Genomic DNA, 60,948 nt, shown 5'->3' with positions numbered 1-60,948 from the left:
AGTATTAGGGACTCACAGTGACGGAGACGCCTTGCCGATCGGCCTGGGGGCTTAACCCCATATCTGCAGATATACGCAACTAAGATCTCCGTATTATCTGATTATTATGTAGTATTATTTTTCACTCAGTGTGCATTAGGGAACATAAATTGTTTTTTCTTACACAGAATTACCCCTCCCTTTTAGCACGTGAGTGACATCACAATCTGATTGAGCAGCTTGCCAATATATGCGCAAGGAAATCAATACAATTTAGCACGTTTCTTTTACAATTTATTGATTTCATTCTCTCAATATACATTTTCTGTTTTTAGAATCCTTTACATTTAGAAAAAAAAAAAAGGATGATAAAATTGAACCTAATGAACAAAGAGCCGTATTAACAATAAATGTTAATGACACAATTCTTCACTCCAAGTAATTTAAATGTTATGTACTTGACACACACATCATCACGCATACATTCGCACGCACACACATACATTATAATATCCCCCCAGATTTTCACAGAAAACCTGGACCATTCCACCAAATGTTACACGTATCTGTCCACAGCTAATTACAGGTTCTGGCCACGCTTGTGAGCTGCAGTCCCACTAAACGGGAGCGCGCACAGGTAAGTCGTCGCAGCCCGGTTCTCGTGGCTGGAATGTGCGTCGATACTCATGATGTCCCGTGTATAAGCTCAAGAGCCAGTGGCAAATACCAGGAAGCAAATGTCTATTGCAGGACATGATTATTGGGATATACAGTACTCCGGGTCTCCGGAATGGCAATCGCGGCTGTCCTCCCATGTCCCACAACCGGCTTTCTCCTCGGCAGGCGGATTTCTCAGTGATTAGTAGTGCAGGAAAAGCGAGACTGCACTTTGGGGGAGGAAGGAATCCTGGACGATGACAGTTTGTGGGAACACGTCCAATCTAAAGAGTAAAATTAACTTCTGAGAAGAGAAGTTGTAATTATGTGAAAGCTCCAATAGTTCTTTAAGATGCGGCTGGCCTTTGAGCACCTCTGAATAAAGCGCCTTTTCTCTCTCTTACAGATAAAACAAAAAACAAGGAAAGACTCGGGTTATATAAACCACTGTCTGCCAGAGGGCCTGACGATGTATTACACACACTGATGTACACCCTCTGGGAGGGAAGGGGTTAACGACGGGCACCCATCTCTCTCGCTCCCTCGGGCGGCTTCTCCTAGCTCCAGAGCCCGGCGTAGTTTCCGTGGAGACCCGTCGGCAGAGGACCGCCTGCCACGAACAGCTTTGTTCCGGATGAGTCGTAACAGTGGGTGTAAACAGCGTTTGGGCAGCAGTCGATGTCGGAGAAGTAGTTTCGCCACATGTCGTTGTGATTCTGAGGGGAGGGGGAAACCGCACAGTTACTGCACCGCCAGTCGCAACAGGAGAGAGACAGGCTTCTGGATAACAACCAACAATAAAATAAATAAATAAATAAATAAATAGTCCACATCCTTCATGCATGCCCTACCGACAGGGACGATCGTTGCCGATCCCCGCGGGGCCGCGCATCAGTCGTCGCTGGCGGCAGACACACTTAACGATAAAGTGAGCGACGTCGCTCAAGGAGGGGGAAAATGAGCGACGTCGCTCATTTTATTGTTAAGTGCGTATGGACCTTTACTGACACGTGATTTAAGTACAAACTAGGCATTCCTCTGAAAGGTATTTAAAAAAAACAGGATTTTGGTACTTACCGATAAATCCCTTTCTCCGAATCCACAGGGGCCACTGGAGCGTAGTTACAATGGGGAAATAGTAGGCAGTAATTGGGAGCTGGCACTTTAAAACTCTAATACTGTGGCTAGCTCCTCCCCTACTATCTCCCCTCCAAGCCAGTCTACGTAAAACTGTGCCCGAGGAGAGCTGTAATAAACAAACCTTAAAGGTAGAGGAGGTTAATGACGCCCTGTAAACCAGGATAACACAAACCAAACCTGGAACAGAACCTAACAAAAAACAGGCTAACCTGAACTCAACAAGCAGTCATATATTGATCTGCAAACCGTTAAGCAAAAAACAAGGAGGAAACAGCGCTGGGCGGGCGTCCAGTGGCCCCTGTGGAATCGGAGAAAGGGATTTATCGGTAAGTACCAAAATCCTGATTTCTCCTTCATCCACTAGGGGCCACTGGAGCGCAGTTACAATGGGGACGTCCCAGAGCTCCCAAAACGGGTGGGAGAGCGCTGAGAGTCCTGTAAAACCGCTCGGCCAAACTGAGATGCAGAGGTCGCAAAAGTGTCAAACTTGTAGAATTTGACAAACGTATGACGGCCCGACCAAGTAGCCGCCCGACATAAAGTAGTCATGGAGACCCCACGGGCAGCCGCCCACGAAGGTCCCACAGAGCGCGTGGAGTGCGCTGAAATGGAAGATGGAGGTTCCCGAGAAGCTGCCAAATAAGCTTGTTTGATGGTCAGTTGAATCCATCGAGACAAGGTCTGCTTAGAAGCCGGCCAACCACGGCGAGCAGCATCATAGAGAACAAATAAGGAATCTGACTTCCGAATAGCTGAAGTCCTATCCACATAGATCTTGAGCGCCCTGACAACGTCCAATGATCTCGAATCCGGAGAGTCCCCCGAGAGGGCCGGGACCACAAGCGGCTGATTGATGTGAAAATCAGACACCACCTTAGGTAGAAAAGACATACGAGTACAAAGCTCGGCCCTATCCGCATGAAACACCAGGTAAGGAGACCTACAAGAGAGAGCCCCAAGTTCCGACACCCGTCTAGCTGAAGCCAGCACCAGGAGAAGAACCACCTTCCAGGTGAGATATTTTATCTCTACTGATTCCAGGGGCTCAAACAATGAAGACTGCAGAAAAGAAAGAACCAGACTGAGGTCCCATGGCGCTGTCGGAGGGCGGAAGGGAGGCTGTATTCGAAGAACCCCTTGAAAGAAAGTCTGAACCTCAGGCGGCAAGGCTTTTTCTGGAAGAACACCGAAAGAGCAGTGACCTGCACCTTTAGTGAACCCAGTCTAAGGCCTGCTGAAAAACCCGACTGCAAAAAACGGAGAAGACGGGCTAAGCTAAACACGGAAGGAGAAAATTCTCGACGTTCACACCAGGCTACATAAGCCTGCCAAATGCGGTAGTAGTGAGAAGATGTGACTGACTTTCTAGCCCGAAGCATAGTAGGGATAACTGTACGAGGAATCCCCTTCCTTTTCAAGATGGCTTTCTCAACAGCCACGCCGTCAAACGTAGCCTGCGTAAGTCTGGATAAAGAAAAGGACCCTGTTGTAGAAGATCGTCTCGTAGTGGCAGGGGCCAAGGCTCTGCCACTGACAACAGGTGTAGGGTGGAGTACCAAACCCTGCGTGGCCAATCCGGAGCCACCAGGAGGACCAGAGCGTCTTCTCTCTTGATGCGTTGCATAACCCACGGCAACAGCGTGAAAGGAGGAAAGAGGTAAACGAACCGGAAATTCCAAGGAGCCGTGAGGGCATCCACGCCCGCCGCCGCCGGGTCCCTTGTCCCAGAGTAATAAAGAGGCAACTGATGGTTCCGGCGGGAAGCCATGAGGTCGATCTGTGGTTTTCCCCACCGGCGTACCAGTTGCCAAAACACCTGGGGATGTAGTGACCACTCTCCCGGGTGCATGTCCTGGCGGCTTAGATAATCGGCTTCCTAATTGTCCACTCCCGGAATGAATATCGCCGAGAAGGACAGAGCATACTTCTCCGCCCAGAGAAGGATGTTGGTGACCTCGCTCATCGCCACGCGGCTGCGAGTGCCACCCTGACGGTTGATGTACGCTACCGTCGTGGCGTTGTCGGACTGAACTCTGACCGCTCGACCGCGCAGTAGGTGATGTGCCTGAAGCAGGGCATTGTACACCGCCCTTAGTTCGAGAATGTTTATGGGGAGAGCGGATTCGTGGATTGACCAGCGTCCCTGAAACCGATGTTCCAGGGTCACTGCCCACCAGCCTTGCAGACTGGCATCCGTGGTGAGGAGAGTCCAATCCCATATACCGAACCGTCTTCCTTCCAACAGCTGAAACGGTCCAGAGTGGAAGCGACCGTACCGAAGAGCTTCGAACGCTGCTACCATCTTTCCCAGAAGGCGAATGCACAGATACACTGACACCCGACGGTGTTGAAGAACCAATCTTACCAGTGTCTGCAGAAACAGAATCTTGTCCTGCGGAAGGAAAACCCTCTGACGGACCGTGTCGAGAATCATCCCCAGAAACAATACCCGTTGTGAGGGGCATAAGTGAGACTTCGGGAAATTCAGGATCCACCCGTATCGAATCAGAAGGTCCTGTGCCATCCGGATATTCTGAAGTAAACGTTCTGCTGAGCCTGCTTTTATTAGCAGATTGTCCAGATAGGGAACAATTGTCATACCCTGCTTCCGAAGTAGGGCCATCATGACCGCCATGACCTTTGTGAACACTCTGGGAGCTGAAGAGAGACCGAAAGGAAGGGCCTGGAACCGTAAATGAGCGTCCTGTATTGCGAACCGGAGAAAAGCCTGATGAGGAGGCCAAATGGGAACATGTAAGTATGCATCCTTGATGTCTAAGGATGCCAGAAACTCGTTTTTTTCCAACCCCGCAATAACAGACTGGAGGGACTCCATCTTGAACTTGAATACCTTCAAATACGGATTGAGATCTTTCAAGTTCAGGATTGGCCTGACCGAGCCGTCCGGCTTCGGTACTAGAAACAGGCTTGAGTAATAGCCCTATTTCCGATGATGAGCGGGAACAGGGATCACTACCCTTGCTGAAAGAAGCTTCTGGACCGCTGCCTGTAAGGCAACTCCCCGGTTGTCGGAAACTGGCAAACCCGTGGTAAAAAAAACGCTGGGGCGGTTGTTCCTGAAAATCGAGCTTGTAACCGCAAATGATTAGATCCCGGACCCAAGCGTCTGGGCAGGACTGTATCCAGACCTCCTTGAAATACCACAGACGAGCTCCCACCCTGTGATCTCCCAGGTGGGAGGGAAGCCCGTCATGCGGTGGTAGTGGTAGAGGACTTAACGTCTGACTGGGCTGAGGCTGCGGAACCTCTACCCCTGCCGCCGCCTCTACCTCTATGGCCACGGAAGGTAGAAGCTCCACCTCTGGCCTGGCCTCAAAACCTGGAAGGGGCACGAAAGGATCGAAAAGAGGGACCCCTATATGGCCTGCGAGCGGCTGGAGCAGCAGAAGGAAGATAAGCCGACCTACCCCCGGTGGCCATAGAGATCCAGGCATCCAGATCCTTACCAAACAGAAATTCACCCGTAAAGGGCAACGCTTCTGCCGCCCTTTTGGATTCCGTATCCGCCTGCCACTGCCGGAGCCAGAGAGCTCTGCAGGCCGCAATTGCTAAAGCGGAAATTCTAGCTCCGAGAATACCTATGTCCTTGGACGCTTCACAAAGATAAAGGGCTGATTCACGGATGTGTTCCGCCAACTCTATCAATTGATCCGCCGGCAAATAGTCACGAATTCCACAGGACAAATGCTCCGCCCAAGCTTCGATCGCCTTGTTGACCCAACAACCTACCTGCGCCGGGCGATGTAATACCCCTGCCGCAGAGTAAATATTCTTTAAAGTAGATTCCAACTTCCTATCTGACGCCTCCTTAAGCGAAGTTGCACCAGGAACCGGTAGGACCGTCTTTTTGGACAGATGAGATACCGAAGGATACACAATCGGAGAGGTCTCATAACGTGTCCTGCTATCTGCGGGAAAAGGATGGGAATACAACAGTTTTCTTGATACCTGAAAGTTTGCATCTGGATGTTTCAAGGCTGCCGTTATGAGCGCATCCAGCTCCTCCGAAAACTGGAAAGGCCACCGGCAGGCATTGGTTGGTGCCAAACCTTGAAGGGCGTAAGGCGTCCTGCTTCGTCTCCTCCACCTGTAATACTGAGTGAATAGCAGTAATAAGAGCCTCTATACCCTGAGCTACTGGTTCAGAGTCCCCGTATACCTGATCGTCATCAGTATCCTGTATATCTACATCCTGTATATCCTGTAAATCTAACCCCGCCTCATATAATTGAGGCATATCATCGTCAAAGTCCTGCAACACAGAGGCTAGCAATCTCTTTTTAGAAGCCTGTTGAGGGGGGCTAAAGGACGGGGCTTGGGAAGGGATCACAGCCCTAGAAAGCCCTTCCACTGACTTTGCCAATGAGACAGCCCATGCAGGTTCTGGCTCCGGTACCTGGACAAGCTGTCGGAACCGGGCCGCCTCCCTATCTTCCAGAGAGGCTTTAAGTTCCCCAGTCAGCAGGGACATAACCTCTGTGAGTTGAGGAAAAATGCAGCCACAGCAGCCTAATCTATCCTGCACGATACTGTGCAGTGACAGGCTGTAAGTAAGATATAGGTGCCCCCCTTCCCCACTGTAACAGCCTCACTGTGCTCCGTGGCGCTCCTCCGTCCCGCACTGCTGAAAGGGAATGGCCGCGAGCGCGCGCTACTTCCGGCGGTGCAGAGCGGAACTAAGCTCCGCCCCCCTCCGCAAAGGCGCCAAATTCAAAGTTGCTTTGCGCCTTTTGCCGGATCCCCGTAGCGGCTTTGTGAGCCACGCTGTCGGGGATTTGAGCGGAGAGGGGGAAAGCGGGCGGGGGGGCGAGCGCGTGTGGTAACAAAAGTTTAACAGGCAGAGAAGGGTCTCACAAATAAATAAATAAAATTAACCCCTGTAACGTTATTCAAACCCCCCTGCCACCCTGTGATCCCAACACTGCAGAGAGCCTGGTGGGAAGAGGAGGGGGTGGGGGGGGTGGAGGAAGCACACACTCACCTTTTCTGTGGTGGAGTGACCCCGACACACGCCGCGGTGTCCGCCCACTGATACTCACCGCTGCCATGCTGCCGGAATCTTCTGCTGGTGGAGCGGCCCGACACGCGCCGCATGTCCGGCCAGCTCAGGAGAGCTCAGTGTCTCCCTCAGCCGGGGCCCATCCCGAGCCGCACGCAGCTGCGATGGGACCCCGCCGGCAGCTCCCGCGGTGCAGACTGGCAGTGGCAGAGCTGCCAGTCTGTGTGTGTAAGAAAGAAAATTAAAAATAATAAAGAAAAAAGAAAATATTCTTCAGCCAAAACCCGAGTGAACCAGCTCCCTCGGGCACTAACTAAGACTGGCTTGGAGGGGAGATAGTAGGGGAGGAGCTAGCCACAGTATTAGAATTTTAAAGTGCCAGCTCCCAATTACTGCCTACTATTTCCCCATTGTAACTGCGCTCCAGTGGCCCCTAGTGGATGAAGGAGAAACAATATAATATAAAAAAAAAATCAAGTATTTCATTAAATGTAGCATTAGCAAAGATTACTGCACTTGTAACATTTGTTCCCCTCCCCATAATCAGCCCTGGGCTCTGTGAGCCGGTCCTGGTATAAACAATGTTTCCAGGATAGGCTACAAAAGGAGAGAAATCTGCACTGTAGCCTGTGACGGGGAACCGCACTACGTTAACAGAGGTCAATCACAAGGTAGCGGTTTCACATCATAGGCTACAATGCAGATTTCACTGCATTGCAGCCTAAGCCGGAACCTTTGACTGACAGCGCAGCCGCACAGGGCTAATAACCGCAGAGCTACTCAGGAGCTCCGACGTAATTGGCTCAACTTGTGTCCTAGTGACAGGAGTCCCCTGAAGCCCAGTCATTCGCATAGTGGAAGTGTATGCGATGACACATGCACTTCTACAGGTCCGTTGGTTTAGGTTTTAGATTTTTAACCCCTGGGATGCCTACTTTGGAACAAAGAGGACAGGTCTACACTGGAATTTGCGAGTATGTGAGTTTTTTTTGTTTTACAGCTACCAGTGATTTCAACTGGAGAAGAGGACCAAAGGGAAACGGAGGATTGTAGGTAAGTATGTGTGAGTGTGCATGTATGCTATATTAAACTTGTACCTTCTTCTACTGTGTGCATGTCTTGCCTTTATTCTAATATCTATTTAACAGGTGGGACCTACAGGGATCCAAGAGGCCGGAGCTGGTTGTTAAAATACAGGGGGAACGGCAGAAATTTCCCCCCTGTATTTTTTTCAACCAGGACTGGTTATGCTTTGAGGAAAAGGGGGGGGGGGGGGGGGGGGAAGACAGCTAGTCTTTTTTTCCCCATTAACTTTTCCTGACGGAAGCATGCACGGATCTCGCTGATCTGTGCATGCTTCTCTCAAACTTGCCAGCCAGAAGCAGGCCTGTTTTGTTGGCAATGTTTACTCGCACCCTATTACACTGCCCGAGTTTTATGCGTGCAAGGATAAAACATATGGATGCGAATCTGGTCTGTGCGAGTTGCAGGAAACATGCGCGCTTGCGTGTTCTTGCATCCTATTACATTGTGCGTGTTCAAAAAAATGTGCGAGTTTAGCGCCAAACTTGCACATATTACAAACTCGGACCCTACTACATTTGGTCCCACAACTGGTGCAATAGCGAGGGTTTCATGCAATGGAATACGTTAATGCACATTTATATGGAGAACACACCAGGGGGGCACATTGAACGGACCATAAACACAGCAAATGTCCATACTCACCAGCCAGCCTTTCCCGGTGCTCAGTTTTACCATCTCGCCTTTGGACTTGGAAGTTTGGAAGTTACTGGTGGAATCATCCAAAAACTTCTGAGCCCGGATGTCATAAAACAAGAGGGAGCCCTGTCCTGTCCCCACAGTGATTATATGCTCATAGAAGCTGACGGAGCGAATGCCTGGAAACACACACAGCTATTAGTCACACACGAGGCTAACGGAGCACGTTCATCTAGTGTCTGTGAACAGCGCAGGCTGCCATATTGTTGCCTGGACCATTTACAATGAGAAACATCCCTGACCCCTAGAGAATAGAGGTGTGCTTACAGATAGGTTCCTGGCAAATGTATACATTGCAATTAAGATATACCTACAGAATGTTACATGCATTTGCAGACTATAGGGGCACGTTCAGCATCTCCCATGGGAAAAAACACATCACCCCTAATCAACAATTTGATAATGAGTAGTATTATTATTATCATCATCATCATCCTCCTTTATTTATATGGCGCCACAAGGGTTCCGCAGCGCCCAATTACAGAGTACATATGCACATAATCAAAACAGGAAAACAGTGACTTACAGTTGATGACAATTTAGGACAAGTACAGGGTAACTAAGCATAACTACACCAGTAAACGACAGAGATAAATTCCAGGTGGCCAAAAAACTGCGGGATTTGGGCGGTTGAGGATTATTAAAGTAAGACAAAGGATAAGCACATGAGGGAAGAGGGCCCTGCTCATGAGAGCTTACATTCTAAGTAACTGCAGAAGACTCATGCAAGCATTGCCGGCCAACACAATTGTATCCAATCACAGCTGTCGGAGCCCTTCACGTGAACCCACGGACACAATGATATGCTGAAATAAAGCTAGGAGCACAATACGTGAACAGCCAGACCACCCTCAGATATGGAGAACCTCCTTGACCTAGACCCATATACCATCGGTCTAGGTCCCAGCATGCCATGCCAGAGTTTTGCTTTGAAAGCATGCTAAAACTGAGAGAGGGCATGCTGGGATGTGCAGTTCCACAGCAGCTGGAGAGCCGCAGGATGCAGACCCATGTCCTATACGGACACCAGGTTTTGCACTGTTCCAGACCAGTGTAAGATACAGACATTATAACGTGGCTGCAGTCAGCAAGCGATAAGCGGGGCAGATTTAGTTATAAGTAAGGAGATGACAAAACAGCAAAGAGAATCTCTGCTCTCAGCAGAACGGAAACATGACCGCAATAGGGAAGCGGGGAGCAGAGACACCACAGCGTCACCATAGCATGCAGCCTGGTCCCATCTTCCCTGTAGTATGCACATGCAGTACAGTAAATCCTGTGCACATGCCAGTATGTGTACAATGCAGCTCGGTGTAGTTTGCCCCAGAAAAGCAATTCATCTACAGACTAAAAAAAGAAACCGTAACCTCAGGTACAAACCTCGGCTCTGAATAATGTCAGATTGGACTCACCGCTGCCTTGCTCCCGACAGTACACGGACCGGACATTCTGGGGTGGTTGCCTCGGGTCCAGGAAAGAAACGTGAGCCTGCGACCCCACGGCGTACACGGACCACTCCAGGCCGTAGGCCAGGCACACGTTCTCCCTGCAGTACGGTAACTTGGTGGAGAGCAGCTGTACACGGGGAGAAACAGGAAGATCAGTCGGGGAGTGGACTTACAGCCTAACGGGAGGCAGAACTTCCTGTCGTTATTCTCCGTATCCCGTTACTGACTTAGGGGGTAATTCAGATCTGATCGCAGCAGCAAATTTGTTAGCAGTTGGGTAAAACCATGTACACTGCAGGGGGGGCAGATGTAACATGTGCAGAGAGAGTTAGATTTGGGTAGATTATATTGTTTCTGTGCAGGGTAAATACTGGCTGCTTTATTTTTACACTGCAATTTAGATTTCAGATTGAACACACCCCACCCAAATCTAACGCTCTCTGCACATGTTATATCTGCCCCACCTGCAGTGCACATGGTTTTGCCCAACTGCTAACAAATTTGCTGCTGTGATCAGATCTGAATTAGGCCCTCACTACGCACTGCATTCTATTTGATCATTTGTCCCATAAATTAATACATATACATCTCCACAGAATAACATCAATCTGGCTGGAACATCTGTCTGGAATGACTACAGCGCTAAAAGCCCATAAGAGCCCTAGTTTCAGAGCAATTATCTGGACCAAACCAGGCATAATTGGGGAACGTTACGGCAATGCGAGAGAAACAAAGAAGAAAAAAAAAAAAAAAAAAGGTGTTGGCGGCTGCGCCTGGCACTCAGATTGTACAGGAGGAAAATACGCACTCGGCAGATACCTTGGCTAATGTGTGTTCCGCTTTCCACAGGTGGAAGTAGCCGTCCAGAGACACAGCGCCCAGCTCCTGCAACAGACACCGTCCAGTGAGACAGAGAAAGCAGACTTCCAAAGCATGCTGGCATGTATGGTTCCACAACACCTGGGTTATACATGTCTAGGATAGAGACTACTGTGAAAACCATTAACTATAGAACATTAAATATGGAACCATCAGAAAATAGGAATTTGATACCTACCGGTAATTCCTTTTCTCGTAGTCCGTAGTGGACACTGGGGTCTTGTACTTTAGTACCATGGGTTATAGATCGGGTCCACTGGAGCCTGGCACGTTAAACCCTTTAGTGTGTGTATGTGTGTGCTGGCTCCTCCCCTCTATGCCCCTCCTACCAGACTCTAGGAAACTGTGCCCGAGGAGACGGACATACCACGAGAGAAGAAAATAAGAATTTACTTACCGATAATTCTATTTCTCGGAGTCCGTAGTGGATGCTGGGGTTCCTGAAAGGACCATGGGGAATAGCGGCTCCGCAGGAGACAGGGCACAAAAGTAAAGCTTTTACAGGTCAGGTGGTGTGTACTGGCTCCTCCCCCTATGACCCTCCTCCAGACTCCAGTTAGGTACTGTGCCCGGACGAGCGTACACAATAAGGGAGGATTTTGAATCCCGGGTAAGACTCATACCAGCCACACCAATCACACCGTACAACTTGTGATCTAAACCCAGTTAACAGTATGATAACAGAGGAGCCTCTGAAAGATGGCTTCCTAAACAATAACCCGAATTAGTTAACAATAACTATGTACAAGTATTGCAGATAATCCGCACTTGGGATGGGCGCCCAGCATCCACTACGGACTCCGAGAAATAGAATTATCGGTAAGTAAATTCTTATTTTCTCTATCGTCCTAAGTGGATGCTGGGGTTCCTGAAAGGACCATGGGGATTATACCAAAGCTCCCAAACGGGCGGGAGAGTGCGGATGACTCTGCAGCACCGAATGAGAGAACTCCAGGTCCTCCTTTGCCAGGGTATCAAATTTGTAAAAATTTACAAACGTGTTCTCCCCTGACCACGTAGCTGCTCGGCAGAGTTGTAATGCCGAGACCCCTCGGGCAGCCGCCCAAGATGAGCCCACCTTCCTTGCGGAATGGGCCTTAACAGATTTAGGCTGTGGCAGGCCTGCCACAGAATGTACAAGTTGAATTTTGTTACAAATCCAACGAGCAATCGACTGCTTAGAAGCAGGTGCACCCAACTTGTTGGGTGCATACAGTATAAACAGCGAGTCAGATTTTCTGACTCCAGCCGTCCTTTAAATGTATATTTTTAAGGCTCTGACAACGTCCAACAACTTGGAGTCCTTCAAGTCGTCTGTAGCCGCAGGCACTACAATAGGCTGGTTCAGGTGAAACGCTGATACCACCTTAGGGAGAAAATGCGGACGCGTCCGCAGCTCTGCCCTATGTCGAATGGAAAATTAAATAAGGGCTTTTATAAAACAAAGCCGCCAGTTCAGATACTCTCCCGGCCGAAGCCAGGGCCAGTAACATAGTCACTTTCCATGTGAGATATTTCAAATCCACATTCTTTAGTGGTTCAAACCAATTGGATTTGAGGAAATCTAAAACTACATTTAGATCCCACGGTGCCACCTTAGGCACCACAGGAGGCTGTATATGCAGTACTCCTTTGATAAAAATCTGGACCTCAGGGACTGAGGCCAATTCTTTTTGGAAGAATATTGATAGGGCCGAAATTTGAACCTTAATAGATCCCAATTTGAGACCCATAGACAATCCTGATTGCAGGAAATGTAGGAAAACGACCCAGTTGAAATTCCTCCATCGGAGCACTCCGCTGCTCGCACCACGCAACATATTTTCGCCAAATACGGCGATAATGCTTCGCGGTGACTTCCTTCCTTGCCTTTATCAAGGTAGGAATGACTTCTTCTGGAATGCCTTTTCCTTTTAGGATCTGGCATTCAAACGCCATGCCGTCAAACGCAGCCGCGGTAAGTCTTGAAAAAGACAAGGACCCTGCTGAAGCAGGTCCCTTCTCAGAAGTAGAGGCCACGGATCGTCCGTGACCATCTCTTGAAGTTCCGGGTACCAAGTCCTTCTTGGCCAATCCGGAGCCACTAGTCTTACTCCTCTTTGCCGTATAATCCTCAATACCTTTGGTATGAGAGGCAGAGGAGGAAACACATATACGGACTGGTACACCCAAGGTGTTACCAACGCGTCCACAGCTATTGCCTGCGGATCTCTTGACCTGGCGCAATAACTGTCCAGTGTCTTGTTGAGGCGAGACGCCATCATGTCCACCATTGGTTTTACCCAACGGTTTAATAGCATGTGGAAAACTTCTGGATGAAGTACCCACTCTCCCGGGTGAAGGTCGTGTCTGCTGAGGAAGTCTGCTTCCCAGTTGTCCACGCCCGGGATGAATACTGCTGACAATGCTATCACGTGATTCTCCGCCCAGCGAAGGATCCTGGCAGCTTCTGCCATTCTGTTTCTTGTGCCGCCCTGTCTGTTTACATGGGCGACTGCCGTGATGTTGTCCGACTGGATCAACACCGGTCTTCCTTGAAGCAGAGGTTCCGCCTGGCTTAGAGCATTGTAGATTGCTCTTAGTTCCAGAATGCTTATGTGAAGAGACTTTTTCAGGCTCGACCACACTCCCTGGAAATTTCTTCCCTGTGTGACTGCTCCCCAGCCTCTCAGGCTGGCATCCGTGGTCACCAGGATCCAATCCTGCATGCCGAATCTGCGGCCCTCCAATAGATGAGCCTCCTGCAACCACCACAGAAGGGATACCCTTGTCCTCGGCGACAGGGTTATCCGCAGGTGCATCTGAAGATGCGACCCTGACCATTTGTCCAACAGATCCCTTTGCATGGAATCTGCCGAAAGGGATTGCTTCGTAAGAAGCTACCATTTTTTTTTCCCAGGACTCTTGTGCATTGATGTACAGACACCTTTCCTGGTTTTAGGAGGTTCCTGACCAGGTCAGATAACTCCTTGGCTTTTTCTTCGGGAAGAAAAACCTTTTTCTGAACTGTGTCCAGAATCATCCCCAGGAACAGCAGACGAGTTGTCGGCATTAATTGGGATTTTGGAATATTCAGAATCCATCCGTGCTGCTTTAGCACCTCTTGAGATAGTGCTAAACCCATCTCTAGCTGTTCTCTGGACCTTGTCCTTATTAGGAGATCGTCCAAGTATGGGATAATTAATACGCCTTTTCTTCGAAGAAGAAATATTATCTCGGCCATTACCTTTGTAAAGACCCGAGGTGCCGTGGACAAACCAAACGGCAGCGTCTGAAACTGATAGTGACAGTTTTGTACAACGAACCTGAGGTACCCCTGGTGTGAGGGGTAATTGGAACGTGGAGATACGCATCCTTGATGTCCAAGGATACCATAAAGTCCCCTTCTTCCAGGTTCGCTATCACTGCTCTGAGTGACTCCATCTTGAACTTGAACTTCTTTATGTACAGGTTCAAGGACTTCAGATTTAGAATAGGCCTTACCGAGCCATCCGGCTTCGGTACCACAAAAAGAGTGGAATAATACCCCTTCCCTTGTTGTAGAAGAGGTACCTTGACTATCACCTGCTGAGAATACAGCTTGTGAATGGCTTCCAAAACCGTCTCCCTTTCTGAGGGGGACGTTGGTAAAGCCGACTTCAGGAAACGGCGAGGTGGCTCTGTCTCTAATTTCAACCTGTACCCCTGAGATATTATCTGCAGGATCCAGGGATTTACCTGCGAGTGAGCCCACTGCGCGCTGTAATTTTTGAGACGACCGCCTACCGCCCCCAAGTCCGCTTGCGAAGCCCCAGCGTCATGCTGAGGCTTTTGTAGAAGCCGGGGAGGGCTTCTGTTCCTGGGAAGGAGCTGCCTGTTGCTGTCTCTTCCCTCGTCCTCTGCCTCGTGGCAGATATGAATAGCCCTTTGCTCTCTTATTTTTAAAGGAACGAAAAGGCTGCGGTTGAAAAGTCGGTGCCTTTTTCTGTTGGGGAGTGACTTGAGGTAGAAAGGTGGATTTCCCGGCCGTAGCCGTGGCCACCAAATCCGATAGACCGACCCCAAATAACTCCTCTACGCATCGCCTGTCCACTGTCGTGTCCATAAAGCTCTTCTGGCCGAAATGGACATAGCACTTACCCGTGATGCCAGTGTGCAGATATCTCTCTGTGCATCACGCATATAAAGAAATGCATCCTTTATTTGTTCTAACGACAGTAAAATATTGTCCCCGTCCAGGGTATCAATATTTTCGATCAGGGACTCTGACCAAACTACCCCAGCACTGCACATCCAGGCAGTCGCAATAGCTGGTCGTAGTATAACACCTGCATGTGTGTATATACCTTTTTGGATATTTTCCATCCTCCTATCTGATGGATCTTTAAGTGCGGCCGTCTCAGGAGAGGGTAACGCCACTTGTTTTGATAAGCGTGTTAGCGCTTTGTCCACCCTAGGAGGTGTTTCCCAGCGCTCCCTAACCTCTGGCGGGAAAGGGTATAAAGCCAATAACTTCTTTGAAATTAGCAGTTTTTTATCGGGGCACCCCACGCTTCATCACACACGTCATTTAATTCTTCTGATTCGGTAAAAACTACTGGTAGTTTTTTCACACCCCACATAATACCCTGTTTAGTGGTACCTGTAGTATCAGCTAAATGTAACATCTCCTTTATTGCCAAAATCATATAACGTGTGGCCCTACTGGAAAATACGGTTGATTCGTCACCTTCACCACCGGAATCAGTGCCTGTGTCTGGGTCTGTGTCGACCGACTGAGGCAAGGGGCGTTTTACAGCCCCTGACGGTGTTTGAGGCGCCTGGACAGGCACTAATTGAGTGTCCGGCCGCCTCATGTCGGCAAACGACTGCTTAAGCGAGTTGACGCTATCCCGTAATTCCACAAATAAAGGCATCCATTCTGGTGTCGACCCCCTAGGAGGTGACATCCTCATATTTGGCAATTGCTCCGCCTCCACACCAATAACGTCCTCATACATGTCGACACACACGTACCGACACACAGCAGACACACAGGGAATGCTCTATACGAAGACAGGACCCACTAGCCCTTTGGGGAGACAGAGGGAGAGTCTGCCAGCACACACCAAAAAGCGCTATATATGACAGGGATAGCCTTATGATTAAGTGCTCCCTTATAGCTGCTTTTATATTGATATATTGCCATTTATTTTGCCCCCCCTCTCTGTTATACCCTGTTTCTGTAGTGCAGTGCAGGGGAGAGACCTGGGAGCCTTCCTGACCAGCGGAGCTGTGACAGAAAATGGCGCCGTGTGCTGAGGAGATAGGCCCCGCCCCTTTTCCGGCGGGCTCGTCTCCCGCTATTTAGTACATTTAGGCAGGGGTAAATATCTCCATATAGCCTCTGGGGCTATATGTGAGGTATTTTTAGCCTTTTTAAAGGTTTTCATTTGCCTCCCAGGGCGCCCCCCTCCCAGCGCCCTGCACCCTCAGTGACTGCCGTGTGAAGTGTGCTGAGAGGAAAATGGCGCACAGCTGCAGTGCTGTGCGCTACCTTAAGAAGACTGCAGGAGTCTTCAGCCGCCGATTCTGGACCTCTTCTTGCTTCAGCATCTGTGAGGGGGCCGGCGGCGTGGCTCCGGTGACCATCCAGGCTGTACCTGTGATCGTCCCTCTGGAGCTTCATGTCCAGTAGCCAAGAAGCCAATCCATCCTGCACGCAGGTGAGTTCACTTCTTCTCCCCTCTGTCCCTCGTTGCAGTGATCCTGTTGCCAGCAGGAATCACTGTAAAATAAAAAACCTAAGCTAAACTCTCTAAGCAGCTCTTTATGAGAGCCACCTAGAATTGCACCCTTCTCGGCCGGGCACAAAAATCTAACTGGAGTCTGGAGGAGGGTCATAGGGGGAGGAGCCAGTACACACCACCTGACCTGTAAAAGCTTTACTTTTGTGCCCTGTCTCCTGCGGAGCCGCTATTCCCCATGGTCCTTTCAGGAACCCCAGCATCCACTTAGGACGATAGAGAAAAGAGGTACAACAGCGGTGAGGCACTAAGCCAACACACAACCATAACCGAAAAGGAGGGCGCTAACCTGAACAGAGGATAGCAACACCAACCGAACAAGGATAGCAAAGCTACCCGAACAACAAAAGGGGACCGCAGTGGTGAGCCAACCAAACACTTACACAGGTAAGCAGGAATCGAAACACTGAGGCGGGCGCCCAGTATACACTACGGACTACGAGAAAAGGAATTACCGTTAGGTATCAAATTCCTATTTTCTCTTACGTCCTAGTGGATACTGGGGAACTGTACTTTAGTACCATGGGGAAGCCCCAAAGCTCACAAACGGGTGGGAGAGTGCCGAAACACCTGTAAAACCGCCTGACCTAACTGAAGGTCATCCTTGGCCAAGGTGTCGAACTTAACGAAAGTGTTCGAACCAGACCAAGTAGCAGCTCGGCACAACTGCAAGGCCGAGACCTCCCCGGGCAGCCGCCCAAGAAGAGCCCACAGACATCGTTGAGTGGGCCTGAACAGACGTTGGCAAAGCTAAAACCGCCGAAGTATAGGCCTGTTGAATGGTCAACCTGAGCCAACGAGCAATTGATTGCTTAGAAGCTGGACGACCAATCCTGGTGGCATCATTAAGGACAAACAGCGAGTCAGATTTCTGATGACGAGCAATCCGTTTGACATAAATCTTCAGAGCCCTCACCACATCCAAGGACTCTGGATCAACGGAAGCGTCAGACAACACGGATACCACTTTTGGCAAAAACTGAGGTCGGGTCCAGAGTTCCGCCCTGTCTTCATGAAAAATCAAATAAAGGCTCTTACAGGATAAGGCCCCCAATTCAAAGACACGTCTGGCAGACGCCAATGCTAGTAACATCACTGTTTTCCCGGTAAGAAATTTCAACTCCACCCTATGTAAGGTTTCAAACCAGTCCGATTGTAGAAAAGAGAACCACATTGAGATCCCACGGAGCCGGGATATGCATATGAAGAACTCCTTTTAGGAAAGTTTGTACTTTCGGCAACATGGCAAGTTGTTTCTGAAAGAAAATAGAGAGTGCCGAAATCTGCAATTTGATGGAGCCCAAACATAGGCCCATATCCACTCCCGCTTGCAGGAAAAGTAGAAAACGGCCAATTATAAATTCCACGGGAGAAACCTTTCTACTTTCACACCAAGAAACATACTTTTTCCAGATATGACGATAATGTTTAGACGTAACCATCTGCCTGGCCTGGCCCATAGTGGAAATAACCCACGAGGGAAGACCTTTTCTTGCTACAATCTCCCTCTCAACTTCCAATAGCCGCTGTGAGTCTGGATAGACAAATGGACCTTGTTGAAGAAGATCCTTTTGAAGTGGCAGAGGCCAAGGATCCTCCAGAGCCATGGTTAGGAGGTCCGAGTACCACGCCTGTCGAGGCCAATCTGGGGCAATTAGAATTGCTTGAACGCTTTCCTTTCTTAGTCTTTTTAGGCATCCACTGCTACAGCGGATCCCTCATTCTGGAACAGTAATGGCATAGCTTCTTGTTGAGACGAGAAGCCATCAGATCCATCTGCGAATGCCCCACCGGTGAATTAACTGTTGAAACACCAGGGGATGTAGGCCCCATTCCCCCGGATGGAGGTCGTATCTGCTGAGGAAGTCTGCTTCCCAGTAGTCCACTCCTGGGATGAACATGGCTGAGATGACCTCTGCGTTGGCCTCTGCCCAGGAGAGTATTTTGACACTTCTCGCATCGTCGCTCTGATTCTTGTTCTCCCTTGTCGGTTTATGTACGCCACCGCCATGGCGTTGCCGATTGAACCTCGATCACCTGATCTTTCAGGAGATGGGAAGCTTGCAGAAGAGCATTGTAAATTGCCCTGAGTTCCAGGATGTTTATCGGCAGAGCAGATTCCTGAATTGACCATATACCCTGGAATTGGGCCCCTTGGGTCACAGACCCCCAAGCCGGAGGCTTGCATCCGTTGTCCGTAGAATCCACGAGTGGATACTGAAATCCCTGCCTTCTATCAGTTAAGGAACTTGTAGCCACCATAATAGAGAAATCCGGGCTTTCGGAGAGAAGATCACTTCCTGATGCATGTGAAGATGAGACCCCGACCATTTGTCCAGAAGATTCAGCTGAAATGGCCGGGCAGGAAATCTAACATATTGGATTGCCTCGTAAGCAGCAACCATCCTGCCCAGCAAGCGGATACAAAGATGTATGGATACCTTGCGAGGACGGAGCACTAAGCGGACCATAGCCTGGACAGCAAAGGCCTTGTCCATCGGAAGAAACACCTTTTGAGACACTGTATCCAGTATCATTCCCAGGAACTGAAGATGTTGGGTCGGTTCCAGGTGAGATTTCTGAAAATTTAGGATCCACCCATGATCCGTAAGTAGGCAAGTAGTCCGATCGATGCTGTGCAGTAGACGCTCCCTGGACATAGCCTTTATCAAGAGATCGTCCAAGTAGGGGACTATGTTGACTCCCATCATGCGCAGTTGCAGCATCATCTCCACCATGACTTTGGTGAAGACCCTCGGAGCTGTGGATAGGCCAAAGGGTAAGGCCTGAAACTGGAAATGGTCGTCCAAGATGGCGAACCTGAGGTAAGCCTGATGATGGGGGCCACATGGGAATGTGTAGGTAAGCATCCTTGACATCTAGAGAGATACCAGGAATTCCCCCTCCTCCAGACCGGACACTACTTCCTACAGGGATTCCATCTTGAATTTGAACACCCGCAGATACGGGTTTACAGACTTCAAGTTCAAGATGGGTCACATCGAACAGTCTGGTTTTGGAACGACAAAAAGACTGGAGTAAAAAGACCTGTTGTGTAACGGAGGAGGTACTGGAACAATCACCCTTGTCCGCAAAAGTTTTTGAATAGCCTCTTGCAAAATAACGCTTGCTGCAGGCAAAACTGGTAAGCCCGATTTGAAAAATCTGGGAGGAGGAAGTGCTTGAAATTCCAGCCGGTATCCCTGGGAAATGAGATCCCTCACCCAAGGATACCGGCAGGATTCTGCCCACACGTGGTCGAAGTGTTGAATGCGAGCACCTACCTGAAAGTCGCCCTGCTGCTGGGGCCAACCGTCACGCTGAAAGCTTAGTGGCAGGGGATCCGGTGGTCTGGTCCAGGGATGCAGCAGTTGCAGCTTTACGGGACTTACCACGAGATCCTCTGGGAGTGGTGGAGACCCCTCAGCCCTTCCTTGCCACACGAAAAGGACTGCAAGGAGGGTCCTGTGTAAGAACGTCTAAACAGGTGGTGCAGCCGACGGCAGATAGGTAGACTTACCCGCCGTTGCCTGGGAGATCCATTTATTTAACTCGTCCCCAAACAAGGCATCACCTGTAAAGGGAAGATTTTCGACACCCTTTTTGGAATCTGCGTCCGCTGACCATTGACGTAACCACAGAGCTCTGCGTCCCAAAACTGCCACAGCAGTAGTGCGGCCACTAATATTACACAATTCCATTATAGCCTCACTCATAAAATTTGCAGCATCCTGTATGTGTTGCAGCAGAGAAACGACCTCTTCCCGGAGCAGATTGTCTAATCCATTATTATTATAATTATTATCAAACCACTTGACTACTGCCCTAGAAATCCAACCACAAACTATTGTGGGGCGCTGTGCTACGCCCGCTGCCGTATATATTGCCTTGAGAGTGGTCTCAATTTTACGGTCAGCTGACTCTTTCTGGGATATAGCACCTGGCACTGGCAGTACCAATTTCTTAGACAGTCTGGACACAGACGTATCGACTGACGGGGGGGGTGGGGGTGGGGGTGGGGGGGGGGGGGGGGGGGGAGTTCCCATTCCTTCTTGTCCTCAGCTGGGAGGGGAAAAAGTAGATAAAAACCTCTGAGGAGTTTTGAATTTCTTGTCAGGGTTCACCCATGCCTCCCTGGCCAGGGAGTTGCTGCAGGAAACGTGGCCGAGGTCTTGGGTCTAACATTACAGTACAACTCCTCATCTGGTTCTGATTCCTGATCGGTATGTGAAGAACCTCTCTTACAGCATAAAGGAGGGCCTCCACCCCAGGGGACAGAGAGCTATCCTCATCCATATCATCATCATCATCCACATCAGGCTGATCAGAATGGAGCACCTGTGGCAGTGAGCGTTTATGTGAAACCAACACAGGGGGCTGAGAAGCCTTTCAGGTATCTGCTGCTTTAGCTATACAATCAATAAACTGTTTTAACACCTGTCTCTCCTTCTTAGCTGCAGCTAGTTCAGAATTCACATTGTGAATCATGCTCTTAAAAAGTATCTAGCCAGTCAGGTGCCTGTGAACCGTGTCACTGTGGAGATAAGGAGCACTGTTCACACATGAGGGACCCCGCAGAAGAAGGGGTAGAGTTACAAGCAGCACACATAACTATGTCCACAGACATATTGTACACAACTGTAATGCAGGACAAACCCACTGAAAAACACCTCCACCCAGACCATAGAGAGCCCCTGGAGTGACACAAAGAAACAGAGACCAGCAAACAAAACACAGCAGCGCAGTGTGTGAAAATATGTGTATCACCTTATATATGTGCAGCGGCGCTACCGCGGATGTGCCCCCCCCTCTATGACCCCCTGGTACCAGTACAGAGTCTGTAACAGTGTGGGTCGGTGGAGGAGCAGCGTGCATGCAGCCTTGATGATCCGCAGCAGCAGGAAATGGCGCCTTCCAGCCTCTGGTCCCGCTCTCCGGGAAGACCCGCCCCTGTAATGGCGCACGGCCCCACTAAATTGTTTAGACTGGCTGAAGATATACAGTACACACAAAGCCTACTGACCGTGAGCACCTGTGGAGCATAAAGCCCACTGAGCCAGTGTAGTCCGTGGCGGGCACCGCAGCTAGTGGGCCGTGACCGCCGCGTGACATGCCGCCAAAACCGCACCGGGGACCCGCTAACCGGGACCCCGGTGTTAACACTCACCGCACCTGCGATCTTCGGCATCTGTCAGAGGATGGCGGCTAGTTGCTGGCGTGGGCACCCACAGTATTGGTGTGTGAAACAGCACCTCAGGAGCTCGGAGTCCTGTCAGCTGGGATTACGAACCATTAACCCTCAGGAGGTTGGTTCCAAGTCCCACGAAGCAGGTAGACTGGTTGCCAACCAGGACTACCTGAAAATAATAAACTAAAATAAAAATAAAGGAAACTCTCTGGAGCTCCAGAGAATGCACCCGGCTCCTTGGGCACATTTTTCTAAACTTAGTCTAGTAGGAGGGGCATAGAGGGGAGGAGCCAGCACACACATACGCACACTAAAGGTTTTAAAGTGCCAGGCTCCAGTGGACCCGATCTATACCCCATGGTACTAAAGTACAGTTCCCCAGTCTCCACTAGGACGTAAGAGAAATTAAAATAAGATTTTACTTACCGATAAATCTATTTCTCGGAGTCCGTAGTGGATGCTGGGGTTCCTGAAAGGACCATGGGGAATAGCGGCTCCGCAGGAGACAGGGCACAAAAAGTAAAGCTTTTCCGATCAGGTGGTGTGCACTGGCTCCTCCCCCTATGACCCTCCTCCAGACTCCAGTTAGGTACTGTGCCCGGACGAGCGTACACAATAAGGGAGGATTTTGAATCCCGGGTAAGACTCATACCAGCCACACCAATCACACCGTACAACTTGTGATCTAAACCCAGTTAACAGTATGATAACAGCGGAGCCTCTGAAAGATGGCTTCCTTCAACAATAACCCGAATTAGTTAACAATAACTATGTACAACTTATGCAGATAATCCGCACTTGGGATGGGCGCCCAGCATCCACTACGGACTCCGAGAAATAGATTTATCGGTAAGTAAAATCTTATTTTCTCTATCGTCCTAGTGGATGCTGGGGTTCCTGAAAGGACCATGGGGATTATACCAAAGCTCCCAAACGGGCGGGAGAGTGCGGATGACTCTGCAGCACCGAATGAGAGAACTCCAGGTCCTCCTTAGCCAGAGTATCAAATTTGTAAAATTTTACAAACGTGTTCTCCCCTGACCACGTAGCTGCTCGGCAAAGTTGTAATGCCGAGACCCCTCGGGCAGCCGCCCAAGATGAGCCCACCTTCCTTGTGGAGTGGGCCTTTACAGATTTAGGCTGTGGCAAGCCTGCCACAGAATGTGCAAGTTGGATTGTGCTACAGATCCAACGAGTAATCGTCTGCTTAGACGCAGGAGCACCCATCTTGTTGGGTGCATACAATATAAACAACGAGTCAGATTTTCTGACTCCAGCTGTCCTTGCAATATATATTTTTAATGCTCTGACAACGTCCAGTAACTTGGAGTCCTCCAAGTCACTTGTAGCCGCAGGCACTACAATAGGCTGGTTCAGATGAAATGCTGACACCACCTTAGGGAGAAAATGCGGACGAGTCCGCAGTTCTGCCCTGTCCGAATGGAAAATCAGATATGGGCTTTTGTAAGATAAAGCTGCCAATTCTGACACTCTCCTGGCAGAAGCCAGGGCTAGAAGCATGGTCACTTTCCATGTGAGATATTTCAAATCCACCTTTTTTAGTGGTTCAAACCAATGAGATTTTAGGAAGTCCAAAACCACATTTAGATCCCACGGTGCCACTGGAGGCACCACAGGAGGCTGTATATGCAGCACTCCCTTAACAAAGGTCTGGACTTCAGGGACTGAAGCCAATTCTTTTTGAAAGAAAATCGACAGGGCCGAAATTTGAACCTTAATAGATCCCAATTTGAGACCCATTGACAATCCTGATTGCAGGAAATGTAGGAATCGACCCAGTTGAAATTCCTCCGTCGGAGCACTCCGATCTTCGCACCACGCAACATATTTTCGCCAAATTCGGTGATAATGTTGCACGGTTACTTCCTTCCTTGCTTTAATCAAAGTAGGAATGACTTCTTCCGGCATGCCTCTTTCCTTTAGGATCCGGCGTTCAACCGCCATGCCGTCAAACGCAGCCGCGGTAAGTCTTGAAACAGACAGGGACCCTGCTGAAGCAAGTCCCTCCTTAGAGGTAGAGGCCACGGATCTTCCGTGATCATCTCTTGAAGTTCCGGGTACCAAGTCCTCCTTGGCCAATCCGGAACCACTAGTATCGTTCTTACGCCTCTTTGCCGTATAATTCTCAATACTTTTGGTATGAGAGGCAGAGGAGGAAACACATACACCGACTGGTACACCCAAGGCGTTACCAGCGCGTCCACAGCTATTGCCTGCGGATCTCTTGACCTGGCGCAATACCTGTCCAGTTTTTTGTTGAGGCGAGACGCCATCATGTCCACCATTGGTCTTTCCCAACGGGTTACCAGCATGTGGAAGACTTCTGGATGAAGTCCCCACTCTCCCGGGTGAAGATCGTGTCTGCTGAGGAAGTCTGCTTCCCAGTTGTCCACTCCCGGGATGAACACTGCTGACAGTGCTATCACATGATTCTCTGCCCAGCGAAGAATCCTTGCAGCTTCTGCCATTGCCCTCCTGCTTCTTGTGCCGCCCTGTCTGTTCACATGGGCGACTGCCGTGATGTTGTCCGACTGGATCAATACCGGTTTTCCCTGAAGCAGAGGTTCTGCCTGGTTTAGAGCATTGTATATTGCTCTTAGTTCCAGAATGTTTATGTGAAGAGACGTTTCCAGGCTCGTCCATACTCCCTGGAAGTTTCTTCCTTGTGTGACTGCTCCCCAGCCTCTCAGGCTGGCGTCCGTGGTCACCAGGATCCAATCCTGTATGCCGAATCTGCGGCCCTCCAATAGATGAGCACTCTGCAACCACCACAGAAGAGACACCCTTGTCCTTGGAGACAGGGTTATCCGTAGGTGCATCTGAAGATGCGACCCTGACCATTTGTCCAACAGATCCCTTTGGAAAATTCTTGCGTGGAATCTGCCGAATGGAATCGCTTCGTAAGAAGCCACCATTTTTCCCAGGACTCTTGTGCATTGATGTACAGACACCTTTCCTGGTTTTAGGAGGTTCCTGACAAGCTCGGATAACTCCTTGGCTTTTTCCTCCGGGAGAAAAACCTTTTTCTGAACCGTGTCCAGAATCATCCCTAGGAACAGCAGACGAGTTGTCGGCATTAACTGGGATTTTGGAATATTCAGAATCCACCCGTGCTGTTTTAGCACTTCTTGAGACAGTGCTAATCCCATCTCTAGCTGTTCTCTGGACCTCGCCCTTATTAGGAGATCGTCCAAGTATGGGATAATTAATACGCCTTTTCTTCGAAGAAGAATCATCATCTCGGCCATTACCTTTGTAAAGATCCGAGGTGCCGTGGACAATCCGAACGGCAGCGTCTGAAACTGATAGTGACAGTTTTGTACAACGAACCTGAGGTACCCCTGGTGTGAGGGGTAAATTGGAACGTGGAGATACGCATCCTTGATGTCCAAGGATACCATAAAGTCCCCCTCTTCCAGGTTCGCTATCACTGCTCTGAGTGACTCCATTTTGAACTTGAACTTCTTTATGTACAGGTTCAAGGACTTCAGATTTAGAATAGGCCTTACCGAGCCATCCGGCTTCGGTACCACAAAAAGAGTGGAATAATACCCCTTCCCTTGTTGCAGAAGAGGTACCTTGACTATCACCTGCTGAGAGTACAGCTTGTGAATGGCTTCCAACACCGTCTCCCTTTCGGAGGGGGACGTTGGTAAAGCAGACCTCAGGAAACGGCGAGGTGGATCTGTCTCTAATTCCAACCTGTATCCCTGAGATATTATCTGCAGGATCCAGGGATCTACTTGCGAGTGAGCCCACTGCGCGCTGTAATTTTTGAGACGACCGCCCACCGTCCCCGAGTCCGCTTGAGAAGCCCCAGCGTCATGCTGAGGCTTTTGTAGAAGCCGGGGAGGGCTTCTGATCCTGGGAAGGAGCTGCGTGTTGCTGTCTCTTCCCTCGACCTTTGCCTCGTGGCAAATATGAATAGCCCTTTGCTCTCTTATTTTTAAAGGAACGAAAGGGCTGCGGTTGAAAAGTCGGTGCCTTTTTCTGTTGGGGAGTGACTTGAGGTAGAAAGGTGGATTTCCCGGCTGTAGCCGTGGCCACCAAATCTGATAGACCGACTCCAAATAACTCCTCCCCCTTATACGGCAAAACTTCCATATGCCGTTTTGAATCCGCATCGCCTGTCCACTGTCGCGTCCATAAAGCTCTTCTGGCCGAAATGGACATAGCACTTACCCGTGATGCCAGTGTGCATATATCCCTCTGTGCATCACGCATATAAAGAAATGCATCCTTTATTTGTTCTAACGACAGTAAAATATTGTCCCTGTCCAGGGTATCAATATTTTCAATCAGGGATTCTGACCAAACTACCCCCGCACTGCCCATCCAGGCAGTTGCTACAGCTGGTCGTAGTATAACACCTGCATGTGTGTATATACTTTTTTGGATATTTTCCATCCTCCTATCTGATGGATCTTTAAGTGCGGCCGTCTCAGGAGAGGGTAACGCCACTTGTTTAGATAAGCGTGTTAGCGCCTTGTCCACCCTAGGAGGTGTTTCCCAGCGCTCCCTAACCTCTGGCGGGAAAGGGTATAATGCCAATAATTTCTTTGAAATTATCAGCTTTTTATCAGGGGCAACCCACGCTTCATTACACACGTCATTTAGTTCTTCTGATTCAGGAAAAACTATAGGTAGTTTTTTCATACCCCACATAATACCCTGTTTAGTGGTACCTGTAGTATCAGCTAAATGTAACGCCTCCTTCATTGCCAAAATCATATAACGTGTGGCCCTACTGGAAAATACGGTTGATTCGTCACCGTCACCACTGAAGTCATCGCCTGTGTCTGGGTCTGTGTCGACCGACTGAGGCAAAGGGCGTTTCACAGCCCCTGACGGTGTTTGAGTCGCCTGGACAGGCACTAATTGATTGTCCGGCCGTCTCATGTCGTCAAACGACTGCTTTAGCGTGTTGACACTATCCCGTAGTTCCATAAATAAAGGCATCCATTCTGGTGTCGACCCCCTAGGAGGTGACATCCCCATATTTGGCAATTGCTCCGCCTCCACACCAATATCGTCCTCATACATGTCGACACACACGTACCGACACACAGCAGACACACAGGGAATGCTCCTAATGAAGACAGGACCCACTAGCCCTTTGGGGAGACAGAGGGAGAGTTTGCCAGCACACACCAAAAGCGCTATATATATATCAGGGATAGCCTTATAATAAGTGCTCCCCTATAGCTGCTTTGTTATATAAAAATATCGCCATAAATTTGCCCCCCCTCTCTGTTTTACCCTGTTTCTGTAGTGCAGTGCAGGGGAGAGACCTGGGAGCCGTCCTGACCAGCGGAGCTGTGAGAGGAAATGGCGCCGTGTGCTGAGGAGATAGGCCCCGCCCCTTTTCCGGCGGGCTCGTCTCCCGCTATTTTGAGAAATCAGGCAGGGGTTAAATATCTCCATATAGCCTCTAGGGCTATATGTGAGGTATTTTTAGCCTTTATAGGTACTCATTTTGCCTCCCAGGGCGCCCCCCTCCCAGCGCCCTGCACCCTCAGTGACTGCCGTGTGAAGTGTGCTGAGAGGAAAATGGCGCACAGCTGCAGTGCTGTGCGCTACCTTTAGAAGACTGCAGGAGTCTTCAGCCGCCGATTCTGGACCTCTTCTGTCTTCAGCATCTGCAAGGGGGCCGGCGGCGCGGCTCCGGTGACCATCCAGGCTGTACCTGTGATCGTCCCTCTGGAGCTTGATGTCCAGTAGCCAAGAAGCCAATCCATCCTGCACGCAGGTGAGTTGACTCCTTCTCCCCTCAGTCCCTCGCTGCAGTGATCCTGTTGCCAGCAGGAATCACTGTAACATAAAAAACCTAGCTAAACTTTCTCTAAGCAGCTCTTTAGGAGAGCCACCTAGATTGCACCCTTCTCGGCCGGGCACAAAAATCTAACTGGAGTCTGGAGGAGGGTCATAGGGGGAGGAGCCAGTGCACACCACCTGATCGGAAAAGCTTTACTTTTTGTGCCCTGTCTCCTGCGGAGCCGCTATTCCCCATGGTCCTTTCAGGAACCCCAGCATCCACTAGGACGATAGAGAAATATAGATACAGAACTGCAAAATGCTGAACATGTTCCCAGTAATTTCCTGCAATCTGCTGCAGCCAGAAGGTAAGAACGCAGCAATAGGAGCACACAGACAGACAGGCGGGTGCGTGACTAAACAGACGTGACCATTTCCAACAGGACATCTAGTAGCGCTGACTAAATATTAACATGAGGACGGATAACTAGAGGTAATATCTACATTTATTGGGCTGAAAACTATTTAAAAAAAAAAAACAATTAGAAAAAATAAGAATTTACTCACCGGTAATTCTATTTCTCGTAGTCCGTAGTGGATGCTGGGGACTCCGTAAGGACCATGGGGAATAGACGGGCTCTGCAGGAGACTGGGCACTCTAAGAAAGAGATTTAGTACTACTGGTGTGCACTGGCTCCTCCCTCTATGCCCCTCCTCCAGACCTCAGTTAAGGACACTGTGCCCGGAAGAGCTGACATTACAAGGAAAGGATTTTGGAATACAGGGTAAGACTCATACCAGCCACACCAATCACACCGTACAACTTGTGATAACTATACCCAGTTAACAGTATGAACAACAACTGAGCATCACTCAACCGATGCTACATAACCATAACCCTTTGTTAAGCAATAACTATATACACGTATTGCAGAAAGTCCACACTTGGGACGGGCGCCCAGCATCCACTACGGACTACGACAAATAGATTTACCGGTGAGTAAATTCTTATTTTCTCTAACGTCCTAGTGGATGCTGGGGACTCCGTAAGGACCATGGGGATTATACCAAAGCTCCCAAACGGGCGGGAGAGTGCGGATGACTCTGCAGCACCGAATGAGCAAACACAAGGTCCTCCTCAGCCAGGGTATCAAACTTGTAGAACTTTGCAAATGTGTTTGAACCCGACCAAGTAGCAGCTCGGCAAAGCTGTAATGCCGAGACCCCTCGGGCAGCCGCCCAAGAAGAGCCCACCTTCCTTGTGGAATGGGCTTTCACTGATTTTGGATGCGGCAATCCAGCCGCAGAATGAGCCTGCTGAATCGTGTTACAGATCCAGCGAGCAATGGTTTGCTTTGAAGCAGGAGCACCCAGCTTGTTGGATGCATACAGGATAAACAGCGAGTCAGTTTTCCTGACTCCAGCCGTCCTGGCAACATAGATCTTCAAAGCCCTGACTACATCAAGCAACTTGGAATCCTCCAAGTCACGAGTAGCCGCAGGCACCACAATGGGTTGGTTCAAATGAAAAGATGACACCACCTTTGGCAGAAACTGCGGACGAGTTCGCAATTCTGCCCTATCCATATGGAAAACCAGATAGGGGCTTTTACATGACAAAGCCACCAATTCTGACACACGCCTAGCTGAGGCTAGGGCCAACAGCATGACCACTTTCCACGTGAGATACTTTAGCTCCACTGTCTTAAGTGGCTCAAACCAGTGGGATTTCAGGAAAGCCAAGACCACGTTAAGATCCCAAGGTGCCACTGGTGGCACAAAAGGAGGCTGAATATGCAGCACTCCCTTAACAAACGTCTGAACCTCAGGCAGTGAAGCCAGTTCTTTTTGAAAGAAAATGGATAGGGCCGAAATCTGGACCTTTATGGACCCTAATTTTAGGCCCATAGTCACACCTGACTGTAGGAAGTGCAGGAATCGACCCAGCTGGAATTCCTCCGTAGGGGCCTTCCTGGCCTCACACCAAGCAACATATTTTCGCCATATACGGTGATAATGTTTTGCTGTCACGTCCTTCCTAGCCTTTATCAGCGTAGGAATAACTGCATCCGGAATGCCCTTTTCTGCTAGGATCCGGCGTTCAACCGCCATGCCGTCAAACGCAGCCGCGGTAAGTCTTGGAACAGACAGGGCCCCTGTTGCAACAGGTCCTGTCTGAGAGGCAGAGGCCATGGGTCCTCTGTGAGCATTTCTTGCAGTTCCGGGTACCAAGTCCTTCTTGGCCAATCCGGAACAATGAGTATTGTTCTCACTCCTCTTTTTCTTACGATTCTCAGTACCCTGGGTATGAGAGGAAGAGGAGGAAACGCATAGACCGACTGGAATACCCACGGTGTCACCAGTGCGTCCACAGCTATCGCCTGAGGGTCCCTTGACCTGGCGCAATACCTCTTTAATTTTTTGTTGAGGCGGGACGCCATCATGTCCACCTGTGGCAGTTCCCATCGATTTACAATCTGCGTGAAGACTTCTTGATGAAGTCCCCACTCTCCCGGGTGGAGGTCGTGTCTGCTGAGGAAGTCTGCTTCCCAGTTGTCCACTCCCGGAATGAACACTGCTGACAGTGCTTGCACGTGATTCTCCGCCCAACGAAGAATCCTGGTGGCTTCCGCCATTGCCACCCTGCTTCTTGTGCCGCCCTGGCGGTTTTGTAGCCACCACAGAAGAGACACCCTGGCCCTGGGGGACAGGGTGATCATCCGATGCATCTGAAGATGCGATCCGGACCACTTGTCCAGCAGATCCCACTGAAAGATCCTCACATGGAACCTGCCGAAGGGAATGGCTTCGTATGACGCCACCATCTTTCCCAGGACTCGTGTGCAGTGATGCACCGACACCTGTTTTGGCTTTAGGAGGTCTCTGACCAGAGTCACGAGCTCCTGAGCCTTCTCCTCCGGGAGAAACACCTTCTTCTGGTCTGTGTCCAGAATCATGCCCAGGAAGGGCAGACGCGTCGCAGGAATCAGCTGCGACTTTGGAATGTTCAGAATCCAGCCGTGCTGACGCAACACTTCCTGAGAGCGTGCTACGCTGATCAGCAACTGCTCCCTGGACCTCGCCTTTATGAGGAGATCGTCCAAGTATGGGATAATTGTAACCCCTTGCTTCCGAAGGAGCACCATCATTTCCGCCATCACCTTGGTAAAAACTCTCAGTGCCGTGGACAGGCCAAACGGCAACGTCTGGAATTGGTAATGACAGTCCCATACCACAAACCTGAGGTACTCCTGATGAGGCGGATAAATGGGGACATGCAAGTAAGCATCCTTGATGTCCAGAGACACCATGAAATCCCCCTCTTCCAGGCTTGCAATGACCGCTCTGAGCGATTCCATTTTGAACTTGAATTTCTTCAGATAAATGTTCAGGGATTTTAAATTTAAAATGGGTCTGACCGAACCGTCCGGTTTCGGTACCACAAACATAGTGGAATAGTAGCCCCTTCCCCGTTGAAGGGGGGGAACCTCTACCACCACCTGCTGGAGAAAAAGTTTGTGAATTGCCGCCAACACTATCTCCCTTTCCATGGGGGAAGTTGGTAAGGCCGATTTTAGGTAAAGGTGAGGGGGCGTCACCTCGAATTCCAGCTTGTATCCCTGAGACACAACTTGTATAGCCCAAGGATCCACCTATGATCGAACCCACTGGTGGCTGAAATGTCGGAGACGCGCCCCCACAGCTCCTGGCTCCGCCTGTGGAGCCCCAGCGTCATGCGGTGGATTTAGTGGAAGCCGGGGAAGACTTTTGTTCATGGGAACTAGCTGTATGGTGCAGCTTTTTTCCTCTACCCCTGCCTCTGGCAAGAAAGGACGCACCTCTGACCTTCTTGCTCTTCTGAGAACGAAAGGACTGCATTTGGTAATACGGTGCTTTCTTAGGCTGTGGAGGAACATAAGGCAAGAAATTTGACTTCCCAGCCGTAGCTGTGGAAACTAGGTCCGAGAGACCGTCCCCAAACAATTCCTCACCCTTATAAGGCAAAACCTCCATGTGTTTTTTAGAGTCGGTATCCCCTGTCCATTGCCGAGTCCATAAGACCCTTCTGGCAGAAATGGACATTGCGTTTACTCTAGAGCCCAGCAGGCAAATGTCCCTCTGGGCATCCCGCATATATAGGACCGCGTCCTTGATATGTGCCAGCGTCAGTAGAACAGTGTCCCTGTCCAGGGTATCTATCTCCTCAGACAGAGTATCCGTCCATGCAGCTACCGCACTACACATCCAGGCCGAAGCAATTGCTGGCCTCAGCAGTGTGCCAGAATGTGTATAAACAGACTTCAGGATAGCTTCCTGCTTCCTATCCGCAGGATCCTTTAGGGCGGCCGTATCCTGAGACGGCAGGGCCACCTTCTTAGACAAGCGTGTCAACGCCTTGTCTACCCTAGGGGAGGATTCCCAGCGTAACCTGTCCGTTTGGCGGGAAAGGATACGCCATAAGTAATCTCTTGGAAATTATCACCTTCCTGTCAGGGGAATCCCACGCTTTTTCACATAATTCATTTAATTCATGTGAAGGGGGAAAAGTCACTTCATGCTTTTTCTCCCCATACATATAAATCCTCTTGTCAGGGACAGGATTTTCCTCAGAAATGTGTAATACATCCTTCATTGCTACAATCATGTAGCGGATGGCTTTAGTCATTTTAGGCTGCAACTTTGCCTCATCGTCATCGACACTGGAGTCCGATTCCGTGTCGACATCTGTGTCAACTATCTGTGATAGTGTGCGCTTTTGAGACCCTGACGGCCTCTGCGCTGTAGGATCAGGCATGGGTTGAGACCCTGACTGTCCCAAGGTTACAGTTTTATCCAATCTGTTATGCAAGGAGTTTACATTATCATTTAACACCTTCCACATATCCATCCAATCAGGCGTCGGCACCGTCGGCGGCGACACCACACTCAGCTGCACTTGTTCTGCCTCCACGTATCCGTCCTCATCAAACACGTCGACACAGGCGTACCGACACACAGCACACACACAGGGAATGCTCTGACTGAGGACAGGACCCCACAAAGGCTTTTGGGGAGACAAAGAGAGAGTATGCCAGCACACACCCCAGCGCTATATAACCCAGGGATTACACTGTACCTTAGTGTTTATCCCGTAGCTGCTGTTAAATATATTTCTGCGCCTAAATTTATGTGCCCCCCCTCTCTTTTTTACCCTCTATTGCACCTCTATACTGCAGGGGAGAGCCTGGGGAGCGTCCTTCCAGCGGAGCTGTGAAGAGAAAATGGCGCTGGTGTGCTGAGGAAGAAGGCCCCGCCCCCTCAGCGGCGGGCTTCTGTCCTGCTTTAATGTGTAAAAAATGGCGGGGGCTCGGGCATATGTCTGTATATGTCTATTTTTGGCAAAAAGGTAATTAATTGCTGCCCAGGGCGCCCCCCCTGCGCACTGCACCCTACAGTGACCGGAGTGTGCGGTGGGAGCAATGGCGCACAGCTGCAGTGCTGTGCGCTACCTTAAGTGAAGACAGGAGTCTTCAGCCGCCGATTTCGATGTCTTCATGCTTCTGTTCTTCTGGCTCTGCGAGGGGGACGGCGGCGCGGCTCCGGGAACGGACGATCAAGGTTAGGTACCTGTGTTCGATCCCTCTGGAGCTAATGGTGTCCAGTAGCCTAAGAAGCGCTACCTAGCTGTCGTGAGTAGGTTTGCTTCTCTCCCCTCAGTCCCTCGTAGCAGAGAGTCTGTTGCCAGCAGAAGCTCTCTGAAAATAAAAAACCTGACAAAATACTTTCTTTTCTAGCAAGCTCAGGAGAGCCCACTAGGAGCACCCAGCTCTGGCCGGGCACAGATTCTAACTGAGGTCTGGAGGAGGGGCATAGAGGGAGGAGCCAGTGCACACCAGATAGTACTAAATCTTTCTTTAGAGTGCCCAGTCTCCTGCGGAGCCCGCTATTCCCCATGGTCCTTACGGAGTCCCCAGCATCCACTAGGACGTTCGAGAAAAAAACAATACTAAGTAAGGCAACTTGGGACACAACAAGTGTGGCAGAACTACAGAGTCCAGAAACTCTTGAGGCCTGCACACAGGGAACTGCATAAAAAGGTGAAGAGGCCACTCATTCAGGAAGCCCAAGTTGAAGGGTGATTTATGTACGATTGACAACAGATTCATGGAAATGGGTCAGCAATTAATGAACATGTCGCACAGAAAGACATCTGACACCTACAGGTGGCTCTCACCACGGAGCTTCAGCGACAGACAGAAAGCGACTACAGCAGTAACAATTACTTAGGGGGTCATTCCGACCTGATCGCACACTGCAGTTGTTCGCAGCGCAACGATCGGGCCGGAACTGCGCATGCACCGGTGCCGCAGTGCGCCGGCGCATGCCAGACGGACGAAGGCCGTCGTTTTATAGCAATCGCCTCTGCCAGATTGACAGGCAGAGGCGTTCGCTGGGCGGGAAGGGGCGGCACGGAGGCATTTAGCCGCCGTTTTTTGGGGCGCGGTCCGGCCAACGCAGGCGTGGCCGGACCGTACGGGGGGCTGGGTGCAGCGGCTGCGTGACGTCACACGCAGCCGCTGCAACCCGGGGCAGCGACGAGTAGCTCCTGGCCAGGCGCTGGAGCTGCGCTGGGCGGGAGTTACTCTAAAAAGTACAAAAACATCGCCGCTGTGCGATGCTTTTGTACTTGTGCGGGGGGGGGGGGAGGAGGTCCGGCCTGACTAGCCCTGTGCTGGGCGTCCCCCCCGCATGTCTGGGAAGATGATTGTAGCTGTGCTAGATTTAGCACAGCTACGATCAACTCGGAATGACCCCCTTAGTACGAAAGAGGCTCAAGTAGGCCGTGCAAGAGGTTTCTGGGACAGGAGATGTACTTCAATCCCTTTAAATCCCTGGCTCTAGCGGTGGTGGGGACACTAATGATGGGTTATACTCCATCCACTAAGAGTTAGGCACTGGGGGAAAAGAAACCCAACTCCCTGTTTCCTTATAACCCACCAAACTCCTCCTTAGCCTGCCACGATCCCAATAAGAATGCTAAGAACAATAAAAGGAGCATGCAATACAGAAAGGGGTTAGCTAGGTGGCCAGTGTCCTCCGACAGCCCGCGAGACTGATTTAATGGTAACTATAAACACTCCCTTCTCCGTTACAGGACCTCTTATCACCAGGAGGGGAGGAACGCTTACGTAGGACAGCAGACTGGAAGATCTGCAGGCAGAGGGAACCTCCACAGAGGCAGCAAAGTTCACATTGCAGAGCTCGGAGAGAAAAAAGTCGCTCTGCAGACCTGGGTCCTGATATACTGTTCGGTACTTTGCGCAGCACCAGACTGTCAGTCAGTGACAGTTTTATGTAGTTTGGGGACGGCGATGGCCGCAGTCTCTCAAAATGGAAGCGTGACGCCCCCGTTTGGGGGAGGGATGAGGCCAGGATGTCCATCCGAGGTCAGAGATTTCCAGATCAGCGGCGGAAGCAGCAGCGACTGCTCCTCGGCCCACCTATGGATCAGGTCCGTGATGTGCCACGTAGGGGTAGCAGCTTGCCAAGTTGGGCAGGTTCTAGCCCAGACAGAGATGGTACCCGTGTAGTGTAGGACCATTGTCCAAATCACACGACTGATCAACCGTAAAGAGGAACCGCATCTCTTCTTATGCCCATAATACATCGTATTCTACCAACAAATACAAATTACTGCTTACATTTATTAGGCCAAGTCAGCACACTAGAACAATGGGTTGCAAAGCAAATTTACATAGATCACTGAGGTCTGGTGTGAGTAGGGTAAGTACCCGCGTAATGTTATAAATACCAAGTCACAGACCAACTAGACAGACACTTGGGGTCCTCTGGACACATGAGACAGCAGTTAGACAGTTACGAGAGAGCAGGCGAGAGCGTGGCACGTTACCTTGTTCTTGCTGTTGAATGCCAGGGCACGGACCTTGCAGTTGGAGGAGTTGCTGCTTTCTTTGGGGATATCCTTCAGAGCCTTGTGGTAGATGTGGGCGTACACCGGCACCCGGGAGTGGCTGTGCTGGAAGTTACACTTACTCAGCACATCCTCATTTATCTCCCATAGACCCATGGAGCCGTCACGTGAGCCTAGAACAGTGACAGAGCACAGCACCAGCTATATGAGGGCACTCGTATATAACCAATAACGCATAGTGACCTAGATGTCTCCATCACTATAAAATACAGGCTAGTGTGACAGGTAGGGAATCACTGTGGATGGAAAAGATGAACTGGACGCACAACTTAAAGCTCACCTAGAGGACGACTGAACACACACAAGTTGCTTTATATGAAAATGACAACTAACGGTTACAAAACGTGAGTGTGAGGCCCCATACACTTATACCACACGACATATAAGATTTCCTCCAACCTCCCGGCAGCCTCCCCGTTGGCAGGATAGTATTAGATATATCGTATGTAGTTTTTTTTTTTGCATACGATGTATTTTTTACTTTTCCATCCATTTACTGCGGGTTCCGACATATCACGAGTGCAGCACTCGTGATATGTTGGATCTAGGGGGATCCGATCCGATGCACACGGGAACACGCATTGGATCGAATCAGGGGAAAAGCCCCCCGAAAATGCCCAATTTCACCCAATATATCGGGCCAAATGCCTGAAATCGGGCATTATGGGTCTAGTGTATGGGGCCCTTAAGAGTTCAGGTGCATAGTAATGATGGGAGATATGTCCCTAGACATGAGACTTCCGGTCATTAATAGTAAGGCAATGCTGTCAGCCTCTCCTGTGTCTGATATAGCTGGTAACAGAATAACAGTCAGATACCAACTGCGCAGCCTACAGCTCATCTCTGACTGGGTATACACACAGACCCGGGACCCGGATCTGGGAACCATTGGTGTACATTAACATTACTCCAGTGTGCCAGCTGCAACTGGCGCTGCCGGGAGAGGGTATCCCAGTAAGTGCTGAGAATTCTGGTCTCCAAGCTTGTAAAATCAGTGATAATACAGAATGTATGGTACTTAACTGTTAAATGTATTTTTCTTATGCCATCTGGGGGAGGGGGGGGGGGGGGCTGCCAACCTTGGTGTGTAGGGGGCACATTAAGGAGTGGGCATATTAAACTTAACTTGTTTGAGGTTAAGCCAAACCCCTCTCTACATCTCACCAGCCCCTCTCAGAACTTAATGCCCATAGGAGAGAATAAAGAAAATAAGAATTTACTTACCGATAATTCTATTTCTCATAGTCCGTAGTGGATGCTGGGGACTCCGAAAGGACCATGGGGAATAGCGGCTCCGCAGGAGACTGGGCACAAAGTAAAAGCTTTAGGACTAGCTGGTGTGCACTGGCTCCTCCCCCCATGACCCTCCTCCAAGCCTCAGTTAGGATACTGTGCCCGGACGAGCGTACACAATAAGGAAGGATTTTGAATCCCGGGTAAGACTCATACCAGCCACACCAATCACACCGTACAACTTGTGATCTGAACCCAGTTAACAGCATGATAACAGAAGGAGCCTCTGAAAAGATGGCTCACAACAACAATAACCCGATTTTTGTAACAATAACTATGTACAAGTAATGCAGACAATCCGCACTTGGGATGGGCGCCCAGCATCCACTACGGACTATGAGAAATAGAATTATCGGTAAGTAAATTCTTATTTTCTCTAACGTCCTAGTGGATGCTGGGGACTCCGAAAGGACCATGGGGATTATACCAAAGCTCCCAAACGGGCGGGAGAGTGCGGATGACTCTGCAGCACCGAATGAGAGAACTCCAGGTCCTCCTCAGCCAGGGTATCAAATTTGTAGAATTTAGCAAACGTGTTTGCCCCTGACCAAGTAGCTGCTCGGCAAAGTTGTAAAGCCGAGACCCCTCGGGCAGCTGCCCAAGATGAGCCCACTTTCCGTGTGGAATGGGCTTTTACAGATTTTGGCTGTGGCAGGCCTGCCACAGAATGTGCAAGCTGAATTGTACTACAAATCCAACGAGCAATCGTCTGCTTAGAAGCAGGAGCACCCAGCTTGTTGGGTGCATACAGGATAAACAGCGAGTCAGATTTTCTGACTCCAGCCGTCCTGGAAACATATTTTCAGGGCCCTGACTACGTCCAGCAACTTGGAATCCTCCAAGTCCCTAGTAGCCGCAGGCACCACAATAGGTTGGTTTAAGTGAAATGCTGAAACCACCTTAGGGAGAAATTGAGGATGAGTCCTCAATTCTGCCCTGTCCGTATGAAAAATTAGGTAAGGGCTTTTATAGGATAAAGCCGCCAATTCTGATACACGCCTGGCTGAAGCCAGGGCTAACAGCATTACCACTTTCCATGTAAGATATTTCAAGTCCACAGTGGTGAGTGGTTCAAACCAATGTGATTTTAGGAATCCCAACACTACATTGAGATCCCAAGGTGCCACTGGAGGCACAAAAGGAGGCTGTATATGCAGTACTCCCTTGACAAACGTCTGAACTTCAGGAACAGAAGCTAGTTCTTTTTGGAAGAATATCGACAGGGACGAAATTTGAACCTTAATGGACCCTAATTTGAGGCCCATAGACAGTCCTGTTTGCAGGAAATGCAGGAATCGACCCAGTTGAAATTCCTCCGTAGGGGCCTTCCTGGCCTCGCACCACGCAACATATTTACGCCAAATACGGTGATAATGTTGTACGGTTACATCCTTCCTGGCTTTGATCAGGGTAGGGATGACTTCATCCGGAATGCCTTTTTCCTTCAGGATCCGGCGTTCAACCGCCATGCCGTCAAACGCAGCCGCGGTAAGTCTTGGAACAGACATGGTCCCTGCTGGAGCAGGTCCTGTCTTAGAGGTAGAGGCCACGGGTCTTCCGTGAGCATCTCTTGAATTTCCGGGTACCAAGTCCTTCTTGGCCAATCCGGAGCCACGAGTATAGTCTTTACTCCTCTCCTTCTTATGATTCTCAGTACTTTTGGTATGAGAGGAAGAGGAGGGAACACATACACTGACCGGTACACCCACGGTGTTACCAGAGCGTCCACAGCTATTGCCTGAGGGTCCCTTGACCTGGAGCAATATCTGTCCAGTTTTTTGTTGAGGCGAGACGCCATCATGTCCACCTTTGGTTTTTCCCAACGGTTTACAATCATGTGGAAGACTTCTGGGTGAAGTCCCCACTCCCCCGGGTGAAGATCGTGTCTGCTGAGGAAGTCTGCTTCCCAGTTGTCCACTCCCAGAATGAACACTGCTGACAGTGCTATCACATGATTTTCCGCCCAGCGAAGAATCCTTGCCACTTCCGTCATTGCCCTCCTGCTTCTTGTGCCGCCCTGTCTGTTTACGTGGGCGACTGCCGTGATGTTGTCCGACTGGATCAATACTGGCTGACCCTGAAGCAGAGGCCTTGCCTGACTTAGGGCATTGTAAATGGCCCTTAGTTCCAGGATATTTATGTGAAGTGACGTTTCCATGCTTGACCACAAGCCCTGGAAATTTTTTCCCTGTGTGACTGCTCCCCAGCCTCTCAGGCTGGCATCCGTGGTCACCAGGACCCAATCCTGAATGCCGAATCTGCGGCCCTCTAGGAGATGAGCACTCTGTAACCACCACAGGAGAGACACCCTTGTCCTTGGAGACAGGGTTATCCGCTGATGCATTTGAAGATGCGATCCGGACCATTTGTCTAGCAGATCCAACTGAAAAGTTCTTGCGTGGAATCTGCCGAATGGAATCGCTTCGTAAGAAGCCACCATCTTTCCCAGGACCCTTGTGCACTGATGCACTGACACCTGGCCTGGTCTTAGGAGTTTCCTGACTAGGTCGGATAACTCCCTGGCTTTCTCTTCCGGGAGAAACACCTTTTTCTGTACTGTGTCCAGAATCATCCCTAGGAACAGCAGACGTGTCGTCGGAATCAGCTGCGATTTTGGAATATTTAGAATCCATCCGTGCTGTCGTAGTACTATTTGAGATAGTGCTACTCCGACCTCTAACTGTTCTCTGGACCGTGCCCTTATCAGGAGATCGTCCAAGTAAGGGATAATTAAGACGCCTTTTCTTCGAAGAAGAATCATCATTTCGGCCATTACCTTGGTAAAGACCCGGGGTGCCGTGGACAATCCAAATGGCAGCGTCTGAAACTGATAGTGACAGTTCTGTACCACAAACCTGAGGTACCCTTGGTGAGAAGGGCAAATTGGGACATGGAGGTAAGCATCCTTGATGTCCAGAGACACCATGTAGTCCTCTTCTTCCAGGTTCGCTATCACTGCTCTGAGTGACTCCATCTTGAACTTGAACCTTTTTATGTAAGTGTTCAAGGCTTTCAGATTTAAAATGGGTCTCACCGAGCCGTCCGGCTTCGGTACCACAAACAGCGTGGAGTAATACCCCCCCTTTCCCTGTTGTAGGAGGGGTACCTTGATTATCACTTGCTGGGAATACAGCTTGTGAATGGCTTCCAATACCGCCTCCCTGTCGGGGGTAGACGTTGGTAAAGCAGACTTCAGGAACCGGCGAGGGGGAGACGTCTCGAATTCCAATTTGTACCCCTGAGATACTACCTGCAGGATCCAGGGGTCCACTTGCGAGTGAGCCCACTGCGCGCTGAAAATTTTGAGACGGGCCCCCATCGTGCCTGAGTTCGCTTGTAAGGCCCCAGCGTCATGCTGAGGACTTGGCAGAAGCGGGGGAGGGCTTCTGTTCCTGGGAAGAAGCTGTCTGTTGCAGTCTTTTTCCCCTTCCTCTGCCCCGGGGCAGATATGAGTGGCCTTTTGCCCGCTTGCCCTTATGGGGACGAAAGGACTGAGCCTGAAAAGACGGTATCTTTTTCTGCTGCGAGGTGACTTGGGGTAAAAAGGTGGATTTCCCAGCCGTTGCCGTGGCCACCAGGTCCGATAGACCGCCCCCAAATAACTCCTCCCCTTTATACGGCAATACTTCCATATGCCGTTTGGAATCCGCATCCCCTGACCACTGTCGCGTCCATAATCCTCTTCTGGCAGAAATGGACATCGTACTTACTCTTGATGCCAGAGTGCAAATGTCTCTCTGTGCATCTCGCATATATAGGAATGCATCCTTTAAATGCTCTATAGTCAATAATATATTGTCCCTGTCCAGGGTATCAATATTTTCAGTCAGGGAATCCGACCAAGCCACCCCAGCACTGCACATCCAGGCTGAGGCGATTGCTGGTCGCAGTATAACACCAGTATGGGGTCAATTCTATTCGGCAACTAAAGAATAGCGCCGGGAATTAGCTCCCGACGCTATTCAATTCTGCTACTAGTTGCCCGCAATTGTCGGGAATTCTTCTCTCATCCCCGGGGGATGAGAGAAGAAACCCGACAAAAGTGCTGCCTCGCGGCCGGCGCGAGGCTGATTCTGTCGGGAATCAGCCTCGCGCCGGGTAGTTAAGTCGGAGAATGTCCGTTCTCCCGACAAAACTACCTGTTAAGTCGGCGAGAACGGGACATCGCCGACTTAACTTTAGCTGAATTGAATAGCGTCGGGAGCTAATTCCCGGCGCTATTCTTTAGTTGCCGAATAGAATTGACCAATATGTGTGTATATACTTTTAAGGATATTTTCCAGCCTCCTATCTGCTGGCTCCTTAAGGGCGGCCGTTTCTGGAGACGGTAACGCCACTTGTTTTGATAAGCGTGTGAGCGCCTTATCTACCCTAGGGGGTGTTTCCCAACGAGCCCTAACCTCTGGTGGGAAGGGATATAGTGCCAATAATTTTTTAGAAATTAGCAGTTTTTTGTCGGGGGTAACCCACGCTTCATCACACACTTCATTCAATTCATCTGATTCAGGAAAAACTACGGGTAGTTTTTTCACACCCCACATAATACCCCTTTTCGTGGTACTTGCAGTGTCAGAGATGTGCAAAACCTCCTTCATTGCCGTGATCATGTAACGTGTGGCCCTACTGGAAAATACGTTTGTTTCTTCACCGTCGACACTGGAGTCAGTGTCTGTGTCTGGGTCCGTGTCGACCCACTGAGGTAACGGGCGTTTTATAGCCCCTGACGGTGTTTGAGACGCCTGGACAGGCACTAACTGAGCTGCCGGCTGTCTCATGTCGTCAACAGTTTTCTGTAACGTGCCGACACTGTCACGTAATTCCTTAATTACGGCCATCCATTCAGGTGTCGACTCCCTAGGGGGTGACATCACCATTATAGGCAATTGCTCCGCCTCCACATCATTTTCCTCCTCATACATGTCGACACACACGTACCGACACCCAGCACACACACAGGGAATGCTCTGATAGAGGACAGGACCCCACTTAGCCCCTTGGGGAGACAGAGGGAGAGTTTGCCAGCACACACCAGAGCGCTATATATGTATAGGGACAACCTTACAATAAATGTCTATCCCTTATAGCTGCTTATATCTGTTATTTCGCCAAATAAGTGCCCCCCTCTCTTTTTTACCCTGTTTCTGTAGTGCAGGATGCAGGGGAGATTCTGGGAGCCTTCCTACCAGCGGAGCTGTGTGGGAAAAATGGCGCTGTGTGCTGAGGAGATAGGCCCCGCCCCCTTCACGGCGGGCTCTTCTCCCGCTTTTTTCTGGAAAACTGGCAGGGGTTAAATACATCCATATAGCCCAGGAGCTATATGTGATGTATTTTTTGCCAAATAAGGTAAATTAATTGCTTCCCAGGGCGCCCCCCCCCCCAGCGCCCTGCACCCTCAGTGACCGAAGTGTGCTGAGAGCAATGGCGCACAGCTGCAGTGCTGTGCGCTACCTTATGAAGACAGGAAAGTCTTCTGCCGCCGATTTATGGACCTCTTCTTGCTTCAGCATCTGTAAGGGGGCCGGCGGCGCGGCTCCGGGACCCATCCATGGCTGGGCCTGTGATCGTCCCTCTGGAGCTAATGTCCAGTAGCCAAGAAGCCCAATCCACTCTGCACGCAGGTGAGTTCGCTTCTTCTCCCCTTAGTCCCACGCTGCAGTCAGCCTGTTGCCAGCAGGACTCACTGAAAATAAAAAAACCTAAGTATACTTTTACTTCTAAGCAGCTCAGGAGAGCCACCTAGATTGCACCCTTCTCGGCCGGGCACAAAGATCTAACTGAGGCTTGGAGGAGGGTCATAGGGGGAGGAGCCAGTGCACACCAGCTAGTCCTAAAGCTTTTACTTTGTGCCCAGTCTCCTGCGGAGCCGCTATTCCCCATGGTCCTTTCGGAGTCCCCAGCATCCACTAGGACGTTAGAGAAATAAACAAGAGCCTCACTCAGATGTGAGAATGAACAAACCCCAGAGGGCGTAACAGACTTAAGGGTCAGTACCATAAAATACAGTTTTTCTGTCCTGCAATCAGGGGGACACCGGCAACCTAGGGGGCGTTACAAAGTTGGTCCTGGTGTGTGTGGGTGGGGGTACGCTTGGCCAGAGCCGTGCACAAAACGTACAGCCTTCAGCCACAAACAGGCTGAATTTGCAGAATTTGGTACAAGTAACAAGATAAACAGAACTCACAAAGCTGCTCCTGCAAAAAAGTTTTGTTTAATCCATCAGCTCCTCACAGCGCCCTCTACTCCCCAAGGCTGGCAGTGTCCCCCAGATCAGAGAAATACAAACTAGGAGAATTATGATGAAGCAAAGGAGAAAAGGCCATGATATTCCTGCATAAGGCTCAATCCTTCCATAGACCTCAATATATAATCATGGTAATAAACATAATGATTGTAACTCACCTGAAACCGCTAGGGTGTCGCTAATCCATGCAATAGAGAAGATCCAGTCATTGTGACCCTCCTTCAGTGAGCAAGAGACAAAGAAAGCCATGAAAGCCGATTTCAGATGGATAGCAAGCCTACAGGACGATTATACTGTATACTCTACATTATGCTTCAGAAGCTCACGGCCTGGAACGGATCAGCAAGACAGCTGGGCAATTACAGCTGAACCCATCACAAAGACACAAGAACGTTATCCTGCAACACACGTATGTTACAGCCCCCTAAGCAGCACCTTATGGCATCATGCGTGCTCAGCAGTACCCTCTTTGAGGAGTGCAGAAATAAAGCAGCCCATACAAACTACATGGGATTTAGTCTAAACAGCCAGACTCCGAGACATGTAGATAACGAATGTTACGCTGCATATTTCCTAAACGCTACCATTCCATTACACACACATACTTCATCTTTGGCTTTTGACACCAGATCATCAGAGAGAAGTATAGAAAGTGGCTCACATCTCCAACGCAGACAGGATCCAGGGTGGGAAGCCGGTAGACCGCCAGGCTGTTGGGGTTATCTCCGCCGGTGGCCAGCAGCGTCCGGGAAGGATTAAGCTCAATGGCGTGGATGCCGCAGTTCTGAGGCGTTGTATTGATTGGTTCTCGATCTTTCAAGATGGGGATCTTTGTAATCTGCCCGGTCTGCACATCCACCACGAACAACTGTAGATGACAAGAAACAACAGTGCAACGGTCAGCAGGGAACCACTCCTGGGTCACCGGGGGCCATGCAATCTCAGCACAGTAAGCAACACACAAGGGCATGACGGGCAGGTTGGGAGATTCAGCACAGGGGTGTCACAGTTACGGACATAGATTTACATATATAGGGGCAGACATAGAATCAGCTACAGCATGTGGAAAGCAGAATACTGAAGACTCGGCGTCACACAACAACGGTAAGCACAAGGCCACAGGCAGAGACAAAGACAGTTTAGACGCACCGATAATAGTTTTCATTCTAGCACCCTGAACCTGTCACAACCCGTGCAGTTCCTCTTTCCTGCCTGGGCGAGTGACCTCTGCTCTGGTGCTTCTAGCACGCTCTCATCTGTAGCTAGGCACTGAAATACAGACCATTGTGTGCTAGAAGCACCAGAGCAGAGAGCGACCGCCCAGGCAGGAGAAAGAAACTGCACGGGTTGTGACAGGTGCAGGGTGCTAGAATGAACACTACGATAACACAGGACAGGAAGTAAAGCACTCCAGGACACCTCCCATATATGAACAGGATATGCCCTGTATGCAACAGCTGATTGGATATTAGCTGGTGAGCACCTGCTGCATACAGGACATGGCCGCCGAGTGAGGAACAAGAATTGACCATATGAGGACATCCCTTCATTGCACTTGAATACACGACCTGGACTACGGTTACCCTAACAGTGTCCTACTGCGTTCTTACACATACACCACCAGCTCCCAGGGCGGTCAGACGGACCTCGTGTGCACAGACAATTATCTGCATCAAAGCCTTTTTCATTTTGTACTAAGATTCTGTCAACCATAAACAGCATTTCCACGGATACAATATCTCTGTTTGCACGGCAACTTTATACCGGAACCTGATCTGATGTAACACAACCTTGATATCAAATGATACAGAGAGATGCAGTTACATTGCCGGCAGTCAGGATCCCGGTGATCCGAATACAGACCCCAGAATCCCGACTGACGACAATTCCGCCAGCTGGAATCCCCGCTTACAGAAGCTATTCCCACTCGTAGGTGTCCACGTCACCCATACAGTGGGAACCGAACCTGCGCCGAGCGCAGGAAGCCCGCAAGTAGACTCTCTGCGCTCGCCCCGTTGACGGCATACTGACGGCCGGCATGCAGTCGTCTGTATAGTGACAACCGGCATCCTGACCGTCGGTAAATCATACTGATCCCGATACAGACTATTATCCAATATCTGCAGAACAGTACAAGGGAGACAGGTAGCAGACTATTTACTGGGACACGTTATATATGTTCAATAAAATATAACTTTTTAAAAAGAATATCCTGAGAACCAGTGACAAACAAACATGTAATATATATATTTTTTTAAATGTTACCACTGTCTGTAATGGTCAGTGTTTAGGCATTATATATCATGGATATGGTACTACCCTATGATATACCCTGACAATGTGTAGAAGGGGCATGTAGGGTGGTCTGATGGTATGTAAGGAGATCTCAGGGACAGTAAAGGGGCTTGTTGTTTGGGTCTTGTCACATAGGTCAGAAACAGTGACCTAGATTACAATATTTTTAAATGCTTGATGCCTTAGATCCATATAATTGGGAATGGTCACTGATATATCAGCCAAAGTAGAAGATGAGAGACTAGCTGGAGCACAGTGACACATGAAACATCTTCTGGTGACATCACAATACTTGGACGTAGAAGTAGCGACTAGTGTGTAAAACAGCGGCCTCCATCCTCAGAGGCAAGTACACACAGGCTCCCCACCAATACACACACGCCTGTCTCCTGCCCCGCCAATTCCTCTACTTCACATATACCTGCATTTCTTTTTTAACTATTTGTTATGATTTTCCATTTAACTTGTACTCATTAATTTGCACTTTTACCAACTGTATTTCTACTGCAACGTTCTGCTATTTTTTTATGTTTTCATTTTGTTTCCATATAATTTGTATAACGACTGGTCAGCGCTGCGGAATCTGTTACGCATGATAGACTAGTTACCAGCCCGTCAAAATGACGGAACATCATAACAGTAATGTCAGTTCCGGCGGATGTGCGAGGCCGAACAGAGAAACGCTTGACTCGCTCAGCAGTGTGCCATCTAGTGGCCGCCAGTGCGCAAAACACCTGAATTCCCCCCATAGAGGTGAGGAGCAGCGTTAGCCTTTTATTATATAGGACTGTGACAACTCATTTTTACAGGAAGACCCGCAGGCATCACAAGCAGACCAGAACTGTGACGCATACATAGAAACAGAAACTCACGGTGTTGCATTTGGTTCCACAAACGACCTGGCGATGGTTTAGCCATTGTGACGCAAAGACTTTATTGAGTGTCCCAAGGCGGAACTCTCTCTCTTTCAGGATGCCTGGCAGGGCCTGAGCAGCGCAGCCACGTAGCAGGCGGTTATAGTTGGGCTCATCCTGTGCTTTCAGCTCTCGTGCTTTCAGATAAAAGACCACAGACTTCTTCTCTGGGGGAAGTCTCCTCCGCTTCTGAGTGGCATGGTCCCAGTCTGCCTGCAAGAGAACACAACACCGCGTCAAAGCAACACAGGGGCCACCATAACATACAGAATAGGTACTTTCCAACACGTTCCAGCAAACCTGAAATGCGTCAGTGATCATTATCCTGAGTGTGAAAAATAAATAACTGACAAATACACAAAGCTGTTTCAGGAACTTATAATACATCACACATTGATATTGGGGATCATTTGTTCCTATTTACAGTAGGCCAGAAGTATACCAATCCAATGATAAACACTGCTTAGGGTAGCGCAGCTCCAAATGGTAACGTCACGCCGGCGACATTTCCACACGCCACGACAATTAGGCCAATACAGAGATCGCACAGCTGCAGACATTATCCAATAAACGTCCATTGCGTGTTATTCCTGAGACATTCACCGGCCAACCCTGCTGAAAGAGACTTAGCGCAAAGGACACAACACTGGTTTTGCAGCCATTCTTTTAGCTCTGAATGTGACACCTCAAAAAAGAACACTACAGAAATATTCACAGCAGACCTGGACACATTTGTCCAACCCAAGTGCCACAGACAAAAACACGAAGCCTGCAAATGAAGGCAGTGCAAACGTTATAAAGGAATCAACACCGCACACTGTCAGTATAAACATCATGTCTGTCCAACGTGGGACTTACCGCTGGAAACATCACATAGAAAATATACACAGCTTGTGCCAAACGCATACATCCCTCTCTCACTATCCTAAAACAAGCCACCCCCAACACCACCCTCCCAATTTCTAATCCCAGAACAGCCCCGTTGCAAGTGCCCCCACTCCCACCACCTCCCAAAACCTGCTCCGTCCCGCACACCGATCTCCCCATCCCAGACCCCCTCTAAATCTCATCTTTCCCTCCCAACACCACCAACCTCCGCGTCCCAAACCTACTACTCCCCCCTCGCCAGCCAGTCTCCCCCATCCCAGGCCGCCCTCGCCAGTCTCCCCCCATCCCAGGCCGCCCTCGCCAGTCTCCCCCCATCCCAGGCCGCCCTCGCCGGTCTCCCCCCATCCCAGGCCGCCCTCGCCGGTCTCCCCCCATCCCAGGCCGCCCTCGCCGGTCTCCCCCCATCCCAGGCCGCCCTCGCCGGTCTCCCCCCATCCCAGGCCGCCCTCGCCAGTCTTTCCCCCATCCCAGGCCGCCCTCGCCAGTCTCCCCCCATCCCAGGCCGCTCTCGCCAGTCCCCCCCCCCCCCATCCCAGGCCGCCCTCGCCAATCTCCCCCATCCCAGGCCGCCCTCACCAGTCTCCCCCATCCCAGGCCGCCCTTGCCAGTCTCGTCTCCCCCCATCACAGGCCGCCCTCGCCAGTCTCCCCCCATCACAGGCCGCCCTCGCCAGTCTTCCCCCATCACAGGCCGCCCTCGCCAGTCTTCCCCCATCACAGGCCGCCCTCGCCAGTCTTCCCCCATCACAGGCCGCCCTCGCCAGTCTCCCCCCATCACAGGCCGCCCTCGCCAGTCTCCCCCCATCACAGGCCGCCCTCGCCGGTCTCCCCCCATCACAGGCCGCCCTCGCCGGTCTCCCCCCATCACAGGCCGCTCTCGCCAGTCTTTCCCCGATCCCAGGCCGCCCTCGCCAGTCTCCCCCCATCCCAGGCCGCCCTCGCCAGTCTCCCCCCATCCCAGGCCGCTCTTGCCAATCTCCCCCATTCCAGGCCGCCCTCACCAGTCTCCCCCCATCACAGGCTGCCCTCGCCAGTCTCCCCCATCCCAGGCCGTCCTCGCCAGTCTTTCCCCCATCCCAGGCCGCCCTCACCAGTCTTTCCCCCATCCCAGGCCGCCCTCACCAGTCTCCCCCATCACAGGCTGCCCTCGCCAGTCTCCCCCATCCCAGGCCGCCCTCGCCAGTCTCCCCCATCCCAGGCCGCCCTCGCCAGTCTCCCCCATCCCAGACCGCCCTCGCCAGTCTCCCCCCATCCCTGGCACCCACCGCTCTCACAACTCCACAAGTCTCTCCATCACAGGCCATACCCTCCTCTCACCAGTCTCCCCGTCCCAGACCCCTGCACCCCCAAACTAGTCTCCCCATCCCTAGCCTCCCCCCTCCCTCACCAGTCTTCCATCCCTGGCCTCCCCCATCCCAGATCCCCACACCGTGATCTGCTAGTCACCTGTACCCCAGACACGGGCCGCACAGCTACCTGCTCTCCGGGGCCTGTCCCTGGCGCCGCTCTCCTCTTCCTGCTAACTGCTCTCCGGGTCATGCTCTCGCCCACACCGCCCCCGCATGGAGAGAGCACGGGCAGCCGGATATCTCATATAACGTGTGATAGGGGAGCGAGCACCGACGGCGCACAGCGGACAACCGACAGCACGACGACCTCTCACCCCGCGCGTCGCTGCGTCCTGACGTCACCGGCGTATCGCGCACGCCGCGCCCCTGCGTCTCCTAGCAACCGGGCGGCAGCGACAGACGGGCGGGGTCTGTCAGTAGCCTGGCAATAGCTAGACGTCAGGGGGCGTGTCCTCCCACTGGTGCCTGAGGGGGGGGGGGGAAGGGGAGGAGTCAGCATGACGTAATCATACTAGGTGTGGGATGTGGGGGAGATGTAGCAAGGCTCGGAGACAGAGTACCAGCCAATCAGGTACTAGCTGCCATGTGACAGGCTGTGTTTGAAAAATGTCGGGAGGTGATTGGTTGGAACTTTATCTCTCTCCAAAGTTTGATACATCTGCCCCATGGGAGTACCAACGTGTGCGACCTTGTATAAAAATCACATGCAGCGTTGGCATGGAGACCTGGCGCCTATGACTGCGGCCCCAAAACTTTGGTCAGAGGTTCGATGGATGTGCGCGACTTTGTATGTAATCAGCGGATGTGAGACCCCGGCAGTGGGTGCCTTTATGCACAAGACAGCGTCTGAGTCATTAAACTGTTATGTCGCACAGTAGTAGTGCCCCTTGTACGCATCACGCCACACCACACCACAGTAGTGCCCTATGTACGCGTCACGCCACACCACAGTAGTGCCCCATGTACGCGTCACGCCACACCACACCACAGTAGTGCCCCATGTATAACTTACGACACGCAAGGCCCCATGTGCACATTATGCCACACACAGAGGTGCAGCTAGGTGCCATGGTGCCTGGAATAGGGAGGCCAATCCCGGGCCGTTTTTTCAATCCCAGGATTCAGGATTGAAAAACGGTCAATCCCGGGATTGCAGTAGGGATCAGAGAAAGTTGTAGGGAGCAGCGCTGGAGGGAGGGTGTAGGTAGCGGTGCGGGAGGTAGGGAGTGTGTAGGTAGCGGTGCGGGAGGTAGGGAGAGTGTAGGTAGCGGTGCGGGAGGTAGGGAGGGTGTAGGTAGCGGTGCGGGAGGTAGGGAGGGTGTAGGTAGCGGTGCGGGATTCAGGAGGGAGGGTGTAGGTTGCAGCAGGGAGGGTTGGTAGCGGCGCTGGAGGGAGGAAGGCTGTATAGGGAGCACTGACTGCACGGAGGGAGAGAGGGTGGGTGTAAGTAATAGTACTTACTATTAGGCGGGCGGCAACCATGAACACACTGAACGCGGCGGCATTTCAAATGAAGCGCCGGCCGCCAGCCAACCAGAGCTGGCGGACCGGCAGCCAATCAGGGAAGCGGCCGCAGCAGTCGCTCCTGATTGGCTGCCGCTGCAGCTTCCCTGATTGGCTGCCGGTCCGCCAGCTCTGATTGGCTGGCGGCCGGCGCTACATTTGAAGTGCCGCCGCGTTCAACTTGTTCATGGCTGCCGCCCGCCTAATATTAGTAAATAGTATTACTTACGCCCACCGTTCCGCGCAAGCGCAGTATAATCCCGTGAATCCCGGGATTGGATGCTCCAATCCCGGGATTCAAATCCCGGCACTTTTGGGCCCAAATACCGGGATCCCGCCGATCCCGATCCTGGGATTGGCCTCCCTAGCCTGGAGTAAGGGTATGTTTCGGCGCCCCCTCTCCTGTACTGAATTAGGTGAATGTTACATTTGAAAAGAAAAAAAATATTTCAAAATCCTTAATCGGTGACAGGACCGGTTCTAGACCTTATGGATCTCAGGGCGAAAGTTTCCTTTGGGCGCTTCCCATGTTTAAAATAGGGACAGTCAAAAGGCGTGCAACAAAAATATAGGGGTTAGGCTTCATGGGGAAGGGCGTGGCCACAGTATAGTACCAATTCAGATTACTACGCACAGTGTTGTCTGTTCACATTATACCACAGTAGTATCCGTTATTCACATTACAACACACAGTTGTGCCCCATATACACGTTACGCCACACAGTAGAGCCCCTTATACCGTAGTTACCTACCCTCCCTCATTCTGCAGGAGACTCCCTGAAATATCAGCAATCTCCCTGACTCTCTGAAAAGTCCCTCAATCTCCCTGATTGCACCTGACCCCCATTATGCAGCTATTACATTCTTGGGGGAAAAAGAAATCAGAGATACATACATTCAAATGGGATCATCAGCGCCATTTCCCTGCATTGTTATAAGGTTCAATGATCCCTATGGCCACTTACAGTATATGGAACCTCTTGTAAAACACAATACACAAACAAATCCTGCAAAATATCAGTATCTTTTCTTCAACAAATAGATCTTACTATCTTTGGGGCTCATTTACATTTGTATGTAAGTCATGTTTATGACACAGATCTCAGATGTCTCCATGAAATGCTTTTTCAAAAGTAGGCAAGTATGCCTTATACACGTTACACAACACAGTGGAGCTGCTTATGCTGTACGTTATGCCACAGTAGAGCCACTTAAACACTTTGGTGGTCATTCCGAGTTGTTCGCTCGCAAGCTGCTTTTAGCAGCTTTGCACACGCTAAGCCGCCGCCTACTGGGAGTGAATCTTAGCTTATCAAAATTGCGAACGAAAGATTAGCAAAATTGCGAATAGACACTTCTTAGCAGTTTCTGAGTAGCTTCAAACTTACTCGGCATCTGCGATCAGTTCAGTGCTTGTCGTTCCTGGTTTGACGTCATAAACACACCCAGCGTTCGCCCAGACACTCCTCCGTTTCTCCAGCCACTCCCGCGTTTTTCCCAGAAACGGTAGCGTTTTTTCACACACTCCCATAAAACGGCCTGTTTCCGCCCAGAAACACCCACTTCCTGTCAATCACACTCCGATCACCAGAACGAAGAAAAAACCTCGTAATGCCGTGAGTAAAATACCTAACTGCATAGCAAATTTACTTGGCGCAGTCGCAGTGCGAACATTGCGCATGCGCAGTTAGCGGAAAATCGCTGCGATGCGAAAAAAAATACAGAGCGAACAACTCGGAATGACCCCCTTTGCACTACAGTAGAGTCATTTATAACACGTTATGCCACAGTAGAGGTGCGTATATGTTACTCTGCAGTAGTACCTGGCACAGAGGGGGAGATGTCCATGACTTGAAAAGTGATATATTTCACGGTGACAGAGTACCAGCCAATCAGCTCCTAACTGCCATGTCACAGGCTGGGTTTGAATAATGAAAGGCAGGAGCTGGTTGGCTGGTACTTTATCACCGTGAAATTGATCACTTTTCAAGGCTTTGAGCATCTGGCCCAGAGAGTGGTGATGTATCATCGGAGGTAGAGATGGGTGCTGCAACAGCCAGGCCAGAGAGGGCTGTTGCAGCAGCTGGGGCAGAAAGAGGTGCTGCAGCAGCGGGCACAGAGAGTGATGTAGCAGGACAGGAGTAACCCTGCTGCACAGCTATAAGCAGACAGTGAGACATATAAAGAGGGCGGCAGAGCTCCGGCATGTGCTGGCTGTCAGTATCGGCGGTGCGCCCTCTAACTATTCCGGAGCTCGCGCTCCACCGGAGCCACCCTCGCTTCAACCCTGGCAACACAGTAGCAGTGCCACATATGCACCTTACGCCTCACGGTAGCAGTGCCACATCTGCACCTTGCGCCACACGGTAGCAGTGCCCCATGTGCACGTTACGACATACCATAGTAGTGCTCCATGTGCACATTTCACCACAGGGTAGTAGTGCCCCATGTACAGGTTTCGCCACACAGTAATAGTGCCCCATGTACAGGTTTCACCACAGGGTAGCATACCTCCCAACTTCTGTGGCTTAGAAGGAGGGACACCTGCGCACGCTTAGCTCCCGCCCGAAAAGGGGGCGTGACCTAAGGAAAAGGGGGCGTGACTTCACGGAGGACCCGTGATCGCGATCCACGCCCCCGTTTTCGTCACTGAGGAGGCATGCCCAGCGCTCTGTGAGCTGCTGGCATGCCCCCTCTCCTTCTGTCTCCACTGTCTATTTTCTGTCTATTTAGCGCTGCTCTGCTAATCAGATCAGCAGTGACACGAGCCTCCCAACTGCCCCCCCCCCCCCCGCTGCGGGACAATGGCCCACGGGTGGGACAGCGGGACAGTCCCAAAAAAACAAGACTGTCCCGCGAAAATCGCAACAGTTGGGAGGTATGGGGTAGTAGTGCTCCATGTACATGTTTCACCGCGCCTTAGTAGTGTCCCGTGATCACGTTACGTCACATGGTACTAGTGCCCATAATACACATGCCAACCCGTATTAGTGCTTATTATATACATGCCATACAGTGGTAGTAACCCATGTACATGATACGCCTCAGAGTAGTAGTGCCCATTATACTCATTATGCCGCAGAGTAGTAGTGCCCATTATACACATTATGCCACACCGTAGTAATACCCATTACACAAGATGCACTAAGTGGCGGGTGTGATACAAAATACCGGTTAATGGGATGCCAGTGATCATAAGGACCAACACCAGCTTCCCGATGCACAGAATCCTGACAGGGGCGGGTAAGTATGTGTAACATCGGTGGTCAACGATGCAGTGCCTGTTGCCATGCAGGTGTAGTCACACTGCTTACCTGTGGCCGCACCTGTCACTTGCAGTACGCGGAAGCGTCAACGAATCCGACCTCCCGAATCAATCCAGGACGCGGGTACCTTCTCCCAAATAAACGGTTGACGGAGTGTCTAGGAAGGAATACGAGTCGATTAAGACGTGTCAACCCTCTCTTCTATCGGAGAAGGGAATACGTCAGGGATAGCGGCGACCTTCACCGAGGCCTCAGCCACCTAATTCTCACACACTCGCACTCACGCGCGTAGTGTCATAAAGGAGGGTCTCATGTCCGTGAGCAAACCTCTAGACTGGTGTACGGGGGAAGGGGAACGAACAGACACAGATCAATACTCACTCCTGACTCACTGGTCACCTTGATTGACGCGGGTCAATGTTTCTGTAAAGGCAAGAAGAGCAGCCTCCCTAACTGCAGGCTTCTCTAACGGCTAACAACTACAGCCTAACTACGCCTGCCGAACAAATTAACAGTAACAATTGGGACTGCTGGTTCTAATCCATACTAACAGAGATCAGACTGGTCTTGGGGCTCAGGTCGGATGGGCCTGACTAATGGTGGCACAGGCCAGAAGGGCCTGACTAATGGTGGCACAGGCCGGAAGGGCCTGGAAGTCCCTGCAGGCCTAGTGTCACGATCCGGGTATCTGGACGCCATTTCTTACCTATCAGATGCCTCCTAAGGCTGGCTCAGCGCTCCAGGACCGGATCCCATCTGTTATCCTGATGTGCACATTCCCGCATCCTCTCCTGTCTCTCTGGACGCAGTCACAGTAACGCCTTATACATCTGGCATGGCGTCTCCCGCGGCCTCCGCCGCCGTCCCTGAGCTTCTGCATTCAGAGTGGCGATTACGTCAGCCGCGGCCTCCGCTGTGTCCGCGTGGTCGGATGTGCATCTGTCAGCCTGGCGTCTCCTGTCTCCGGTGGCCGGCGCCGCCATTACTGTTTTCCAGACCACATGGATTACAATCCAAACTTCCCTCCAAGTGTCTGCATGGGCGCAGCCATCTTGGATTCTGTCAGCTGATCATTCCTACCAATCCGTTGTCAGTATTATTAATTTGCATAATTGCCTAGCCAACGCCTTCCTTGCTGCAGGTATAAATAGGTTGTGCCTGAGCAAGGAAGGCGTCAGTGCTTTGGTTGTCAAACCTAGTTCCAGTTTGTCTCTCTTCTGTGAATGTCTTCCAGGTTCCAGCTCCTGTCTCCAGACTTCTGCTATAGAGACCCGCACCAGCATTCCATCTGCGGTGTAGCCTGACTCTCCGATCCATTCTGGACTCACCTGTTTCCAGCTACAACATCACCTGCTTCCAGCTCAGCTTCCAGCAGTGTACAGCTTCTCTTAAAGGGCCGGTGTCCTTTCTGCAGTTTACCACTCTCCACCGGTATTATTATTTCTCCGCTCTCAAATTCTACATTTCATCTATATTGCATCGCTCTCAAGCTTTATTTATTATTTAACTGGTTCCAGCCAGTATCCACTCCGTGCCAACACCTGTCTGGTTCTAACCAGTACCCACAGCAGCATTTTATCTACAGCAGTCCAGCTTTCCCTGGAACACCAGCTGGTACGACCCTGGGCTTTCCTCATTGCTACAGTTGAGCCTGGTAAGGACTTTCCAACTTGCAGATAATAAGAACTGTCTCATACCACCAGAGCTCTGTGGCCCCTGCCACCCTGTAGTACCCAGGAACTGTATTATTATTTCTCTGCTGATTTTTATGTTATTTTTTACTGCTACTGTGATGCATGGAGTTTGTCATAAATAAATATCATTGACTTTTACTCAAGTTGTCGTGGTCACGCCTTCGGGCGGTTTCTCTTCATGTTACTTACATGTCCAGGGGTCTGATACAACCTCCCAGGTTCCGGTACATCTCAGCCCCTACAACTGAGGCTGCCTTCCGTCAGCTCAGGCCCTCAGTTGTGACAGTAAGCACTGACCAAATGAATCCAGCCGGAGACCAGGATCAAGCGGCCAGGCCGATGCAAGAACTGGCAGCCCGACTTGAACATCAGGAGGCTGCACAGGGCCACATCATCCGCTGTCTCCAGGATCTCTCTACTCGGCTGGATGGGATTCAGACAACTCTCCGTGGATCAGGCGCATCTGGGGCGTCAACCACAGTGACTCCAACTATAACCCCACCCACCTTACCCGTTTCTGCTCCACGTCTTCATCTTCCAACGCCAGCAAAATTTGACGGATCTCCAAGATTCTGCAGGGGATTTCTCAACCAGTGTGAGATTCAGTTTGAGCTACAACCTGGCAATTTTCCCAGTGACCGTACAAAATTGCCTACATCATCTCTCTTCTCAGTGGCTCAGCCCTTGACTGGGCATCACCGTTATGGGAGAGGTCCGACACCCTGCTATCTTCTTACACTGCATTCGTGTCAACATTCAGGCGCATCTTCGACGAGCCAGGCCGGGTAACTTCAGCTTCGTCTGAGATTCTCCGTTTACGCCAAGGATCACATACTGTAGGACAATATCTTATACAGTTCCAGATCCTGGCATCTGAACTGGCATGGAACGACGAGGCCCTGTATGCTGCATTCTGGCATGGTTTATCCGAGCGTATTAAAGATGAGTTAGCTACCAGAGACTTACCCTCCAAGTTAGATGAGCTAATCTCACTTTGTACAAAAGTTGACTTACGTTTCAGAGAGAGAGCAATTGAGCGTGGAAGATCATCTGCTCCAAAATCTTCTGCTCCTCCTCCTCGCCAACTGTCACCAACTAAAGATGAACCCATGCAAATTGGCCGTTCCCGTTTAACTCCTGCTGAGCGCCGAAGACGTCTCTCTGAGTCTCTCTGTCTGTATTGTGCAGCTCCGTCTCACACTATTAATGCCTGTCCCAAACGTCCGGGAAAACTCCAAATCCTAGCTCGCCAAGGAGAGGGCCGGCTAGGAGTAATGATCTCCTCTCCATCTCCTCAAGATTGTAATCTCCCAGTCTCGCTTCAAGTTGCTCAACGTTATCAGAACGTCATTGCCCTCCTGGATTCCGGAGCAGCTGGGAACTTTACTACCGAAGCCTATGTTAAACGGTGGTCCCTACCCACCGAGAGACTTCCTTCCTCCTTTTCCTTAACTGCCGTGGATGGCAGTAAAATTTTTGATACAGTTATTGCTCTAAGGACTCTACCAGTTCGTCTGAGAGTGGGAGTTCTTCATTCCGAACTTATTTCACTTTTAGTGATTCCAAGAGCCACACATCCTGTGGTCCTGGGCCTTCCATGGCTCCGTCTTCACAATCCTACAATTGATTGGACGACTACGCAAATCCTGGCATGGGGTTCCTCCTGTGCTGAGACATGTTTGTTTAAAGTGTTGCCTGTCTGTTCTTCCTCCCCCAGGTCGTCTGATGTTCCACCTCCTCCATATCAAGATTTCACGGATGTGTTCAGTAAAGCTTCTGCTGATATCCTTCCTCCTCATAGAGAATGGGACTGCCCGATTGATCTCGTTCCAGGGAAGGTTCCACCTCGAGGCCGAACTTATCCGTTGTCTCTGCCCGAGACGCATTCTATGGAGGAATACATTAAAGAGAACCTAGCAAAGGGGTTCATTCGACCTTCTTCTTCTCCAGCCGGCGCAGGCTTCTTTTTTGTAAAAAAAAAGGATGGTGGTCTGCGGCCGTGCATCGACTACAGAGGTTTGAACGACATTACCATCAAGAACCGCTATCCTTTACCCCTGATTACTGAGCTCTTTGACAGAGTTAGCGGTGCTACCATCTTTTCAAAGCTGGACTTGAGAGGTGCATACAATCTCATCCGGATCCGTGAGGGTGACGAGTGGAAGACCGCATTTAACACCCGTGACGGACATTATGAGTACCTCGTCATGCCCTTCGGATTGAGTAATGCTCCAGCTGTCTTCCAGCATTTCGTCAATGAGATCTTCAGAGACATTCTATACCGTCATGTCGTGGTCTATCTAGATGATATCCTCATTTTTGCCAACAATTTAGAGGAACATCGTTTTTGGGTAAAGGAGGTTCTGTCCCGTCTCCGTGTCAATCATCTCTATTGCAAATTAGAGAAATGCGTCTTTGAAGTCAAGTCCATTCCGTTTCTAGGGTACATTGTGTCCGGTTCCGGACTAGAGATGGATCCTGAGAAACTACAAGCAATCCAGAATTGGCCGGTACCCTTAACCCTCAAAGGGGTCCAGAGGTTCTTAGGGTTCGCCAATTATTACCGAAAGTTTATACAAGACTTTTCCACCATTGTGGCGCCTATTACTGCTTTCACCAAGAAGGGTGCTAACCCGTCCAAGTGGTCTGAAGAAGCCATGCAAGCTTTTCATCTTTTAAAACAGAGGTTCATCTCTGCGCCTGTCCTGAAACAGCCTGACATCGACTCTCCTTTCATCTTAGAGGTGGATGCCTCCTCCGTTGGAGTAGGAGCGGTGTTATCTCAGAGGGCTAAAGATGGCCATTTACATCCTTGCAGTTTCTTCTCACGGAAGTTCTCCCCAGCGGAGCGCAACTATGCCATTGGCGACCAGGAGTTGCTAGCCATCAAGCTCGCTCTAGAGGAGTGGAGATATCTGTTGGAGGGAGCTTCTCATTCAATCACCATCCTTACAGACCACAAGAACCTTCTATATCTGAAAGGCGCACAATGTCTCAACCCTCGTCAGGCCAGATGGGCACTTTTCTTTTCCAGGTTCGACTTTAAACTCCAGTTCTGTCCGGGCTCTCAGAATCGCAAGGCCGATGCCCTTTCCCGCTCATGGGAGCAAGAAAATGAGTCAGAGTCTTCAGACAAGCATCCTATTATAAATCCGTTGGCATTCTCCACGGTAGGGATGGACTCTACGCCCCCATCAGGGAAAAGTTTTGTGAAGCCGACACTAAGGAAGAAGCTCATGCATTGGGCCCATGCTTCCCGCTTTGCCGGACATACAGGTATCCAAAAAACCCTGGAGTTTATCTCTAGGTCCTATTGGTGGCCAACTCTGAAAAAGGACGTTTTGGAGTTTATTGCATCTTGCCCAAAGTGTGCTCAACATAAAGTATCCTGCCAGTCGCCTGCGGGGCAACTGGTTCCACTATCTGTTCCCCGTCGACCATGGACCCATTTGTCGATGGATTTTATTACAGATTTGCCCATGTGCAACAAGTTTAATACCATCTGGGTGGTAGTTGACCGGTTCACCAAGATGGCACACTTCATTCCTCTCACCGGTCTTCCGTCAGCTTCCAAGTTGGCTCAAGTATTCATACAAGAGATCTTTCGACTCCACGGTCTTCCAGAAGAAATTATCTCAGATCGAGGAGTTCAATTCACAGCCAAATTCTGGCGAAGTTTATGTCAAGTCCTCCAAGTCAAGCTGAAGTTTTCCACGGCTTACCATCCTCAGACCAATGGTCAAACTGAGAGGGTGAATCAGGACTTGGAGTTCTTCCTCCGCATCTATGTGTCCTCCTCTCAAGATGACTGGGTTCAATTACTTCCCTGGGCCGAGTTCTGTCATAACAACCAGTATCATTCTTCATCTTCTTCAACACCATTCTTCACCAACTTTGGATTCCACCCTAAAGTCCCTGAGTTCCAACCGCTTCCAGCAACTTCTGTTCCCGCAGTGGATATCACCTTGCATCAGTTTGCCAATATCTGGAAGAGCGTACGATCAGCTCTGCTCAAGGCATCGTTCAGGTACAAGAAGTTTGCGGATAAGAAGCGTCGAGCAGTTCCTGCTCTCAAGGTGGGTGATCGGGTATGGTTATCCACGAAGAATTTGAGGTTAAGAGTTCCCAGTATGAAGTTTGCACCTCGCTACATCGGTCCTTTTAAAATTGATCAAGTCATCAATCCTGTTGCTTACAGACTCCAGTTGCCTCCCTTCTTAAAGATACCCAGGACATTCCATGTTTCCCTGTTGAAACCGTTAATCTTGAATCGGTTTCATTCCTCACTTCCTCCAACTCCGAAAGTCCAAACTCAACGAGGCGTTGAGTATGAAGTAGCCAAGATCCTGGACTCACGTCACCGTTACGGTCAACTTCAGTATCTTATTGACTGGAAGGGTTATGGCCCTGAGGAACGTTCATGGACCAATGCTTCTGATGTCCATGCTCCTGCCTTGGTCCGGAGATTCCATTCCAAGTTTCCTCAAAAGCCAAAGAAGTGTCCTGGGGCCACTCCTAAAGGGGGGGGGGGGGGGGGGGGTGCTGTCACGATCCGGGTATCTGGACGCCATTTCTTACCTATCAGATGCCTCCTAAGGCTGGCTCAGCGCTCCAGGACTGGATCCCATCTGTTATCCTGATGTGCACATTCCCGCATCCTCTCCTGTCTCTCTGGACGCAGTCACAGTAACGCCTTATACATCTGGCATGGCGTCTCCCGCGGCCTCCGCCGCCGTCCCTGAGCTTCTGCATTCAGAGTGGCGATTACGTCAGCCGCGGCCTCCGCTGTGTCCGCGTGGTCGGATGTGCATCTGTCAGCCTGGCGTCTCCTGTCTCCGGTGGCCGGCGCCGCCATTACTGTTTTCCAGACCACATGGATTACAATCCAAACTTCCCTCCAAGTGTCTGCATGGGCGCAGCCATCTTGGATTCTGTCAGCTGATCATTCCTACCAATCCGTTGTCAGTATTATTAATTTGCATAATTGCCTAGCCAACGCCTTCCTTGCTGCAGGTATAAATAGGTTGTGCCTGAGCAAGGAAGGCGTCAGTGCTTTGGTTGTCAAACCTAGTTCCAGTTTGTCTCTCTTCTGTGAATGTCTTCCAGGTTCCAGCTCCTGTCTCCAGACTTCTGCTATAGAGACCCGCACCAGCATTCCATCTGCGGTGTAGCCTGACTCTCCGATCCATTCTGGACTCACCTGTTTCCAGCTACAACATCACCTGCTTCCAGCTCAGCTTCCAGCAGTGTACAGCTTCTCTTAAAGGGCCGGTGTCCTTTCTGCAGTTTACCACTCTCCACCGGTATTATTATTTCTCCGCTCTCAAATTCTACATTTCATCTATATTGCATCGCTCTCAAGCTTTATTTATTATTTAACTGGTTCCAACCAGTATCCACTCCGTGCCAACACCTGTCTGGTTCTAACCAGTACCCACAGCAGCATTTTATCTACAGCAGTCCAGCTTTCCCTGGAACACCAGCTGGTACGACCCTGGGCTTTCCTCATTGCTACAGTTGAGCCTGGTAAGGACTTTCCAACTTGCAGATAATAAGAACTGTCTCATACCACCAGAGCTCTGTGGCCCCTGCCACCCTGTAGTACCCAGGAACTGTATTATTATTTCTCTGCTGATTTTTATGTTATTTTTTACTGCTACTGTGATGCATGGAGTTTGTCATAAATAAATATCATTGACTTTTACTCAAGTTGTCGTGGTCACGCCTTCGGGCGGTTTCTCTTCATGTTACTTACATGTCCAGGGGTCTGATACAACCTCCCAGGTTCCGGTACATCTCAGCCCCTACAACTGAGGCTGCCTTCCGTCAGCTCAGGCCCTCAGTTGTGACACCTAGTGCCTGTCCCTGGTGCTCTAGGGAGGTTTTATAGGTAGGTGAAAG

General features: G+C 50.4%; 1 protein-coding gene across 2 annotated transcripts; it reads right to left on the bottom strand.

The window, feature by feature from the left end:
• Nucleotides 1–260: 260 nt before the first annotated feature.
• DCAF12 (DDB1 and CUL4 associated factor 12) lies at nucleotides 261–48,892 on the bottom strand. 2 transcript variants are annotated; one of them, XM_063957836.1, is made up of 9 exons: nucleotides 48,682–48,892; nucleotides 46,307–46,561; nucleotides 43,801–44,007; nucleotides 43,298–43,358; nucleotides 35,525–35,718; nucleotides 10,846–10,911; nucleotides 9,991–10,153; nucleotides 8,525–8,697; nucleotides 261–1,352 (listed from the first exon to the last, which is right to left on the bottom strand). In XM_063957836.1, exons 1-9 carry the CDS (start codon nucleotides 48,772–48,774, stop codon nucleotides 1,194–1,196), a joined length of 1,371 nt encoding a protein of 456 aa, XP_063813906.1. In that variant the 5' UTR covers nucleotides 48,775–48,892; the 3' UTR covers nucleotides 261–1,193. The 2 variants fall into 2 exon arrangements, with proteins under 2 accessions (XP_063813906.1, XP_063813915.1); XM_063957845.1 differs by having other exon boundaries at nucleotides 48,712–48,892.
• Between the last annotated feature and the right edge of the window lie 12,056 nt (nucleotides 48,893–60,948).

This window comes from Pseudophryne corroboree, chromosome 1, assembly GCF_028390025.1.
Source record: "Pseudophryne corroboree isolate aPseCor3 chromosome 1, aPseCor3.hap2, whole genome shotgun sequence".
NCBI classification, from domain to species: Eukaryota; Metazoa; Chordata; class Amphibia; order Anura; family Myobatrachidae; genus Pseudophryne; species Pseudophryne corroboree.
The sequence above is the reverse complement of the archived record's forward strand: the minus strand, read 5'-3'. Positions and strand labels throughout refer to the sequence as shown.

Bases quoted from the DNA above. Each gene is read 5' to 3' on its own strand.
- DCAF12 (XM_063957836.1), bottom strand. From the start codon at position 48,774: ATGACCCGGAGAGCAGTTAGCAGGAAGAGGAGAGCGGCGCCAGGGACA. The intron at 35,719-43,297 runs GTGAGTTACAAT...TCACTGTTCTAG, and splicing joins CGACACCCTAGCGGTTTCAG to GCTCACGTGACGGCTCCATG. The intron at 10,912-35,524 runs GTAACGTGCCAC...TGTCTGTTGCAG, and splicing joins CATTCAACAGCAAGAACAAG to GAGCTGGGCGCTGTGTCTCT.